The 72089-nt window shown below is 38.6% G+C and overlaps 3 pseudogenes; all 3 read left to right on the plus strand.

The window, feature by feature from the left end:
* The first annotated feature begins 14299 nt into the window (after positions 1-14299).
* LOC148019934 (uncharacterized) lies at positions 14300-14870 on the plus strand (annotated as a pseudogene).
* A 7107-nt stretch (positions 14871-21977) lies between these two features.
* LOC148019935 (uncharacterized) lies at positions 21978-29309 on the plus strand (annotated as a pseudogene).
* Positions 29310-29654: 345 nt separating this feature from the next.
* LOC148019936 (uncharacterized) lies at positions 29655-35711 on the plus strand (annotated as a pseudogene).
* The last annotated feature ends 36378 nt before the right edge of the window (positions 35712-72089 follow it).

Consider the following 72089-nt stretch of genomic DNA (forward strand, 5'->3'; position numbering starts at 1 on the left):
AAGCATGTATTTTATATATTATTCATCTTGAAGCTCAAGAAATAGCCCAATTTATAAAATAGCATGCTTTAGCTTTTGTGTTTGCTTTTGTGCCACTAAAGAACTAAAGCTATTGGGTGCCCAAGAAGTGAGGCAGTACCCAAATACAATGTCCAATACAAGTATTTAAATCGTGCGCCTATACGCATACAAAAATAATAAATAAATATCAAACGCTTTAGTAAATAAGCGCTTCAAAATATGGACGCTATGCCTAAGATACGCGCCGATCAAAAATTGATGATAATTTGAATACACGCTATCCTCCAATGCTTCCCATTGCCACTGCTGCTTGCTCTACACATCAACTGAAGCATTCACAATTGTTAGAAAAATAATACAATTAAACCGACAAAAGTGAATACCTAGCAGTCTTCAGCTACAAAAATAAATTGGTTAGAAATCAATCCTAACCTTAATTTATTACAAGTGCGTACTCTAAACTCATAAACGTTTATTAATTTAAATATGTATTTTGTGGAATCACCCGCTATGGAATCACCCACTTACACATTAAATTAACAAATTGCCCGAAAAGGATAGGCGTCCCCATCGACTTCTCGCACAAAGAATCTACCTTGTGTATAAGCCCCGGTAATAAAATTTTACGGAATCCACCACAAAACCTCATGGAATCCACCGTGGAATATGCCTCTTAGCATTGGGGAGATTGCACCCAATTGGTCTCTTGTTCATGTCGTGCAAGCTTTCTTCATTGATTTTTGTGCAAAAAGTAGAGTTATTTTGTTCTTGGGGACCTTCTAACGCTCACTACGCGCACATACGGCGTCCCATCTGTGCAGTAGTGGTATCAGAGCGAAGCTGAGATCGAGAGCTTCCAATTGCTTACCATCTCACGCGAAGGCGGAGCTCCTGGAACGATCGAGCTTTACAGTCAGTCTCGTGGCAAACAGTTGATACCAGCGTGTTCCTGGCGGTCAAGGACCCCCTGCTGTACACTCAGATCACGAGGGACCAACCTCTGCAAGGCGAAGAACCATGCGGATAGTTCCTTCATCAAGTCGTTGATTACAGATAAGTAATTTCAGCCATAGCTTTTCAAGCTTAAGTAATAAGCTTAGTAAGCTTCAAAACAAGCTTAATAAAAGCTTCATAATCCGTTTTTTAAATGTTGACGGCGGGGCAGGATGAACTGCCCGTCGTCAAATCAGTCGAAAACGTCCTCTGGTCCTCAAAAATCAAGCTTAGTTACCAAAGCTTAAAGCTTTAAGTTCTCCAAGTTTCCCAAGTTACTAAAGTCTAACAAGTCATCTCCAACAACTACTATAGCGGCAGTTCGTATTCAGTTATACATGACCCACTTTACTACTCTCTGGAAGCCCCCTTGTTCACACCTATGAACTGACAGAAGCAGATTATAGCAATGAATCATCAATACGTAGTCTATACGCACTATTATTTTCTTGGGAGACGATTGTGACATCGAATTTTGCAATCATAAAGGAAAAATACTACAAAAGCCAAACTTTAAAAAAATATATATACAAGCCTTGTAAACCTGCCTTTGAGCTATGCTCATCCTGCTAACAAGGTTTCGAGTGTGTGAGGTCTTTTGGAATTTTGTAGGATGACTGATCAAAACATGGATGATTTTATGGTTGAAGGTGATCTACCCGAACCAACAATGGAGCAAAAGTTGGATTTCATTATGATGCAGCTGCAAGAGGAACGAAGAGCACGACAAGCTTTACAAGCTCAATTGGCCAATCTGCAACAACGATCTACAACCAACCAAGATGGATCGCAACCTAAAGATCTTATACGATGTACCATCGGTGCAACACTTGAAGCCCAATCTATTCGCAAAGAAACAAAGATAAGTAAAAGAAACTTCAAATTTTGTACTTTCAATGGATCATGCGATGGAAAGACCGTACTTGCTTTTATCAGTCAATTTGATGATTACTTCCATGAAGAAACATATGCTGAGAAAGACAAAATTAAATGTGTCACTAACCATTTAGTTGACCGAGCATCCTTATAGTGGACTAGGGTCCACAAAAGCGTTGATTGTCCCACTACCTAGGAGACTTTCCAAAAGATTTTTTTGCAGAATTTCCTTCCTTCCCAATTCCACGAAAAAGCAATCAAGCAATGGAATCTTCCACAACAAAGGGATCACGAACCTATTTCCCAATACATTGAATGTTTCTGGAATGGTCTATTGCAACTACGAATGCTCGAAGATGTACTTGAAGCAACTTATAAATGCAAGTTTATGTCTGGCCTACTTGGACATTTTTATGCGGAAGTCAATATGTTCAAGCCAACAACCCTTGAAGATGCAATTTCCTTGGCCCATGACACTGAAGACAAAATTCGCAGACGAGACAAGTGACCACAACAATTTCCAACTAATGATAACTTTGGTTCCAAACAATTCAATTCAAATTTTCGAAGATTCAATCAAAGTCATTTTCTTCCATCTTCATTCCATAAATCTTGGACACGACCACCTGCCTTGCCATCAAACACAAATCCAAACCCTAAGCCATCTCCACAGTCAAATCCCAACATTCCTAAACTTCTTGCCATTACCAATAATGTATCCAAAGCAAACCTCACGGAATCCACCGTGGAATATGCCTTTTGGCATCAATTTTGGGAACTTGCAAAGTATTGTCATGGTGGATTACCGTAGCTTCTCCATGATCCTATTTGATATGCAGTGGTTCAAAGTGGTACTTTGAAGGAGCTCGAGCAACAGTTCAACAAGGTCCATCTAGATTTCTCGAAACAGATTTGCGTGACACGTTTGTGTTGTCGGCCCATTGTGAATAGGTACATGAACTTGTGTTTTTTAATTGTATTACGACATGGTACATGTCATAATAGTTAAATCTCTCTTGTACGTGATTGTGAACATGTAATTTTCTATCCAAACACCCGACAATCTCGATGGTGGTATATTATACCTTCAGCTCCCCGAAGTGCGAGAGTATATGATCAAATCGATATTCCAAGCATAGATGAGGACATTATGTAAATAGAGGGGTCGATATTGCAAGGAGTGGAGGCCACCGAAAGCTTGGAGCATGTAGAGGAGCCAGCGTCGGGTAACAATGATGGAAATACAAGAGTCCAAGAATTCTTTGAGAACAAGGTGGACTCATCCTTTTGTAGTGACATGTCTATCGACCTTCCAGTGTATGAGGAGTTGCGTCAGGAGATTGACATGGGACCATAGGATACTTCATACTTGGAGCATCCACCTACTCAATTCGTTGACGAATCACTTATAAGGGTACATAAGAAATGCATTTTAATTCAGATCATTTTTTTAAGATTTATATTACTGTGCTTTGTATGATTTATATTGATTATGCTAACATCATTTTTTGTTTGTATAGGTGATCTTTGTGGATATTTAGATCATTAGAATGAGTCGAGGGATGAGCAATGAGGAGCTGCAGCAAATCTTCACGCGTATGTATCTAGATCAAATGGCGAGATTCAGAGACATGGTGGACTAGGAGCTTTCTCGGACACCATCAGGCCACTCTATTAGATCTACTTCGGCGCGATGTGATGCTTCAGTTTCTAGCAGACGAGGTCGACGCTCAGACTTGGGCCAGATGGAGGGAGTGGTTCAAGGAGATGCTGCTACAGAGATCCCGATGCAGTAAGGCTCGGGATACATGTGCTACTCCTCGCTCTTGTAGCAGTTCGAAAGAGCGCGGCTCAGGTGGTTCCTGTGGAGGCACGAACGCGGTGTCTCCGTGTTGTCATTCTGTTGGAGTTGTGTCACCTTTGAGATTTGTCACACCTGTGAGAACGTCTACTCCACTCACTCCAGCTTTTGCTGAGCCATCCGCAAGTGGCATTGCTATGGGTGCTACTCCGATAGATACTACCCCGGTAGGTACACCAGATGTACAGGAGTTTCTTAGACATGCCCAGGAGCGTAGTCGCAGGTGGGAGAGAACCCATCTTAGGCATACCCCAGAGGGGTATGCCTACCTTATAGATGATAGGTCAGGAGCCACCATCATGAATGATGAGGGGAGGAGGGTGATGGCTTGCATTAGAGAGTTATGCCAATAAGTTTTTCGGCACAATGTCTTAGATCATTGGAAGAACATACCGGAGGGGAGCAAGGACTACATAGTAGCATCCTTGCATGAGGAGTTTCTGGTACTAGTTGCAACAGATAGGTTTTCTACGGGCTGGATAATGGAGTACATGTGTGCATATATGTCACACAGACGATCGGATGCACGCAAGGCACTCAAGAGTGGGGATTCAAAGCCTGAGTGGCTAGATGCGGATGACTGACGGTGACTCAGGGAGGAGGCTACAGATTCTCCAAGACATTGGAGACAACAGCGCAAGGCAACAAGGGCACGACTAGAGGCCAGAGTGGTCCATCATCTTGGCAGTGGCAGCCACATGACATATCTGGAGAACTTTGTAAGTTTCTATTTCGTTTTGCTTGCTTTTTTTTTTGCAATATCCTTTGTACAAACAATCGTTTTTCTAACAATTGTATTTTGTTTTCTTTGCAGCACTCCATTACAAATCGTGATCCCACTGGCCTTGAGACTCGATATGCAGAGAGGCACGGTCTCACTACATTGATTGATCGATTGTATGGACGCGGCGGCCCTATATGTCACTCATCTTTCTTGTCCGTAGTTACTATATTTAATTAGAATGCATTATTGTATGGTGGACTAATGCGTAGTTGTTTCTTTTTTTGCAGAGTCCATTCAATGCTCCTTTATGGTGGGACGAGGTTTCGGATAGCGATGATCTATAGCTCGCCCTTGGATCCCTGGAGCTCACACATCCTTCTTTTTTGGTCAGATGATCTGTGTAGACATTTTCTATATAGTAGTAGTATCTTGCCATGATTGTACCGGTCACTTTCATTATGTGATCATGTATTTATTTCATGTATCAGTGTTATGATTTAAGTACACTTTTTTTTTTTCTTGTTACCGTCACTATTAGCGTCGCAAATTTACTGCACACGTCGCTATTAGCATCGCAAAGCGTGTTATTTGTGCTAATACCGACATAAATAGCGACGCTGATAACGATGCTAATACCGACTGTTCTATGGCATCGCCAATAACGACGCTTTTTGTGACGATGGGGAAAATATTCTTTATGAATATTTTCGTCGCTTTTAACGTCGGTATAAGGCCTATATCTTGTAGTGTGGATGAACTCAACCACCATCGTTGCCAACTTGGGAAAGGATAGCACCAAGAGCAACATCCCATCAATCTCCGAGAAGAAAGATGTATATGTATGAATATGGGGGCTATAGTGAGGTCTTGCTTAAGTGATTGAAAAGCCTTTTATACATCAAAGTTTAACATAGATGTACCATATTCTATTAATCCCTTGATCGGCTTGATGATCTTGGAAGTTCTTAATGAAACTTTTGTAAAAACTTGCAAATCCCAAAAAATGTTTCATATCTCAAATTAATCTTAGTGTTTTTCATTCTCAAGAATAGTCTTCATCTTCTTCCCATCCATAAGATTCCCTTTTAAGAGACTATATAACTAAGGAATTCTAGTTCTAGTTTATAAAAGCTATGCTTTTCGAGTTTAGCATACAAGTCATTTTCACATAGCTTATTAAGAACTACCTGCACATGATGCTTATGCTCTTTCTAATTGTTGATAAATATTAGAATTCCATCTAAATATATTACCACAAAGTCATCTGGATGCTCACAAAAAATATCATTCAATAGATATTGAAAGATTTTCAGAGCAACATGACAACATGTTCAAACTAACCATACCTTGTGCAAAAAGCTATCTTTCATTCATCACCTTCTCTTAATCTACCAAGATTATAGGTGCAACATATGCATGAAAAGAACCCTTAACAGCAAGACATGGGTAGCCCATCAAGAGATAGCCCTAGGCAACACCGTCTAGAACTCTCCTGAAATATTGCTGACATGTTGCTTAGGCTCACTTGATCTACCTTGCAAGAGAAGATCCAATCCATAGCCACAAGGTTCGACTTGAAACAAGTCCCTAGATAATACTAAGGACACCTAACCATTTATCCTTACATTGGTCTTTGAGCTTCGTTCAAAGGGGTTGAGAAAAGAGGGGGAGCTAGCATGTCAACCCCTATACCCATAAGGCGAAGTCTCACCCCGATACCCTAAAACAATAGAAGGTCAAGATCTATAATATTTCCTAAGACAATAATCATCCACCTCTTTCCTAAACCCTATTCAGTGTGATGCTTTTAAAGGGAGCTCTTGACTCATCAAGACCATTCAACTATAGGGTGGACCCGTCGGGGACCCTCCCTCCAAACTTCCTTGACAGAGTATCTTAATTATCTAATTACCTAGCATGATTAATGTAATATATAAAAATATCTTCTTTAATCATATTAGCATGGGGCTCATTCATGTAATTTATGCACAAACACAAAAACAAGATCAAATAATCCTTAGAAGACAATGACAATATGTATCTATTTGAACTTCTCCAAGATGCAAGGCTAATCTAGGGTTCTGTCCCTTATAACATGACTCCTATCTAAATACCTAGATACCTATGCTCAAGTTGCGTTCCAATGCCTATAAAAATTAGGCCGCAAAATTTTCCCATCTCCATCATCCTAGACCTTTTGTAGAGTGTTGAGAGCCTTCCAGACCCATATGCTATCGTAGGAGCAAAGCGATATTCCCTGGTGGCTTTCTCACCACTTATTTGACATTCATCTAGTATATTATGAAATCCCCATCCATGTTTCTTGCCTACCTAGGTAAGCTATTCTATTAGGAAGTAAGATGTCGATTACTCGATTGGACATATATCAATCTTGATAGAGCTTTGATAATTCACTACTATAATTGTTTGTACTTGTTGCTCTTTGAACAAAAATTCATTGTAAATTTTGAGAATCTATCCCTCAGATTCTTTTAAGATTTGTTTAAAATAGGCTAGAATTTCGATGTCAATAAAGCAATAGACACTATGCTACGTACATCACCTCTCTCTATAATATCCAGAAGGGCAGTAAAGACTTCATAGGATATTCATGAAGTCTTCTTGCCAAGTATAATCCAATGTATGCACAACGGAATATTGATACATAGTGTGAAAGCCTAGTAAATTATACCAAGGTTCACCTTGAGCCTATTTGTGACAAAGTAGGTTAATTTAACATAATTATATATGTCCTTGGATTCAAAGAACTAAAACATTTCAACTAAGTTAGGTTCCTCAAGAAATTGAGCTCTCAAAATATCATTTTGAATGTTATTCATCTTCTTAGTGTCCACTAGGTAATTTCATTACACAATTTTCAACTTTCCTCTTGAATTACCTACTAGTTAGATCAAAGGACTGACTTCGAGAGTAGTTAAGACAATGTTATGCCTAAACTAAAAATTACTAGATCCACAAGCTATGCATAGAATGTATTTCTCAAAATATCTTGTGGTTAATAAATTCTTAAAAAAATAAATTTTAGTTTTACTCCACTAATTACAATGCTGAATAAACATAAAAATACTTATCTAACAATTTTAATATAAACATATTAGTGGAGTCTAGTTAAATTTTAACACTTTGATATCATGTGAGACACACCCAACCCTAAATTCTCTAAGTGAGGGTAGCTCGGTAGTCATCTAGGGACCAATCTTATTCACCACCATCCACGCTAACCTTGAGCATGCAAACCGAGGTGATTGGGCATTCCCTAGGCCTACCTCACAATGAAGCATCCAACCTCATTCTAAGAGGATTGACCTGTGGGTTCCTAAAGACATAACTTTGGTCTCTAGTAGCAATCTAACATTGAGCTTAAAGTGAACGAATTTTAGGATTTGTAAAAGATGGAGGTAGACGAGTACCACACTTGATTCAATGAAAGTGAGAAACAAGGGGGAGCTGAGAGTCAACCCCTTTGTGGATAAGGCATAGTCTCACATCGGCCCCCTAAAATGGTGGTCAAGAAATTCTAGGCCTGACTCTTAGGAAGGTTATGCTTGTTAGTCTTTTTCTAAGCTTTGGAAAAAGCCACCTGACTAACTAAGTCCACCCAACCATAGGAAGATTTTACCGAGAAACCCTCCACATAATTCCCATCATATCATGGCATATTTTAGTGTTTTAAACAAGCATGCTACCAAGTTGTAATGACATATTAAAACTACTTCATTAATTAGTATTTGCATAGGGTTTATTAGCACACCTTTAAGATATGGACAATAATTAATGCATTTGAAACATAATAGTTTTTATTTTTACTGTCATATACACAGCCACTTCAAAAGTAAGCAATGTCCTTGCCATATTCATCCCAAGCCTTTGAACGCTTAACCATGCTAGGCATGAATATGTTTTTCAGGTCCAAGATCAAGATTACAACTCAAACCATGGTTCTCGAATGCCATACAGGTGACGCTTCCTATAGGAAGGCCGAATGTATCTAAGCAATGGTCAGCCACCTTAAGTAATGTGAATGCACTCTAGGTAAATAGTAGTTGATGCACCCCTATAGGGGATGGCATCATGCCTCATTCCTATCTAGTGCAAATGAAGCCACACTCCTTTCTACTTTTTTAAACAACCATTTCTTTTAAAATAATATTTCGAGTAAATCAAAATTAGCAAGTAGAAAATTTCCTTTGATTTCTCAACCAAAATAAATTCATCTTTGTATATTTGGTCGTCCTTTCCTTATGTGCATGTCAATGCACTCTAATCTCTTTCTTTTTCTTTTTATTATGAAAGCATACTGAAATATTTCTATGTGTGTGAATGTATTCTAATGAAATAACAAGAAACTAAATTAATTTTTTATGAAAAGAACTATAAATTACAATAATTTGAGAGCTTATCTTATATTATTAAATAAATAAATAATCCTATCTTAAGAAATAAAATTTTTATGTTACATGATTTCTATTTATGAAAAAAATTAAAATTATGACCTAATGATTTAATTTAAAAAAATATCATAGATTCTTATTACAATTTTTCATCAATATTTTGATAATTTTGAATATTTATAATAGTAACTAACTAATATTCTATTTTAAAAATACATATTTAAAAATTTTAACTATAATTAATGAATTTTAAATTTTCTAATCTAGCTTTTTTAAGCTTTACCTTTATAAAAATTTAAAGAAATTTTGACACTAGTTTTATTATGTTTCTTATTTTAAAAGATAAATAAGTTTTTTTAAAAAATTACATGAGGATTATAAAGATAAGTTTTCATGATAAAAATTAATAATAAGAACATTTTCTATTTAAAAAATTAACAAAAATATTATTTTAAAATACTTTAACTTATAACTTAATTTTTTAGAAAATTTTATATTATTTTAACTATATTCTCAAATTTTAAAGATGGAGAATTTAAAAAAATAACGTGAGACACTACAACAAAAAGGCTCCATAGACGCGCTTGTAGACGCAATATTTGAACTATGTTTAAAAATGTCGGGCACGTTTATTACTGCATCTACTGGCGCGTCTAAAATTTCGCGTCTACAAGCATGCTTATAGGAAAAACTACACGTGTATATAGATGCACCTATTGACGCGCTCCGTAAATATATAATCATATTTATAAAAAAGTAGATATATTCATATTCTGCGTCTATACACGCGTGTAACTGCATGTCTAAAAAGGTGTGTACTCTGCAATTTTTTGAGGATAATAGACGCGCATTGTTTTTGCAATTTAGACGCGCAAATAGATGCGCAAAACAGAGGTATGAAAAAAAAACCAAAGAGTCTCTGGTTTTTTTTTCCCCCATCAACATCAAATTGTATGCTTAGGGAAAATTGAGAAAGATTATTATATTGAAAGCAAAAGAATGTGGAGAGCCAAAGTCCATATATTGATAATAACACATGATGAGCGTACTGTGCTGAAACATTTGTATATATTTTGAAGATTTTTACATGACGAGTTCTAGTGCTTGTGACCTCAAGCATGGTCATGGTCGCAAGCACTAGCTGAAAGTAATACATATCAAAAATGAAAACTACAAGCCAAGAGGAGGCATGCATGCATGGGGCTCCTCTACATCTCCTCAGAAGAGGCATCATCGTCGCTACTACCACTGCTGCCACTGCCGCTGCCGCTGCCACTGCCACCACCGCTACTGCTAGTCTCCCCTTCTCTATCCTCAACTGCATCAGGGTTCGTCTACACAAAGGATTAAGGTATATAAATACCATTACAAACAATAAATTAGAGTTACCTATACTTTTCATGTAAAAAATAAAACATATCTCTTGTGGTTGTGGAATTCTCATGGCACGATTATATTGCTCCTCTGTGATCAGTCCCTCCTCGTAGAAATGGTGCCAAGTGGACGCCCGGTTATGACCTCCATGGTAGCCTACCTCTCTAGGAGTAGGCATCCTACCAATGATATGATACTACAAAACAATTTTAGCATACAACATATTAGAACACACTACATAATGAATTGAAACGAATTACAAAATTTAATTTAAAAAAAAAAATCAAATAATACTTACAAAATCAGCTTCCCATGACTCCCTGCCACCCGATCCATAATGCGAGGATCCCATGGTTGCCATCTGGATACGTCGCGCCTCTGTATGTTGGTGACTTGTCCTTGTCTCTGCTGCTCTCTTCTTGGCCTCTTTCCACTCCCTGTGGTGGCAATTGGGTGGTTGGCCATATCTAGGGCACCCCTGTTCTTGTCTCCGCAGTGACTCCTTAGCACGCGTCATAAGGTGAGACCTCTTGTTATGAAGTGCGTCTCTCACCTTTGATCGTTCCCAATCATCTGAGAATCGCGAATTCTCGGGATTAGGGTACCTTCTATATACTGCCCGCATCACCTCTTGCCACAAACCATTTTTTTGCTGCTTGAAGGGAATCATACAATCTTTGTATGTGGCATGCACGACACTCCTCAAGTAGGCTATCACTTCCCTCCCCTGAGGGTTATGCAAGATACCACCAACATTTGTGACAGAGTAGTACATTTGTGGAGGCTCACCTCTCTCATTTCCCGGTGAGGGTAATCAAGAGCCACCTCCTAGGCAACCCCCACAAAGCCCTCGACCTCATCGTGCTCCCGCACGACTCTCTCTCCTCCCTCGATGGGCACTACCCTCTACCTCACTCGATACATGTGCTTCTGCAAATGCACGTGCTTCGGTCGATCCATGTACTTCAACTGATCCCTATGCATTAGCTGATCTGTGTGTATGCATAGTGCATGGAGTACTTGTTAGTAGAGGTGTACCAAGGTTTGGTGTGCCAAGGTTTGGTGTTTATGCGGCAGTGCTAGGCAAAGATGTGATAGGTGTCCCAAACATGACATTAAAAACCTCCTCTATAGTGAGAGGGCGACCAAGATAATTGGTCATCTCCCCCATGAATTGCTCCTTGTTTGGAAAACCTCCAAAAAAACCACTAACACCTCTAGAAAACTCCGCTAAGGTGTTGTTCATGCGTTCCAACTCAGGATCAGTACTGGATCCAGGATTCCACATCTACACAAGCAAAAATCCATTACTACCCTGTGCAAATAAAACATATTACATACTACGTCTATACTTGCGTCTATACCCGCATCTGTCAGCATGTCTATATACGTGTCTAAAAATGTGTCTACATTGTCATCTAGACGCGCCTACAGATGCGCAAATTCGGACAATATTTTGCAAATTGTTATAAAAAATGCGCAAAAAACCTCCATAGATGATAGTCTAAAGCATGTAAAGAGAGAGAGAGAGAGAGAGAGAGAGAGAGAAACAGACAAAGAGAAAGCAAACAAGATTGAGAGAGAGAATAAGAACTCACCTTCTTTGCTTGTTCCGACGGGTGGCGGCTAGGTTGCAAGCTCCTTGTCCTCCTTCTCCTTCCCTTGGTAGGTTGCTTGATTCTTCTTCTCTTCCTTGTTGTTTGGCTCTTGTTGTTTACTCTTTGGCTCTTCCTTCCTCCTATCCTCTTTTTACTCTTATTTCCTTCCCTCATTGTCTTCATGAAGTGATAGATAGACATGATTTGTGATGTCGAGCTCGAACTGTAGAAAACGCACAAAAAATGCAGGAAAGCACTGGTTTGAAAATAAAGCCACAATTTTTTCTTTAAAAAAATTATATTCGCAGTGCGCATCTGTAAGTGCGTATAATTGCGCGTCTATATGCGCAGATAAAACATATTACACACGCTGATAAACACGCAATTACAATTGAACTTATTAAATGCTAGTTTATGGTTGTTTTTGGATCAACATGACTTTCCTAGTCTTTCAATATCAAAATGTTTGTCTTCATATTGTAAGTATCAAAATATTTAGGGAATATGACATATATACCAAATGAAATCATATATGTCCTTATGATTCAGGTGTAATTATGTCGTCATCTTCTACTAGTATAGGACATGCTGAGTCAACAAACAGTACATCCTCCAGTGAGGACGAGATATTGTATTATCGTGCTGCTGCGCATCCAAGGTGTGGAATCCACCAAAAAGTTGTGTGTGTGACATTTGTTACTTTGTACATACTTAGTCATCGTGTTTGCATTTTGTTCTGCGTGGGCAGTATAGTGGAGAGGGGTTTGGAGCAAGAGGAACTTATCTGTAATGCTCTAGTTGGCATGTATGCCAAGTATGGAAACTTATCAGATCTGCATGTTATTTTTGATACACTATCCAATCAAGATGTTGTGACATAGAGCTCTTTGATTAGAGGATATACCCAACAAGAACACATTTAGGAGGCTTTGCAACTATTTGATCACATGAGTGATCTAGGTTGTGAGCCTGCTAGCTTCACGTGCATTTGTCTTATTGACTTTCTCATTAAGGCACAAAGATTTGATGATGCATTGGAAATGTACAACAGAATGCAGAAAGTAGAAATGCATCCAGATAGTCTCACTGTGGGTATGGTTACTCTTGGACTATGCAAAGCCAACAGGAAGCTAATTTCATTGAATATGGAGGCTCTCATTGCTGGTGCCAAGTATCGAAGAGAATTTGAGGACCGCTTTAAAGCTGTACTGAAAGTTGTTTCAGGATCTGATGGCAAATTATTCTCTTCATTGATGAGCTTCATACGGTTGTTGGAGCACGTGCTCAAAGTGGAGCACTTGATGCTGGCAACTTGTTGAAGCCAATGCTTGGACAAGGTGAGTTGTGCTATATTGGAGCAACAACCTTGATTGAGTATCGAAAGTACTTAGAAAAGGATGCTGCTCTAGAAAGATGTTTCCAACAAGTTTATGTGGGCAACCATCTATGGAGGATACTATCTCGATTCTCAAGGGATTAAGGGAGAGATACGATTTACATCATGGTGTGAGGATCGCAAATGGTGCCATACTGGAGGCCTTTTTGTGCGGCCTAGGGGCTAGCATCTTCCAGAAGCTCATATTGAAATAGATGGAGAGCCTGCAATGGGCTATCTGGTTGACTTTGGCCTGTATTTTTTCCATAACCATGCAGTATTTAGATCCAAGCACAATGGCTATGGCCCTTCTTTTATCTGCCTAAGATGCAGCATTCAAGGAAAGTGGCAGTTTGGAACTCGGTATTTGAAAGAGCACAAGACTTGCTAGGCGTACCTGGGGGCAGCATAAGAGCTACTATGCTGATTGATACTCTTCCAGCAGTTTTTTAGATGAATGAGATTCTGTATGAACTGAAGCAACACTCTGCAGGGCTAAAATGTGGAAATTGGGATTACATTTTCAGCTATGTGAAGACCTTCTGTGGTCATCTAGATAGGCTTCTGCCTGGCCGTGTCCTAGTAGGCATGAGCCAGCACTTTATGAAGAGCTACATTGGGCTTGCTAATCCGAACCGTCCTATCGCCAGTTTTATGTTCATGGGACCCACTGGAGTGGGCAAAATAGAATTGGCAAAAGCTTTATCTGTTGCTATTGTGAGGGGCCGATTTTATGTGTGAAAAGTGGCGTGTTGATGCGGAAGAGCCATATTGGGGGGGAGATGTTTTTTTTAGGGATCGAATGCTGGGGGAGAAAAATACAAACAACATTGGAGCCCAAATTCAGACCATCTACGCAAGAGAAGAGAGATTTCCGAGAATCAGGTGAAGACAAATCCACTGATTTTGTTTGTGTATCGGCCATGTCGTCATACATCTGAAGCATTGAGAACAAATAGACGCTCAAGGTCTTGGAAGAAGACAGGGCTTCAAATACAGAAATGGATCAATCCACAGAGACAGAGAGAGAGAGAGAGAGAGAGAGAGAGAGAGAGAGAGAGAGAGAGAGAGAGAGAGAGAGAGAGGTGGCTGCCTTTCAATCTTTCGCTTCTTGCTAGCTCCATAGACAGGCATGGGGAACGTTTCCTCTATGCTCACACAATACGACATTGAAGGCGTCCAAGAACACTATGGTCGCTTATAACAATCTCTCAGCGGGAAATTGTCTCCCTCTAGGAGAGGTTTCGCGAGCTTGATCACAATGGAAAAGGCTTCATCTCTACTGAGGAGTCTCTATCCATTCTAGAGATTGCTGTTAACCCGTTATCACAGAGAATGCTAAGATGTTGGATGGCTTGAATTTCAAGGATTTTTGTGGCCCTTCTCTTAGTTTTCAGTGCCAAAGCAAGCCTTCAAAAATAAAGTGGAGTTCATTTTTAAAGTCTATGATGCTGATGGCAATGGGAAAGTGACTCGTGAAGATATTTTAGAGGTTCTCCATGACTTATCAAGCTCTTTCCTTTCAGAAGAACAAGGCCAACAAGTAGTGGTTCGGGCTCTGGAAGAATCTAGATATGCAAATGACAGCTACTTAACTTTACAAGACTTTTCAAAGTTTTGGGAAAGAACAGGGTGAGAAAGCTTATAGATATTGGTGCTTTTTTTTTTTGGGAACTTTATAAGGTTCATTTCCACCAGCAAGTTTTGGACAAAAGGGTTAGAATATGCCTATATTAGCTACAAAATGTAGCTTATATTCTCGTTCTCAAGCCCATGCTTAATGTAGATCTATATTTTTCCAATCTTTTTCACAATTCTTTTGGGAAAAATTCTGATGCAGGATCGGTCCAAATCAACAAAAATCATGAGACTGGTAGTGGAGAACGTGTTGTGGAGGTTGCCACTGTAAGCTAATTTGACTTTCTATTCGTCTTCAGTTATTGGCAGAAATAAAAACAGAGACTTGACATCATTTTCTCATCTTGCTTATTCGCTTGATTGATCTTCTATCTTGGAATTTCTCAAGGACCTCTGTGGTCGCGACTTTGCTTTCGAAAACCCTTTGACATCTTTGGTGAACTCGACGTGAGAGTGTCGCATTAAAAAAATTTTCAGGATGGGAGATACTTCAACATCAATTTTAGCCCCTTCTACGATTTTTGCTTTGTCCTCTACTTCAGCTTCATCATCAACTTTTGCTTCAAGTACTTCTACGGATGATTTAAAGCAGATTTTGCAGAATATGTCTATGTATATGCAGCTTCAAAATTAGTAGACACAATTGTATATGCAGCAGCAGCAGCAGTTACATCAACAACAGTTGTCTCAAGAAAGGCAACTATATTCGGAGCAAGAGAATGCAATTAGCGTGACTAAGGCGATTGAAGCAGTTGAGAATGAAAAGAAGCTATTTGATGGCTGTAATGTATCGGCTTATTTGAAGACGTATGAGATCAAGATGAGATTTTTTGGAGTACCAACAGGACTTATGAGTAAATATTTTCTTCGCCTTGTCACACCCGCTTTGAGGGTAAAAGTGACTGATCTTTTCCTTCAAAATTCGCATTGGCAAGATTTTAAGAAGGCCATGAAAGAGGAGTATTTTCTTGAGGACTTTGGGATGGCTACATGGCAGTCATTCCGAGAGTGAGTCTACATGCCAAAAAAAGGTCTAGCTGCTTCAGAATTGATACGAGAATTTGAAGAGAGGTATAGTCAGCTTGATGCCATTGAACAAAGAGCATTGGATATTGAGAAAGTTGAGCTTTTCTTGCAAGCTGCAGATCTTGCTCTTCAGGAAGAATTAGGAGAGCTTCTTGAGGATCGCACGAAGCCTATGGGTAAAAACAGATTGGCAAGATGCCCATGATGTGGTCTCGACTTTGACCAAGAGGTGGATATGGAAGATCCGCCTACAGAATGGATCTATGACACTAACGCCGTCTTCTGCGGCTATGTCTACTTCTACCCCTGTTATTTCTTCTCTTCCTCAGCCAGTTACTTGGCCTATGCAAGTGCCTACTGTTTCTAATCCTCCTATTCCAAGACCGATGCTAGCTCCTTCTGCTCCAAAATCATCCGCTCCTTTGGTTCCTTCCTCTCTTGATGACATAATCAAAGGCATAATGGATTTGACACTGGAGTTAGTTAAAGCAGAATTAGTGGGAAAATTGAAAGAGCAATTTGCTTCGATCGTGCCTACTATTTCTTCTAGTTCTCCTAGTGCACCTAGGAGAGATCGAAGATGTATTTGGTGTGATAGTACGGACCATCAGCATTGCAGGGATTGTGAATCTTTTCAAGATGCAAGGAGGAAGAATTTGGTATTTTGGGGACAAGATGGCAAGATCTGGTTGACTGAAACAGGAGCTCCGCTTGCTACCAATTTTGGGAAAGGCAGAACGAAGAAATTAGTAGATGACATGGCTGCGCGTACTTCTTATGTGGCAGCTAGAGGAGATGCTTCTGCATATGGAGTCCAGATTGAGAAAGGTTCAGAGAGTCAGTCAGCATTATGGACCTATGCTATGGAGACGGCAAACAAAGGGAAAATTCAGCAGACTGTTTTGACTAGTGCAAGTTCTAGCATCAGATCTGAGACAAGTTGGGATTCGCCTGTTGGGCAGATACACTATTTATGCCTACTTGACTAAGTCTTAGGGAGCAGATGTACTTGTTGAGGAGAAGCGTAAGAGAGATGAAGAGAATCCAAATGCAGCTAAAAAGACTAGAGGGGGTGAGTTTGTTACTCCACCTACTAAAGGGCCGTCTTTGAGACCATGGCCAGAACGACAAATGGAGGATGCTCAAAAGAAAGAAAAGATGCAGGGACCTAGACAGAGAAAGCAGCAATGTCCGATATTGAGACATCTACGGACATGAAGAATATCTTTAATGACAAAATACTTGGCAGTGAGGTGACTTTTACTATTTCTGAGGTTTTGGGCATCTCGAAAAGAGAGTTTCAAGATCATTTCCAAGAAGTCTTGAAGAGGAAAAGTCATACATTGCCTACTACTGATAAACAGGGAGTTTTGATTGGGGAGTTGGATGAGGATGAGGATGAGGTTATGGTTGAGAATGCTTATGTTGTTCCATAGACAGAGAATAGAGTTTAGCCTATGCATTATGCTGAAATTGATGAGCCTATCTTGGTACCGCGTACTCACTTTTGCGGAGTCATTGGGCTAGGGCAACTACTGAAACAATGGTAAAAATTGGAGAGAAACATGTGCCTTATGTTGCTTTGGTGGATCATGGTTCAGAGATTAATATCATAGTTCGTGGAGTTTATGAAAGTAATAGATGGCCTATGGATGCAGAGCATGGGTGGCATATGAGAGCCACCAACAACACTGCAGGTGATTTGTATGCTGCCTGTCCCAGTGTCAGGATTTCTATTGGAGATGTAGAGGAGGATTTCCATTTCTTTGTGCAGGATTCATGCTCTTACCCCTTAATCCTAGGACAGCCATTCATCATAGAGATGAGCATGGAGACGAAAGTAATGGATGATGGATCTGCTTATGCACGGATTTGCAGTAAAGATGGTATGAGAGCAGTCCAGTTTATGACTATGTATGTAAATCATGCTAGAAATAGGGATACTCTTCAAGATGCGCTTTTGCCCACTATGAGGAATTCGGGTTTTCATTAGGTACCGTTGTTCCGCGAGACGACGGTGGTACAAAGCAGAGGAGATTGGAGTTCTCGCCTCTTGGCAGCAGTGTTTTCTCCTCCAATTTTGTTGGAATTTCAGTAAACAGTTCGATGAGTTATCAAAAGATTTCTAAGTTTCCTAGAGCTGCTAGGCAATACATATGTAGGAAGGAGAAAAATTTGAAAAATGCAGGTATTTTAGAGGATGATGAGCATATAGATGGGATGTATGATAGTATGGTTTGTGCAGATATGATGATAGAGATGGAAAATATGCTGAAAACTTATATGCAGAGTTGTCACAGTAATGTATCAGTGCAGTCCCTGGACATGTTTCATGAAATTTCAAATTTTGTGTCACAGATAGAGTCAGAGGCTGAGGTAACTCGACAAAAAGTGTTGAGTGCTGAAGAAATTTACCAAACAGAGTTTCTGGCTGATTATGATCAGCCTACAGAGACACAAAGGGCTGAAAACTTTCAGCCAACAGAGTTTACTGCTGAAATATTTCAGCATCCAGAGTTTAGGGCTATCCCTATGCAGTTCATAGAGCAGAGGGCTGAGGATATTCAGCCCACCAGAGGGCAGAATTGCTGATTTACAGCAAGATTTAAGTAATGCAGAGGATCATGATGAAGCTAGGGTTGACACGAAATACAAGACTGTGGATAAGAAGGTGAAGCCGGCGGTAGCTGGACCGCTTTCACCTGACAGTGATCAGCAAATAGAGAGGGCTGCCAAGCAGCCAATTTTGAGGAATCCAGAGCATATAGGCCATAAATTTTCAGCAGAGACTCTTGCTGAATTGATAATTGGAAATAGTGATTTCTTGTTATCCTCAGAGAAGCAATGTTTTTAGGATATGCTTGAGCGACATGGAAGGGGGTTTGCTTTTTTCTCGCATGAGATTGGATATGTGAATCTAGATATTGTTGCCCCTATGGTGATCTTTACTATTCCTCATATTCCATGGAACCTCCGACCTATTCTAGTGCCTAGGGAACACCTGCCAAAGCTAGTTGACTTGTTGAATGAGAAAATCAGGATAGGAATCCTAGAGCCATCGTCTGCACCATACTCAAATAGGTGGTTTACGATTCCAAAGAAGAATGGTAGTCTCTGATTTATACAGGACATGCAGCCAGTAAACAGAGTTACTATCAGGAATGTTGGTATAGATCTAGTTGTGGATGAGTTTGCAAAAGCATTTGCTGGACGTGCTATCTATTCTTTAGGTGACTTGTATTCGGGATATGATCAGTTTCAGCTGGCCTTGGAAAGCAGGGACATAACCACTATGAGAACTCCTATTGGGCTTGTCAGGATGTGTACCTTGCCTCAAGGTGCCACTAATTCCATTGCGCATATGATGAATGCCATGCATAAGGTCCTTCATGAGTACATACCTCAGCTTACCATGCCTTTCTTAGATGATGTGCCCATTAAGGGGTGTGCAGAAGAAGAGAAGAATGAGAGTCTAAATGAGCAGGGATGCAGATACTTTGTGGCTGATTATATTGCAGCTTGTGAAAAGATTTGGGCCAGGTTAGAAGAAGTGAACTTGACACTATTAGGGCAAAAATCTGTTTTTGGAGTAAATGAGGTTGTCATTATTGGACATATGTGTCAGTATTATGGCAGGAAACCTTCACCTGAGAAGGTGGATGCTATAGGAAAGATTACGGAGTATTGTTCTACCACTTCAGAGGTACAGAGATTGATTGGAACCTGTGTGTTTTACATTATTTGGATACCCCATTTTGCACACGTAGCAGATTGTTTATATCAGCTGCTTTGAAAGGGGCAAAAATTTTATTGGGATGAGAGCCACACTAGAGCCATGCAGAAATTGAAGGAGTTATTGCAGATTGTTCCTACTCTCAGGAAAGCAGATTATAATTGCGGAAGGCCTATTGTATTGACAGTTGACACTAGTCCAATTGGCATAGGTTGGGCTGTGGGTCAAGATGATGCAGATGGAAACAGGTACACTATTCGGTTTGGGGTGAAAGACCTAAACGAGAGACAGAGGAGGTATCCACAAATCAAGAGGGAATTACTGGGAATTGTTACCGCTCTCAAATGTGACAAGGAGTACTTTATTGGAGCCCCAGTTGTGGAAGAGACAAATGATATGACAAATAACCTTGCTGATATACTGGAAAAAGACAATGAAGAGATTGATCTATACGTAGACGATAATGATCATGGGTAGTTGGCCCATCTCGAGGATGTGCAAGATCAGAGGGGGTGGATGTCGTGCTGCTACGTATCCGAGGTGTGGAATCCACCAAAAAGTTGTGTGTGTGACATTTGTTACTTTGTACATACTTAGTTGTTGTGTTTGCATTTTGTTCTGCGTGGGCAGTATAGTGGAGAGGGGTTTGGAGCAAGAGAAACTTATTTGTAATGCTCTAGTTGGCATGTATGCCAAGTATGGAAACTTACCAGATGCGCATGTTATTTTTTATACACTACCCAATCGAGATGTTGTGACATGGAACTCTTTGATTAGAGGATATACCCAAAAAGAACACATTCAGGAGGCTTTGCAACTGTTTGATCGCATGATTGATCTAGGTTGTGAGCCTGCTAGCTTCACATACAATTGTGTTATTCACTTTCTCATCAAGGCACAAAGATTTGATTATGCATTGGAAATGTACAATAGAATGCAGAAAGTAGAAATGCATCCAAATAGTCTCATTGTGGGTATGCTTACTCTTGGACTATGCAAAGCCAACAGGAAGCTAATTCCATTGAATATGGGGGGTCTCATTGCTGGTGCCAAGTATCGAAGAGAATTTAAGGACTGCTTTAAAGCTGTATTGAAAGTTGTTTTAGGATCTGATGGCAAATTATTCTCTTCATTGATGAGCTTCATACGGTTGTTGGAGCAAGTGCTCAAAATGGAGCACTTCATGCTGGCAACTTGTTGAAGCCAATGCTTGGATGAGGTGAGTTGTGCTGTATTGGAGCAACAACCTTGACTGAGTATCGAAAGTACTTAGAAAAGGATGCTGCTCTGGAAAGACGTTTCCAAAAAGTTTATGTGGGCAACCATCTGTGGAGGATACTATCTCAATTCTTAAGGGATTGAGGGAGAGATTTGAACTACATCATGGTGTGAGAATCGCAGATGGTGCCATAGTGGAGGCATTTTTGTGCGGCCCAGGGGCTGGCATCTTCTAGAAGCTCATATTGAAATAGATGGAGAGCCTGCAATGGGCTGTCTGGTTGACTTTGGCTTGTATTTTTTCCAAAACCATGCAGTATTTAGATCCAAGCACAATAGCTATGGCCCTTCTTTTATCTGCCTAAGATGCAGCATTCAAGGAAAGCGGCAGTTTGGAACTCGGTATTTGAAAGAGCACAAGACTTGCTAGGCGTACCTGGGGGCAGCATAAGAGCTAATGTGCTGATTGAGACTCTTCCAGCAATTTTTTAGATGAATGAGATTCTGTATGAACTAAAGCAACACTCTGCAGGGCTAAAATGTGGAAATTGGGATTACATTTTCAGCTATGTGAAGACCTTCTGTGGTCATCTAGATAGGCTTCTGCCTGGCCGTGTCCTAGTAGGCATGAGCCAGCACTTTATGAAGAGCTACATTGGGCTTGCTAATCCGAACCGTCCTATCGCCAGTTTTATGTTCATGGGACCCACTGGAGTGGGCAAAATAGAATTGGCAAAAGCTTTATCTGTTGCTATTGTGAGGGGCCGATTTTATGTGTGAAAAGTGGCGTGTTGATGCGGAAGAGCCATATTGGGGGGGAGATGTTTTTTTTAGGGATCGAATGCTGGGGGAGAAAAATACAAACAACATTGGAGCCCAAATTCAGACCATCTACGCAAGAGAAGAGAGATTTCCGAGAATCAGGTGAAGACAAATCCACTGATTTTGTTTGTGTATCGGCCATGTCGTCATACATCTGAAGCATTGAGAACAAATAGACGCTCAAGGTCTTGGAAGAAGACAGGGCTTCAAATACAGAAATGGATCAATCCACAGAGAGAGAGAGAGAGAGAGAGAGAGAGAGAGAGAGAGAGAGAGAGAGAGAGAGAGAGAGAGAGAGAGAGAGAGAGAGAGAGAGAGAGAGAGAGAGGTGGCTGCCTTTCAATCTTTCGCTTCTTGCTAGCTCCATAGACAGGCATGGGGAACGTTTCCTCTATGCTCACACAATACGACATTGAAGGCGTCCAAGAACACTATGGTCGCTTATAACAATCTCTCAGCGGGAAATTGTCTCCCTCTAGGAGAGGTTTCGCGAGCTTGATCACAATGGAAAAGGCTTCATCTCTACTGAGGAGTCTCTATCCATTCTAGAGATTGCTGTTAACCCGTTATCACAGAGAATGCTAAGATGTTGGATGGCTTGAATTTCAAGGATTTTTGTGGCCCTTCTCTTAGTTTTCAGTGCCAAAGCAAGCCTTCAAAAATAAAGTGGAGTTCATTTTTAAAGTCTATGATGCTGATGGCAATGGGAAAGTGACTCGTGAAGATATTTTAGAGGTTCTCCATGACTTATCAAGCTCTTTCCTTTCAGAAGAACAAGGCCAACAAGTAGTGGTTCGGGCTCTGGAAGAATCTAGATATGCAAATGACAGCTACTTAACTTTACAAGACTTTTCAAAGTTTTGGGAAAGAACAGGGTGAGAAAGCTTATAGATATTGGTGCTTTTTTTTTTTGGGAACTTTATAAGGTTCATTTCCACCAGCAAGTTTTGGACAAAAGGGTTAGAATATGCCTATATTAGCTACAAAATGTAGCTTATATTCTCGTTCTCAAGCCCATGCTTAATGTAGATCTATATTTTTCCAATCTTTTTCACAATTCTTTTGGGAAAAATTCTGATGCAGGATCGGTCCAAATCAACAAAAATCATGAGACTGGTAGTGGAGAACGTGTTGTGGAGGTTGCCACTGTAAGCTAATTTGACTTTCTATTCGTCTTCAGTTATTGGCAGAAATAAAAACAGAGACTTGACATCATTTTCTCATCTTGCTTATTCGCTTGATTGATCTTCTATCTTGGAATTTCTCAAGGACCTCTGTGGTCGCGACTTTGCTTTCGAAAACCCTTTGACATCTTTGGTGAACTCGACGTGAGAGTGTCGCATTAAAAAAATTTTCAGGATGGGAGATACTTCAACATCAATTTTAGCCCCTTCTACGATTTTTGCTTTGTCCTCTACTTCAGCTTCATCATCAACTTTTGCTTCAAGTACTTCTACGGATGATTTAAAGCAGATTTTGCAGAATATGTCTATGTATATGCAGCTTCAAAATTAGTAGACACAATTGTATATGCAGCAGCAGCAGCAGTTACATCAACAACAGTTGTCTCAAGAAAGGCAACTATATTCGGAGCAAGAGAATGCAATTAGCGTGACTAAGGCGATTGAAGCAGTTGAGAATGAAAAGAAGCTATTTGATGGCTGTAATGTATCGGCTTATTTGAAGACGTATGAGATCAAGATGAGATTTTTTGGAGTACCAACAGGACTTATGAGTAAATATTTTCTTCGCCTTGTCACACCCGCTTTGAGGGTAAAAGTGACTGATCTTTTCCTTCAAAATTCGCATTGGCAAGATTTTAAGAAGGCCATGAAAGAGGAGTATTTTCTTGAGGACTTTGGGATGGCTACATGGCAGTCATTCCGAGAGTGAGTCTACATGCCAAAAAAAGGTCTAGCTGCTTCAGAATTGATACGAGAATTTGAAGAGAGGTATAGTCAGCTTGATGCCATTGAACAAAGAGCATTGGATATTGAGAAAGTTGAGCTTTTCTTGCAAGCTGCAGATCTTGCTCTTCAGGAAGAATTAGGAGAGCTTCTTGAGGATCGCACGAAGCCTATGGGTAAAAACAGATTGGCAAGATGCCCATGATGTGGTCTCGACTTTGACCAAGAGGTGGATATGGAAGATCCGCCTACAGAATGGATCTATGACACTAACGCCGTCTTCTGCGGCTATGTCTACTTCTACCCCTGTTATTTCTTCTCTTCCTCAGCCAGTTACTTGGCCTATGCAAGTGCCTACTGTTTCTAATCCTCCTATTCCAAGACCGATGCTAGCTCCTTCTGCTCCAAAATCATCCGCTCCTTTGGTTCCTTCCTCTCTTGATGACATAATCAAAGGCATAATGGATTTGACATTGGAGTTAGTTAAAGCAGAATTAGTGGGAAAATTGAAAGAGCAATTTGCTTCGATCGTGCCTACTATTTCTTCTAGTTCTCCTAGTGCACCTAGGAGAGATCGAAGATGTATTTGGTGTGATAGTACGGACCATCAGCATTGCAGGGATTGTGAATCTTTTCAAGATGCAAGGAGGAAGAATTTGGTATTTTGGGGACAAGATGGCAAGATCTGGTTGACTGAAACAGGAGCTCCGCTTGCTACCAATTTTGGGAAAGGCAGAACGAAGAAATTAGTAGATGACATGGCTGCGCGTACTTCTTATGTGGCAGCTAGAGGAGATGCTTCTGCATATGGAGTCCAGATTGAGAAAGGTTCAGAGAGTCAGTCAGCATTATGGACCTATGCTATGGAGACGGCAAACAAAGGGAAAATTCAGCAGACTGTTTTGACTAGTGCAAGTTCTAGCATCAGATCTGAGACAAGTTGGGATTCGCCTGTTGGGCAGATACACTATTTATGCCTACTTGACTAAGTCTTAGGGAGCAGATGTACTTGTTGAGGAGAAGCGTAAGAGAGATGAAGAGAATCCAAATGCAGCTAAAAAGACTAGAGGGGGTGAGTTTGTTACTCCACCTACTAAAGGGCCGTCTTTGAGACCATGGCCAGAACGACAAATGGAGGATGCTCAAAAGAAAGAAAAGATGCAGGGACCTAGACAGAGAAAGCAGCAATGTCCGATATTGAGACATCTACGGACATGAAGAATATCTTTAATGACAAAATACTTGGCAGTGAGGTGACTTTTACTATTTCTGAGGTTTTGGGCATCTCGAAAAGAGAGTTTCAAGATCATTTCCAAGAAGTCTTGAAGAGGAAAAGTCATACATTGCCTACTACTGATAAACAGGGAGTTTTGATTGGGGAGTTGGATGAGGATGAGGATGAGGTTATGGTTGAGAATGCTTATGTTGTTCCATAGACAGAGAATAGAGTTTAGCCTATGCATTATGCTGAAATTGATGAGCCTATCTTGGTACCGCGTACTCACTTTTGCGGAGTCATTGGGCTAGGGCAACTACTGAAACAATGGTAAAAATTGGAGAGAAACATGTGCCTTATGTTGCTTTGGTGGATCATGGTTCAGAGATTAATATCATAGTTCGTGGAGTTTATGAAAGTAATAGATGGCCTATGGATGCAGAGCATGGGTGGCATATGAGAGCCACCAACAACACTGCAGGTGATTTGTATGCTGCCTGTCCCAGTGTCAGGATTTCTATTGGAGATGTAGAGGAGGATTTCCATTTCTTTGTGCAGGATTCATGCTCTTACCCCTTAATCCTAGGACAGCCATTCATCATAGAGATGAGCATGGAGACGAAAGTAATGGATGATGGATCTGCTTATGCACGGATTTGCAGTAAAGATGGTATGAGAGCAGTCCAGTTTATGACTATGTATGTAAATCATGCTAGAAATAGGGATACTCTTCAAGATGCGCTTTTGCCCACTATGAGGAATTCGGGTTTTCATTAGGTACCGTTGTTCCGCGAGACGACGGTGGTACAAAGCAGAGGAGATTGGAGTTCTCGCCTCTTGGCAGCAGTGTTTTCTCCTCCAATTTTGTTGGAATTTCAGTAAACAGTTCGATGAGTTATCAAAAGATTTCTAAGTTTCCTAGAGCTGCTAGGCAATACATATGTAGGAAGGAGAAAAATTTGAAAAATGCAGGTATTTTAGAGGATGATGAGCATATAGATGGGATGTATGATAGTATGGTTTGTGCAGATATGATGATAGAGATGGAAAATATGCTGAAAACTTATATGCAGAGTTGTCACAGTAATGTATCAGTGCAGTCCCTGGACATGTTTCATGAAATTTCAAATTTTGTGTCACAGATAGAGTCAGAGGCTGAGGTAACTCGACAAAAAGTGTTGAGTGCTGAAGAAATTTACCAAACAGAGTTTCTGGCTGATTATGATCAGCCTACAGAGACACAAAGGGCTGAAAACTTTCAGCCAACAGAGTTTACTGCTGAAATATTTCAGCATCCAGAGTTTAGGGCTATCCCTATGCAGTTCATAGAGCAGAGGGCTGAGGATATTCAGCCCACCAGAGGGCAGAATTGCTGATTTACAGCAAGATTTAAGTAATGCAGAGGATCATGATGAAGCTAGGGTTGACACGAAATACAAGACTGTGGATAAGAAGGTGAAGCCGGCGGTAGCTGGACCGCTTTCACCTGACAGTGATCAGCAAATAGAGAGGGCTGCCAAGCAGCCAATTTTGAGGAATCCAGAGCATATAGGCCATAAATTTTCAGCAGAGACTCTTGCTGAATTGATAATTGGAAATAGTGATTTCTTGTTATCCTCAGAGAAGCAATGTTTTTAGGATATGCTTGAGCGACATGGAAGGGGGTTTGCTTTTTTCTCGCATGAGATTGGATATGTGAATCTAGATATTGTTGCCCCTATGGTGATCTTTACTATTCCTCATATTCCATGGAACCTCCGACCTATTCTAGTGCCTAGGGAACACCTGCCAAAGCTAGTTGACTTGTTGAATGAGAAAATCAGGATAGGAATCCTAGAGCCATCGTCTGCACCATACTCAAATAGGTGGTTTACGATTCCAAAGAAGAATGGTAGTCTCTGATTTATACAGGACATGCAGCCAGTAAACAGAGTTACTATCAGGAATGTTGGTATAGATCTAGTTGTGGATGAGTTTGCAAAAGCATTTGCTGGACGTGCTATCTATTCTTTAGGTGACTTGTATTCGGGATATGATCAGTTTCAGCTGGCCTTGGAAAGCAGGGACATAACCACTATGAGAACTCCTATTGGGCTTGTCAGGATGTGTACCTTGCCTCAAGGTGCCACTAATTCCATTGCGCATATGATGAATGCCATGCATAAGGTCCTTCATGAGTACATACCTCAGCTTACCATGCCTTTCTTAGATGATGTGCCCATTAAGGGGTGTGCAGAAGAAGAGAAGAATGAGAGTCTAAATGAGCAGGGATGCAGATACTTTGTGGCTGATTATATTGCAGCTTGTGAAAAGATTTGGGCCAGGTTAGAAGAAGTGAACTTGACACTATTAGGGCAAAAATCTGTTTTTGGAGTAAATGAGGTTGTCATTATTGGACATATGTGTCAGTATTATGGCAGGAAACCTTCACCTGAGAAGGTGGATGCTATAGGAAAGATTACGGAGTATTGTTCTACCACTTCAGAGGTACAGAGATTGATTGGAACCTGTGTGTTTTACATTATTTGGATACCCCATTTTGCACACGTAGCAGATTGTTTATATCAGCTGCTTTGAAAGGGGCAAAAATTTTATTGGGATGAGAGCCACACTAGAGCCATGCAGAAATTGAAGGAGTTATTGCAGATTGTTCCTACTCTCAGGAAAGCAGATTATAATTGCGGAAGGCCTATTGTATTGACAGTTGACACTAGTCCAATTGGCATAGGTTGGGCTGTGGGTCAAGATGATGCAGATGGAAACAGGTACACTATTCGGTTTGGGGTGAAAGACCTAAACGAGAGACAGAGGAGGTATCCACAAATCAAGAGGGAATTACTGGGAATTGTTACCGCTCTCAAATGTGACAAGGAGTACTTTATTGGAGCCCCAGTTGTGGAAGAGACAAATGATATGACAAATAACCTTGCTGATATACTGGAAAAAGACAATGAAGAGATTGATCTATACGTAGACGATAATGATCATGGGTAGTTGGCCCATCTCGAGGATGTGCAAGATCAGAGGGGGTGGATGTCGTGCTGCTACGTATCCGAGGTGTGGAATCCACCAAAAAGTTGTGTGTGTGACATTTGTTACTTTGTACATACTTAGTTGTTGTGTTTGCATTTTGTTCTGCGTGGGCAGTATAGTGGAGAGGGGTTTGGAGCAAGAGAAACTTATTTGTAATGCTCTAGTTGGCATGTATGCCAAGTATGGAAACTTACCAGATGCGCATGTTATTTTTTATACACTACCCAATCGAGATGTTGTGACATGGAACTCTTTGATTAGAGGATATACCCAAAAAGAACACATTCAGGAGGCTTTGCAACTGTTTGATCGCATGATTGATCTAGGTTGTGAGCCTGCTAGCTTCACATACAATTGTGTTATTCACTTTCTCATCAAGGCACAAAGATTTGATTATGCATTGGAAATGTACAATAGAATGCAGAAAGTAGAAATGCATCCAAATAGTCTCATTGTGGGTATGCTTACTCTTGGACTATGCAAAGCCAACAGGAAGCTAATTCCATTGAATATGGGGGGTCTCATTGCTGGTGCCAAGTATCGAAGAGAATTTAAGGACTGCTTTAAAGCTGTATTGAAAGTTGTTTTAGGATCTGATGGCAAATTATTCTCTTCATTGATGAGCTTCATACGGTTGTTGGAGCAAGTGCTCAAAATGGAGCACTTCATGCTGGCAACTTGTTGAAGCCAATGCTTGGATGAGGTGAGTTGTGCTGTATTGGAGCAACAACCTTGACTGAGTATCGAAAGTACTTAGAAAAGGATGCTGCTCTGGAAAGACGTTTCCAAAAAGTTTATGTGGGCAACCATCTGTGGAGGATACTATCTCAATTCTTAAGGGATTGAGGGAGAGATTTGAACTACATCATGGTGTGAGAATCGCAGATGGTGCCATAGTGGAGGCATTTTTGTGCGGCCCAGGGGCTGGCATCTTCTAGAAGCTCATATTGAAATAGATGGAGAGCCTGCAATGGGCTGTCTGGTTGACTTTGGCTTGTATTTTTTCCAAAACCATGCAGTATTTAGATCCAAGCACAATAGCTATGGCCCTTCTTTTATCTGCCTAAGATGCAGCATTCAAGGAAAGCGGCAGTTTGGAACTCGGTATTTGAAAGAGCACAAGACTTGCTAGGCGTACCTGGGGGCAGCATAAGAGCTAATGTGCTGATTGAGACTCTTCCAGCAATTTTTTAGATGAATGAGATTCTGTATGAACTAAAGCAACACTCTGCAGGGCTAAAATGTGGAAATTGGGATTACATTTTCAGCTATGTGAAGACCTTCTGTGGTCATCTAGATAGGCTTCTGCCTGGCCGTGTCCTAGTAGGCATGAGCCAGCACTTTATGAAGAGCTACATTGGGCTTGCTAATCCGAACCGTCCTATCGCCAGTTTTATGTTCATGGGACCTACTAGAGTGGGCAAAACAGAATTGGCAAAAGCTTTATCTGCTGCTATTGTGAGGGGCCGCTTTTCTGTATGAAAAGCGGCGTGTTGATGCTGAAGAGCCATATTGGGGGGGAGATGTTTTTTTTAGGGATCAAATGCTGGGGGAGAAAAATACAAACAACACTGGAGCCCAAATCCAGACCATCTGCGCAAGAGAAGAGAGATTTCCGAGAATCAGGTGAAGACAAATCCACTGATTTTGTCTGTGTATCGGCCATGTTGTCATACGTCTGAAGCATCGAGAATAAATAGACACTCAAGGTCTCAGAAGAAGACCGGGCTTCAAATAGAGAAACGGATCAGTCCTCAAAGAGAGAGAGAGAGAAAGAGAAGTGGCTGCCTTTCAGTCTTTCACTTCTTGCTAGCTCCATGGACAAGCATGGGAAACGCCTCCTTTATGCTCACACAATACGACATTGAAGACGTCCAAGAACACTGTGGTCGCTTATAACAGTCTCTCAGCGAGAAATTGTCTCCCTCTATGAGAGGTTTTGCCATCTTGATCGCAATGGACAAGGCTTCATCTCTGTTGAGGAGTTTCTATCTGTTCCAAAGTTTGTTGTTAACCCGTTATCACAGAGAATGCTAAGGATGTTGGATGGCTTAAATTTCAAGGATTTTTGTGGCCCTTCTCTTAGTTTTCAGTGCCAAAGCAAGCCTTCAAAAAAAAAGTGGAGTTCATTTTTAAAGTCTATGATGTGGATGGCGATGGGAAAGTGAGTCGTGAAGATATTTTGGAGGTTCTCCATGACTTATCAAGCTCTTTCCTTTCAGAAGAACAAGGCCAGCAAGTAGTGGTTCGAGCTCTGGAAGAATCTGGATATGCAAAGGACAACTACTTAACTTTACAAGACTTTTCAAGGTTTTGGGAAAGAACAGGGTGAGAAAGCTTATAGATATTGGTGCTTTTGGATTAGATCGCCTTTCTGTGGTTCTACTTGATATGCAAGAAGATGCTAAAGGGTTTACTCTTTCACTATCCCTCAAGTCAAGTGAGATTTTTGGGAACTTTATAAGGTTCATTTCCACCAGCAAGTTTTGGACAAAAGGGTTAGAATATGCCTATATTAGCTGCAGAATGCAGCTTATATTCTCGTTCTCAGGCGCATGCTTAATGTAGATCTATATTTTTCCAATCTTTTTTGCAATTCTTTTGGGAAAAATTATGATGCAGGATCAGTCCAAATTAGCAGAAATCATGAGACTGGTAGTGGAGAACGTGTTGTGGAGGTTGCCAATGTAAGCTAATTTGACTTTCTATTCGTCTTCAGTTATTGGCAGAAATAAAAACAGAGACTTGACATCATTTTCTCATCTTTCTTATTTGCTTGATTGATCTTCTATCTTGGAATTTCTCAAGGACCTCTAGGGTCGCGACTTTGCTTTCGAAAACCTTTCGACAGTGTCTTCACAATCGAGACGCTTGGCTACAACAAAAAATGAAATGCATGTGTGATCGTTGTTGAGGATGTTTTTTTTTAGCACATCGAATCACAATGTCACACCTCAGCATGTACAGAGAGTGAGACCAAGAAAAAGACCCAGTAATTTTTACCGCTTTATTTGCACAAATATTATTAGTCTATGTTGTGTCTTTACCATTAAATAAAACCTCCTTTTTTTTATTGAGCAGGATGCGGTACCACATCCTCAAATGGTCCCTCCAGGGCATCGAGAGGCTGCGAAGCATCGACGCGAGGAGGCAGAGTCCTCAAGAAGAGTAGAGACTGATGACGAGGATAACAGCCCTCTTCAAATGCCACATCAAGTTTTGGAGGAAGAGATTTTGGACAACATGGTGCACGATTTATTTTCCCATGAGGTTCGGGGGGAGGGCGCCACTAGAGAGACAGATAACCCGCTACATATAGCGTCGAAAACTCCATTGTACGAAGGTTGCACATACTTCGTTCTACGTGCATCTCTCGATATACTGAACTTAAAATGGATGGAGTAATGCTAGCTTGAATGCATTATTGAATTATGTATCATTTAATGTTAATTCGTAAATGCTTCTAGATAATATTCGCGGTTTGTTAACTCTGTTTGCATAATATATGCAAGTTATTGTCACAAATACTTCCAAATGAAAATAAATTACCAACTAGAAGGGAGCAAGCAAGGCATTTCTTGACATCTCTTAGAGGTCTCGATTATGTTAAAATACATGCATGTGTCAATGATTGCATCTATTTTCGTGGGGATCATGCATCTACACTACAGTATCCTATTTGTGGTGAACCAAGATACAACTAGGAGATGAAATCAATGGATGTTCCTCGTAAGGTTTTGCGAGATTTTCCTATTATTCCACGTATTCAACTTATGTTTAAGTGTGAATCTATTGCGAGACTCATGTCATGGCATGCTAGTCACCATTCAAGTGATGGAAAGTGGAGAATTCCTTCAGACACACCAGCTTGGCAACACGTAGACAATTTGTGGCCTACTTTCAAAGAAGAGCCCAGAAATTTAAGATTTGGTCTAGGATTAGATGGAATAAATCCATTTGGTATCAAAAGCACCTCATATAGTGTATGGCCAGTGGTATTGGTGAACTATAATATCCCACCATCCATGGCAATTAAAAAAGGACATGTAATGTTGTCCCTTTTGATTCTTGGCAAACACAAAGTAAAAAACATGGATGTTTACTTAGAGCCTTTGATCGAGAAGCTAGAAATGTTATGGAGAGGTATTGAGGTGCAAGATGTGAGTGCATCATTGTCCTCTAGAGATTTCACTTTAAAGGGCATGTTGTTGTGGACCATGCATGACTTTCCAGGCTATGGAGAGTGTTCAGGTAGTTGTGTACTCTATTTTATTCATTCTTACCCTTAATCAAATATATGTCATCATTAACCCACTTGTTTTTACAGGTTTAACTACATCAAGATATCATGCATGTCCAATTTGCGGTCCCTCTCTGGTTTCTTCTAGACCGACATGCTTGAAGAAGGTTATCTATGACAATCATCATCGTTTTCTTCCTATTGACCATCCCAAATATGCACCCCCCACTAATGGAAGAACTCTACAATCTCTAACCATTCAAGATTGGAAGGACACCTGGACACACTCCAATGATCATCCTCCACTCGGCATGAGTCAGTAACTAGTTTACTTCTTTTGTTTGTCTTTAAAGTACACTCCATTATGAGAATGAGAAATAATATATTGTTTGTGCCTTAGATTCTCTATATTTTTTCGTCTCCCATATTGGATTGAACTCAAGATCAATCACCTGTTGGACCCCATGCATATATTCAAGAATGTTGTCTCTACATTGTGGGATCACTTAATCGGGGCTCGTGATTCTGTCAATGTAAGGGAGGATTTACAAAGCATTGGACGTATGAGACGAGCTTGGCTATGCATTGGACCCAGAGGAAAGATCGAGTTACCGTGTCGTGCACCTTGGATGTTGTCGAAGACCAAAGAAAAGATGGTGAAGCAGCAAATATGTAGCTTTCAAACTCCCATAGGATATATGAGATGCGTCAAGGGAGCCTTCATAAAGAAAAATAAAAGAGGTGTGGAGCAACTATCTGGTTTGAAGTCTCACGATTGTCACAAAATGATTCAGGTAAGGATTTTCATGGCCATAAATATATTAATTAGTGGAGTAACTATGTAGACTAATTAACAATGTATGAATATTTGCATACAGTTCATCCTTCCTACTAGCATATTCCATTGTGTTTCGAAAGATATGTGTGATATCATTTACAAGATGGGTGAGCTTGCGAGGTATGTTTACATTATACTTATTTTTTAGTTTACATATTACGTACATCACATAGCAAACCCGCTTGAATTTATGGACAAAACCAATCATCATTCTCAATTGCATGTTGGTAGATTTGTGAGTTTGAAGGAAATCGATCCAAATACGTTGCAAGAGGCTCGAGTATTGTCCATTGAGGTGGTTTGTTTGTGGAGGAAACTTTTCCTTGCTCCATTTTGACTACTCAAGTACACTTACTCGTACATCTGATTGATGAGATCACAATTTGTGGGGTAGTTCATGCAAGGTGGATGTTTTTTCTAGAGCGCTTTATGAAAACCCTAAAAGATTTTGTAAGGCAAAATGCACGGCCCGAGGAAAGCATGGCTGAGGGTTGGTTAGTGCAATCATCCCTTGTACAAATCTCTGAATATCTTACTAAAGTGGACCCCTCTTTACCATGATTATGGAAAGATGATGAAGATTTGAGGATGACCTCCATAATACCTCAAGGAAAAGGAATGAGTAAAGTGCTAATGAAAGAGGAACTTCATAAGTTAAATGTATTTTGTGTGCTTAACAGTGAAGTAATGAGCAAATGGGTGACACTATATAAAGAAGCAAGGGCAAGAAGAGTAAGTGAAAGGCAAGCATTTCGTGCTAGACATGGATGTAATGTCCCATATCCAGAACATTTAAGTGCACTTCCACATCATATTGATATAGATTGGCTACATGAAGAAATGGAGAAGATGGAAAAAGAGGAGACGATGGATATATCGCAAGAGGAGTGGGAATACGCACGAGGTTGCTTATCAAAGGTGAGACATACTTATAATTAAATTATCTTTAGTTATATATGATATAATAATTTCACATGTTTCATCTTTAACTAAATCATTAATATGATCTCAACAATGTACTACTAGTGCACATTGTTCAATGCTATTTGGTGTGAAGGCAAACATTTTCGAACTCAATGTATAGATGATAAATACCTAGGATTGTGGTATCCTTGCAAACTTCCAGGATACCAATGGCACCATGGAAGGTTATTATAGCTTGATCCAAGATATTTTGAAGCTTGACTTTAGGCAATTTTTTATATATGTACTAGATGTGAAGTGGTTTAAAGAAGTAGTAACAACGGGTGAGCATTGCACAATTAGACGTCATCCAAGTGGTTTTGTGGTGATTGACGCTATAAAATTTCACCAAGGCAAGAATGACACATTTGTACTACCTCAACAATGCGAGCAAGTATATTAGAAGCTATTTATTTTCATATATATTACTTCTGGATACATTCTCAAAATACAATAAATATCTAAGTTTCTTACTTTTTGTTTTTTAAATGCAAGTTGTGTATCACCCCATGGTAAACAATAACCGATGGTGGCACGTCATCCCCATGTCTAATCGTTCAAAACCAATATATGGCAATGCTACCAACATAGAGATAGTTGATGAAAATCCAACAATCAATGATGATGCACATGATGATGCCATGATCGATGATATACATGATGCAGTGGAAGATGATCCCCGCGAGGATGTTCAAGGAAGTGCAGAAGAGGATAACAATATGGTTGTAGATGATGATGAAGAAATTGAGCATAGCAATACATCTGACAGTGGGATAGACTTATTTGTTTCATTGCCTATTGGTAACATAGTCCTAGAGGTAGATAGTCTAGCAAGGGTTGATCTCATTGAAGATGAGATTGATCATTCATTGTAGCATATAATTAGCTTTGAATGATTGGATGTATATTTGTAATACCGAGAAAGAAATAAAGTTGGTAATGTATTCTAAAAAATACTAGCTGTTAAGATGTTTGGTCATATTTAGGGACTTTATGAGAAATGAAAAATATGTGCGTTTATTTTTGCATCTATAAGCGTGTTTAAAAACGTGGGTATATAGACGTGTTTTTCGCGTCTATATACTAGCGTCAATAGACGTTGTCGTGCTGCTGCGCATCCGAGGTGTGAAATCCACCCAAAAGTTGTGTGTGTGATTTGATACTTTGTACATACTTAGTCGTTATGTTTGCTCTTTTATTTTACATGGGTAATATAGTGAAGAGGGGTTTGGTGCAAGAGGAACTTAACCGTAATGCTCTGGTTGACATGTACGCTAAATGTGACATGCTTGTAGAAGAACAGGGAGTTTTTGATAGATTGGTAACTCGAGATGCATCTCATGGGTTACACTTATTTCAGGATATGCCGATTATGGGCTTTTTGAGGAAGTACTAAACTATTTTAAAGAGATGCAGATTGAAGTACTAAACTGTTTTCATATCCCTATTTGTCTCTGGCCTGCTACTTTCTTCACAGACAGGACATTTTAATGCATTGGTGCAGTTCAGATGGATTGGAGTTGTGTATAGAATGGCTCCTTTCAAGGAAGGGACAGTTTTGTGCATATTTCACAAGCTGGTGGATAATTTGAATCCATTGGAGAGCGCTGGTCTTCCTGGAGCGAATCACCAGGACAATGTATGTGTGCAGTATTTACATGCAATGTATGTGAAGTTCGAACAACTTGTGTAAGGAATCCTTATGCTTTTCTGAAAGGAATTGTATTTTTAGAGGAAGAAAGAAAAAGCATTGGGGAATGTTGGAAAAAGTAAGGATGCACGGAGCACTATTTTTGAAAAGGGCTTTTTGGGGGGAAAGAAGCTTAATGGAGAAGAAGAGTAAAAAAACAAAGAGGAAAAAAATCAGAGGGACATAACAGAGGAGCTACGGAAGAAAGAGAGGAGGGGGGATAGAAAAACCAGTAAATGGGATCATCGAACACGCATGGCCAGTCTGGAGTTTTTCAGAATGGAATGGAAAGAGAAGATGAAGCCGATGATTACAAAGGAAGATGACGACGCTAGTGAAGAAAAGGAGCAGCTCGACATTACTGCGAAACGAAGAGAGAGTCATGGCGTTAAAAAATCAGAAGCTGATTATCAGGGAATAAAGATAACGAAGTGGTAGATGATGACAGAGAGGATTGAGGAACCGACGGGAGGAAGAAGTCGACGATAGAATTTTCGGTGGACATTGCTACTGCAGAGAAGTAGTCGAGGAGCTCTGAGACATCGAGGGATGGGACGAGAGAACTACTTTGTTCAATCTTCGGAGGATATTGCTGAAGGCGAAAAAGAAGACAAACTGCCGAAAAAGAAGATGCTCAACGAACGCTGAAGAGGTGACGGAGATCGCGGCTATAGAAGGAGGTGCAGGTACTTCCCAGATAACTGAAGAAACAGATGTTATACGAGATGCTAATGCCGAGATATTTCACGATTTCCACAGAGTGGGTCGATTGCTAGCAGTGGGACATCAAGCCGTCGGAGCTGGGTTTCCCCACCAGCTCCTCCGACTGTGATGCCGAGAGCAGCCTCTGCAGTCAGATATCAGAAATTTGCCAGACCCGAGGATGCAACCTCTTCAGTTGCTGTAGGAAAGAATCAACATTCTTTTGAGCAGCAACCAGCGGAAAGCTCACAAAGTGGTTCAGAAAAAGCCTTGTCACTAGAAAAGGAGGTTGCAGATCATGAGTAAACTCCTATATTAACTGTTGTATTGAGACATGTACAAGGCTGGTAGATTCTAGCATGGCTGGGCTACATAAGTTACCTCCCTGCTTTATTTATCACCTTGTTAATTGAAGTACTCAACATCCATGGAGGTGGCAGACAAAGGTGCTGAATGAAAAAGGTGATCAACATCAGCATGTGCGATTTGCATTATGGGTGATCGATGGCATCTGCAGGAGCAAACCACAAAGGAAACTACCTTATTGTTTAATGAGAACTTTGTGAAGAAGCAGATGAACATCAGACAGGCTGATTAGTTCTTTATGGCCTTAATTCCTTCTCCAAATATAACTACTTTGCCTTCCATTCTTATTCCTATGCTTAGTAGAGGTAGAACTGCCCTTTCTTGTAAGCAAGGAGCTTTGAATATCTTTGGGAGAGACAGGTTGCTTATTGTTCCAATGGATATGATGAATCAGTGGTTTTAAAAAAAAAAGTTCCAAGTGAAGCTTCATAGGGATTCAGACTACATGAAAAATTTGTTGACATGAGTTTTTGTCAAGCCATTTATTGGAAATACTCCCAATTAGATGTAGCTGATTATATGTCTCCTATTATTTGAAATTGAGCTTTCAAATTGAATATAATCTTGTTGGATTGATCTTCTATCTTGAAATTTGTCAAGGTCTTTTGTAGACGTGATTTTGCTTTCGAAAACCCTTCGACAATGTGTTGATAAACGTGCCTGCTATCTCGCGTGTACAATGCGCGTCTATAGGGCCTTTCTCTTGTAGTGAGAATTATTTTGTTATTTAAAAAATAAATCATATGATTAAAACTAATAATAATACAATAAAAATAAAATAATATACATGGACTATGTTAATGATCATATTTGTGGTATCATGTCTGTTTGAGGATCCTTTGATGTTGTATGCTTGTGAGAGGCTATTGTTGATGCCAAGTGACTGAAAAGAAAGGCTTTTTGAATAGGGGGTCATTATACGAACTACTGCTGCTAACTCCTTCTTGTAGAATTTTCTCATCTTTAACTCATTTACTTTTCACACACACACACACACATTCTCTCTCTCTCTCTCTCTCTCAAGCATAGACTTGTTACCGCTCTCCTTCAAATAATTTCTAAGGGGGAGGGGAGGGGGGTTCATCTTCTAATGAGAGTTTAGGAATGAAAAGCTATTGTTGTCTTATTACCTAAGGTGTTTTTCTGTTTTTTATGGAAGAAAGGAATTTTTATCTCATTTAGTGTAAAATTATACCCTTGTTATTATTTCATTTGTTTTTTGCCAAAGTATGAATATTTGAGCACATCATACATTTCCAAAGCATATTTCTGCTAGATGTGCCAACGTAAGGAGGCTTAAAACAAGACAAACAATTTCTCAAAGACTGAGGGGAAGCCTAGGACATGATTATGCCCTTCTCATAGGATTTTGTATCTTTCGTATCAACAATTCACATTAGTATAGTTGAAGAGCTTTAACAACCATGGAATGGGCAACGTGTAGAGGGTGAAGCCCAATTGGCATTGGATGAAGAGTGGATAAAAAATTCTTAGTGGATGACTACTTCAAACACATATTGAAGGGTGTTGAAGAATGTTAGTTACCACAACACACCCAAAAATACTTATCTAACAATTTTAACATCAGCATAGTGGTGGAGTCTAGTTGAAATTTAACACTTTGATATCATGTGAGACATACCCAACCCTCAATTCTCTAAGAAAGGGTGGTTCGGTAGTCATCTAGGGAGAGGAATCCTATTCACCACCATCTAGGGTAACCTTGAGCATGTAGACTTAGGTGATTGGGTGTTCCCTAGGTCTACCCCACAGTGAAGCATCAAGCCTCATTCCATGAGATCGTTTCCTAAAGACACAACTATGGTCTCTAGTAGTGATCTAACATTGAGCTTAAAATGAACACATTTTGCGATTCATAAAAGATGGAGGTATTCGAGTACCCCACTTGATTCAATGAGAGTGAGAAATAAGGGGAGTTGAGTGTCAATGCCTCTGCCCATAACTAAGTCTTTCTCTAATATTTGGGAAATCCACTTGACTAACTGAGTCAATCCAACCAAAGGACAATTTCTTTTGGAAACCCTCCACCTGCTTCACATGATATCATGGCATATTTTAGTATTTTAAACAAGTATGTTGCTAGATTATGATGACATATAAAAACTACTTCATTAATTAGTGTTTGCATGGGGTTCATTAGAACACCTTTAAGATACTAACAACAAGATTATGATGACATATAAAAACTACTTCATTAATTACTGTTTGCATAGGGTTCATTAATTCACCTTTAAGATACTAACATCAAGCAATTCATTTGAGAGGTTCTCAAATACACACTCACTTCAAAAGTGAACAATGTCCTTGCCCCATTCATCCTCTATCTTTTAGCGCTCAATCATGCTTGGAAAAAGTAGGTTTCCAACCCTATTTGAGGTCCAAGATCAAGATTACAACTCAAACTAGAGCCTTGCTAGTTCTCGCACACCATAACAGTGAAGCTTCTTATATGGGAGACCAAACATGCCTAAGCAATGGTTGGCTGCCTTCTTAAGTAGTGTACATGTATTCTAGGTAGAGAGTAGCTGATGCATCCCTAGCGATGACATCATGCCTCATTCTCATCCGGCTTTGTTGGAGCCACATTCCATTTCTACTATTTTTAGCAATCATTTATTTCAAAATAATATTTCAAGTAAATCAAAATTAACAAGTACAAAATACTCTCTAATTTCTCAACCAAATGAAGTTCATCTTTGTACATTGTTAAGACTTCAGGCTCTTTGATCTTTAGTATGTGTGTAACTGACACTCTATCTCTATGTCGTCATATGTCCAGCTGTATCAACAAGTGTGGGATATTAAATAAGTTAGTGACTTTAGGCTATGTGTGAATTGTCTATAGACCTTAGAGTGTTGTATTCACTTCAGTTATATGTGTTAGTGAATAATAAAGGAAATGAGATTAGATCACACTACTCCTTGATGTTGCTCCAACCATTCTATCTGTCTCTCAACATGGTAACAGAGCCATGAATGGGCTTTGTGGTGGATAGCATTTTGGAAGGAGACTTGAAGACTCAAGGTCAAGGGTTCCTGTGAAATGCAAGCTACCTACCATTGTTGTTTTTTCAAGGTATGTATTGATTCATATGCCTCCATTTCTTCATGAACTTGGTCAAGACTAGGAGTAGTTGAAGGCTCCATTGAGCATATGTAAGCCATCACAAGGGTCTTCTTCATCAACACATACAGCTTCACACTCCTGCCAGGTTTGCATGATTGCACTATGGATCTCCATGGTTGCTAATCAAGACAATAATCACTACTCAAGTGATTCACAGCTTGCATACATATTTTAGAAGGTACTTTGATGACCTGACATGCCAATGCTTGACTTGGAGATGAGATATGAACTGATCTATAGATACACAAACCGAGAATAGAGCATGAACTACTATAAACAGAGTGAATGTACAACATGCACTGACATTGGAAAGAACTGGAGTACTTAGACATGCTTGGAAGGTCTCATTAGAGCATAGATATGCTCAGGAAGACATATGTATTGTGTCGTATGCATTTGAGTTGCAATTTCTTGAAGAAAATACTTAGATCTGAAAGCATATGATAGGTTGAAAACTAACATCAAACTGTCAACAGCAAGCAGCCATTCGTCCTGAAGCATTACATAATATCGAGTTAGCTTCTTTCAAATGTATGACATTGAATATGTATGTTGAATGTCTCAAGGACTAAGATGAGCATTGAATGCTCATGAAAGCTAAAGTTTGAAGTTGAAAACAAATGCATTGATATTATCTTGGCTGGTTACAAACAGGAAATGCATTCTATGACATTGTTTTTGAAGACAAAGTGCCTATGGTTGTCTGTATGGTCATGTATTGACCCCTACACTTGATAGCACATGTATGAAGTATTTTGTGGACATTTTGAAGTTGGATAAATCTCGTTTGACAGAGTATTAGCTGATCGCAACCTGCAAGCAATGTATTTAACACTTGTACTTAACATATATGCACTAAACTATGCCCACATGATCATGTATGGACTCCTACATGTATAAGCAGATGTCTAAGAGATTTTGGAGCATGTATGACATGTATACATCTCAATTTTGGCCATGAAAGAGCTACTGATCATTGATAGCCTATAGATTTTAGACTGCATCTTTGGTTGACTGCAGTAAGGTTGCATGATGTAGAGTTACAACAACTACATGGTCTATGTGTTGAGTGATGTATCTACAGATTATTCCACATGTTTGTGGATGGTTTTGAGATGTTTATGGGCTGAAATACCCTGATTATAGTAGATAGTTAATTGTAGAAAACTATCATAAATAGTCAAAGACTGCAGTAGGTCAGTGAGACTTGTTGGCTTGCAAGAAGTTAGGCACTGACTAGCCCTTCTTTGTTACAATAGACAAGCGCATTGAGCATGGTTGGAGCTTGCAAGGTACTACACTGGTTATGTTTGTGTATCTCAGATGCTATGGTAATGCAAATCATGAAATGCAAGTCACCAGCAGATGCATGGAACATATTGATTAGGTATTATGGCACAACTATCAATGCCCAGAAGATACAATTAAAGCATAAATTCAACAACATGGAGAGAAAAGGTAGATCTATATAGGATTATGTCACAAAGTTTAAGACTATTGTGGATCAATTGACATCCATTGGCACACACGTTGAGGATGAAGACATGGTTGCATTGGCATTAAATGGTTTGGGATCTGAATATAAGTCATTTGATACTTCCATCTCTATGCGGGCTGAAATCCCAGATTTCAATGAGCTTGTTGCATTTCTCATTCTTGAAGAGGTTAAATTAGGATTAGCTACTATAGACTCTAGCAGTTCCAAGAGTAAGGATGTTGTCTTCTATTCGAATCAACGCGGCTATGGCAACCATGGTAGAAGTTATGGTTCTGGTAGAGGAGGCCATCACAATATATCGTATGGTAATAATAACTAGCAGGGTGGTTCAAATGCAAGAGGAGGTGGAAATTTCAGAGGCAGGGGGATATCTAGCCCTAAAGGCAGAGGCTCCTAGCAGCAATAGCATCCATCTAACAATCCTAATAAGGATAAGGATTGCCACTACTGTGGAAAGTACGGTCATATTGCCAATGATTGCTGGAAGAAGCAGGGAAATCAAAAGGGCAAGCAGCATGGACATTATGTATCATTCGGTCAAATATATGATGTTTCTAGGAACAGACTGTTTGCCATGACATATGTGAAAGACATGGTTGCTGAGAAGTCTACTAAGGATGTTGTTTGGCATATTGATTTAGGGGCATCGAATCATATGACGCCTCAAGGTGACTGGTTTATTGACATGGTGCCTGACAGGAATGGCTATGTATGCACATGGAATGACACACAGCATATCATTGAACATTAAAGCAAAGTGCCTTTGGTAATCCATGATGGCAAGAAGAAGAACTTACATGATGTATTACATGTCCCATCAATTACTAAAAATATGTTGTTTGTGGGACAGATGATTGAGAAAATTTTGTAGGCTAGGTTTAATAAGCATGGTTGCTTCATTGAGCAGTTTGGTAATAGTTGCAAATTGATTGCTTGTGGTCATAGGAATAGCAAGATGTTTACTCTTGATGCCACTTTTCCACAGTGGAAATCAACCATGTTTGCCCATGGCTCTCGCACAATTAAAGATTTACAAATATGGCACAAGAGAGTGGGACATGTTAGTCTCCAGTGGCAACAAATGATGCAGAAAAAACAGTTTGTTACAGGTCTACCCAAGTTTACCTACACAGATATTGGTCATGTCTGCGATGCTTGTCAGTTTGGTAAACAATCAAAGTTGCCATTTGTCAAGCATGTAAGAAATAGTACGCAACCATTGTAGTTGGCTCACTTTGATGTGTGGGGGCCAACACATAATGCATCTATGGGAGGCTCTAAGTATTATGTGACATTCATTAATGACTCAACACATAATGCATCTTTGGGAGGCTCTAAGTATTATGTGACATTCATTAATGACTTTAGTCGCTATACTTGGGTTTATATACTAAAAATAAAGAATGAGGTGTTTGCTATTTTAAAGAAATTGAAGCAGCAGGTTGAAAAGAAATTTGATTGCTATATCTCTTGTTTGAGATCTCACAGTGGTGGAGAGTATGTGTCAAATGAATTTGATAGTTTTTTGGCTAAAAATGGCATACGTAGGAAACTTACATGCAGCTACACTCCATAGTAGAATAGGGTAGCTGAACGAAAGAACAAGGTCTTAATGGAAGTTGCTCGTACAATGATGAATGAGAAGAAGATGCCACTCTATTATTGGGCTGAGGCAATAATGATAGCCATGTATATCTTGAACATGACTCCCACTACAGGTATTCATGATATGACACCATTTGAGAAGCTGTATGGCTACAAGCCTGATATTAGTCACATGAAAGTATTTGGCTATCTTGCTTATGTGCACATCCTTGATGAGAAGAGGAAGAAGTTGGATCCGAAAGTACATAAGTGTGTCTTTATTGGTTATTCACAGGAGAAGAAGGCATATAAATGCTATGATCCCTCTACTCAGGAGACACTAGTGAGCACAGATGTTATCTTTAATGAGATGGCATCTTGGTATGTGTCACCTATTGTAGTGCAATCAGATATGGCTTCTATACATGTTTCTACAGTTGATTTGCAGCAAAGTACTACATTGACAGGCCCTAGTGGTACGACGGTATCTCCATGGATAGGGAGATTGAGGAGCTCTAGCTCACTGTCCATTGACACCACTATGTCAGTGAGGGGGAGATATGATGTGGTGGAAAGCAAAGGGAAAGAGCAAGCTTCTGATGATACATCTGGTATGATGACACCTAGCAAGGTGACTTCAGGCTATGACTCAGCTGATAGTCTAGACAGTGAGCTTGGTATTCTGACTGTGTATATGCCTAGCACTAGGTAGAATAGGTCCATTCTGCATCTCATGAGAGAGGAAAATCGAGTAGTGCACCACAGCTTAGATGCTCGCAAAGAGTCAAGTACCTTGTGGATAGACTAAGTTGTGAAGCATTATGCTTACACATGACAAAAGTGACAGAGGTCAAAGAACCTACTACATATGCTGAATCAGTGATGGATAAAAGTTGGTGCATAGCTATGGATGAGGAAATATCTGCCTTGGCTAAAAATAGAACATGGGATCTTGTACCACTGCGAGAAGAAAATAAGACCATTGGTTGCAAATGGGTCTAAAAGATTAAATGCAAGTCGGATGGCAATGTGTAGAGAGGTACAAAGCCAAGCTGGTTGCTAAGGGTTATGCCTAGCAATATGGGTTAAACTATGAGGAAACATTCAACCATGTTGCCAAGATGGCAACCATACAAACCGTGATCTCATTGGTTGCTGCTAAAGGCTAGAAATTGCAGCAGATGAATGTTAAGAATGTGTTTCTCAATGGTGATTTGGCAGAGGATGTTTACATGGATCACCCTGAAGGGTATGTACACCCTAATTTTCATCACTATATATGCAAGCTAAAAAAGACACTGTATGGGTTGAAGCAGGCTCCGAGAGCCTAGCATGCAAGGATCAGTAGTTACTTGCAGAGTTTGGGATTCACTATTGGCAGGGTTGATCATAGTCTATTTAAGAAAAAGATAGACAAAGGTCTAGTAGTGTTGGTTATCTATGTTGATGATTTGATAATCACAGGTGATGATGACTTAGGGATACATCATGTTATGTAGATGCTGAAATTTGAATTTGATATGAAAGACTTAAGTGAGCTGAAGTATTTCTTGGGTATTGAGGTGATCAAGACTGAAAATTATTTTTTGGCTGATGCAAAAAAACTATGCCATGGAAATGCTAAAGAAATATGGCATGGCTGAATGTAAACCCCTGGATACACCTCTTGATAAAAATGTCAAGTTGGACATTAGCATTGGAGCTAAAATTGATGATGTTATTATATACAGACAGATGGTTGGGAGTTTGATTTACTTGAACCATCACCAAGCCTGACTCGAGTTATGTTGTTGGGCTCATAAGTCAGTTCATGTAGAAACCTAGAAAACCACACTTGGATGTTGTTAGGCTAATTATGAGATATGTAAAGTCCATTATAGATTATGGGCTATTTTATGTGAAAGAGAAGCCCTTGACATTGGTTGAATACACGGATGTAGATTGGGCAGGATGCTCATATGATCGCAGGTCTACGAGTGGCTATGCCTTCAGCATTGGAAGTGGAATGATCAGCTAGAGCAACAAGAAGCAACCAATGATTGCATTGTCTATCACTAAGGCAGAGTACAGGGTGTTGCATTGGCAACATAATGCTACTCAAGCTTATGGATGATTTGGACATACAAGTGGATGCTCCAGTGACTTTGTTATGCGACAATCTCAGTAGTGTACTCCTGGCAACGAATCCACTATACCATGCCAAGACTAAACACATTGAGGTACACTACCATTTTATTAGAGAGATGGTTCTTGCACGGAAAGTAGATCTTATGCATGTGAAGATTGATGAACATGTTGTAGATATCTTTACCAAGTCTTTGGATAAAGATAAGTTCAGTGTTTTCTCATAGATACTTGGTGTACAAAGGCTGTCTTGAGGTTGACAGGGAGTGTTAAGACTTCAAGTTCTTTTATCTTTAGTATGTGTGTAACTGACACTCTGTCTCTCTGTCATATGTCTAGCTATATCAGCAAGTGTGGGACATTAAATAAGCTAGTGACTTTAAGCTGTGTGTGGATGGTTTGTAGACCTTAGAGTGTTGTATTCACTTTAGTCATATGTGTTAGGGAATAATGAAGAAAATGAGATGAGAGCACACAGCTCCTCTCTATCGCTCCAACCCTTCTCTTTGTCTCTCAACATATATTTGATCGTACTTTCCTTGTGTGCATATAACTGCACTCTATATTCTTTATTTTTATTTTTATGAAAGCATACTTAAATATTTCTATGTGTATGAATGTATTCTAATCAAATAACAAGAAACTAAATTAATTTTTGATAAAAATAACCATAAATTAAAATAATTTGAGCATTTATCTTATTTTATTGGATAAATAAATAAATAATCTTATCTTAAAAAAATTATATTGTATGCTTTTTATCTATGAAAATAAATTATAATTATAAACTAATGATTTAATTAACAAAATATCCTAGATTATTATTAAGATTTTTTGAAGAATCTTTCAATAATTCTAAATATTAATAATAATATTTAAATAAAATTTTAATTAAAAACTCTACAAAATCAACATTTCTAGTTATACTTAAAGTATTTTAATTTTTTAAGGTTGGTTTATTTTGAGTTTTATATTTATAAAAAATTTAAAGAAATTTTAATGCTATTTTTTCTATATTTCTAATTTTAAAAGAGGATTATTAAGACAAGCTTCCATGATAAAAATTAATAATAATCATATTTTCTATTATTAAAATAAAAAATATGATTTAAAAATACTTTAATTTCTATCATAACTTTCTAGAAATTTAGACATTATTTCAACTATATTCTCAAATTTGAAAGATGGAGAATTATAAAAAAGAAGATGAGGATTATTCATTTCTTAAAAAAGATTTCATATGATTGAAATTAACAATAATATAGCAAAAATCAAATTTAAAAATATAATAATATACATGAAGTGTGTTAATGATCATATTTTTGGTATCATGGCTATTTAAGGATCCTCCCACATCGATATGCTTGCGAGAGGCCATTCTCGATATAAAGGGAGATGAAAGAAAGGATTTTTGGGTGGGGGGTCATTACCCGAGCGTGAACTACTGCTAACTTCTTCTTACAAAATTTCATCACCTCTAACTCGTTTACTGTCCACACACACACACACACACACACACACACACACACTCTCTCTCTCTCTCTCTCTCTCTCTCTCTCTCTCTCTCTCTCTCTCAAAAGTAAACTTGTTGCCATTGTGTGTTGAAAATGAGAAGAAGGGCCCTCCTTTAAATAGTTTCTAAGGGAGCGGGGGGCGAGGAGGGTTCCATCTTTTAGTGAGGGTTTAGGAATGAGAAGCTATTGTTGTTTTATTAACTTAGGGATTTTTTGTTTTTCTATGGAAGAAATGAATTTTTATTTCATTTAATATAGAAAATTTTACTTTAGCTTTTATTTTATATTAAAAAATGAGAGTTTTTTTTTTCAAGAAAAGAGGGTGAGGGGACTCATTGATTTCAACCTCAAATACCCAATTCTTTCATGGGCGATGTGAGTTTGGGAAGATAGAGTGGAGTAATATTTTTCTTCGTTGGTCGAGAGGTGTGACTGAGAGTAAATGACATGAATATTAAATCAAGGAGAATGTGTTGTATTGTTATAGATAACATGGGTACTTGAGCTAGGCTAGGTATGACCTTTGGTGCATCCATCCTTTTATGAGCCTTATTTGTGAATGAGTTGCACCACATAATATTCTAGAATTTTTTTTTGCCAAAGTATGAATATGTGAGTATATCATACATTTTCAAAGCATATTTTTGCTAGATGTGCCATGTAAGGAGGCTTAAAACAAGTCGAAGAATCTCTCAAAGATCGAGGGTGGCCTAGTATATGATTATGCCCTTCTCATAAGATTTTGTATCTTTGGCATCACATTAGTATGGTTCAAGAGCTTTAACAACCATATAATGGGCTCAACATGCAGAGAATGAAACTGAAATGGCATATGATGAAGAAGATAAAAAATTATTAGTGGCTGACTACTGCAAACACATATTGAAGAGTGTTGAAGAATGTTAGGTACCACAACACACCCAAGGTTCTTTTTTTTATGAAAGGAAAAACTTTTCTTCTCTATGAATATATTAGTATTTGTTTAAAAAGTCATTTTTTATTTATTTCAAAAATATCAAAGCATGGAGAAAAAGTAAAGCTAAGCCAACAAGCTAAGGTGGCATAATTAAGTGGGGTGGTGGGTTCTAATAAAAGAGTACACTTGTGATCATGAAGGGAGATTACATTTTGAAGGAGTGGACGCTAGTAAGGAGTTATATAGTTTATTATGGAAAAACTTGTCATCTTTATGTGTTAGGTCCTAGTGATGGGCAAGTGATTCTTTGGTACTTTAGTGTGGCAACAAAAAGGGAGGCAATACACAATGTTCTTTTTTTTATGAAAGGAAAAACTTTTCTTCTCTATGAATATATTAGTATTTGTTTAAAAAGTCATTTTTTATTTATTTCAAAAATATCAAAGCATGGAGAAAAAGTAAAGTTAAGCCAACAAGCTAAGGTGGCATAATTAAGTGGGGTGGTGGGTTCTAATAAAAGAGTACACTTGTGATCATGAAGGGAGATTACATTTTGAAGGAGTGGACGCTAGTAAGGAGTTATATAGTTTATTATGGAAAAACTTGTCATCTTTATGTGTTAGGTCCTAGTGATGGGCAAGTGATTCTTTGGTACTTTAGTGTGGCAACAAAAAGGGAGGCAATAGTACCTTAGAAAGGGGCCTATTTTTTATATCGCACTGGTTGAGTGAGCAATGAAAAGAGTCGTCCGGTTGCTAGAGCTAGAAGAAGGTGGTTGTAGTACTATAGTTTAGAAAGGAGCACGTTATATTTAGGCCATCCAAAGAGCTAGCATGATAGAAAACATCATCCATAACATGTTAAAAGGAATAATTATATACAATAGCTCATCAACAGATTCATGAAGAGTCAGCATAGGATATCGTCTGCAATGTTGAGATGGCAAGCTCAACAAGTACAGATATTGATGATGGACCAGCTGGTTAGATGGGTCTACACATCTACAGTTAGCATGTCACTAGTCATTATAATCCTCACATGGCCACTAACTTATTACTTATTATATACAATTTGTTAGTCAATTACTATACTTAGTTATACACTTCTTGAATTAGTACGAAACTTTCATTTATATTGTATTTTATCTATACTTTGTGTACATCATTGTGTGAAAAAAGAACAATAAGAAAACATTTTAGCCTCCATCTCTCTTCTTGTGTCCTTGAGTGAGCTTCCTCTTGTGTGTATTGTGTGTGTTCGATGCATTAGCTCAAGCAAGTCGCCCCACCACATGATTCGTGGCATGTAGTCTATGTCTTGATTGTGAGGGTAGCTAACTAGGGGGTGACATTTATGATTGAAGATAGTGATTAGGTCATATTGCTGAAGGTGGAGGCCACTATCTTCAATCATAGAGATCTACTAATAGCAAAGGTGATATATTTTGAAAAGGGTAGTGATGTTGATTCCTTGAAGCTCACAAGGTGGTGAACTTGATCAATTGAAGATTAGGAAGCCAAATCTAATTTTGTGTTGTGTTATTCAACTTTCTACTATAGGATTACTGTGAATTGAAAAATAATTTATTTCTCTTGCCTTTGAGGGACTCACTATAAGTATATTGTGAAGATGTTAGTTTGAGAATAACAAGCCATCCCATAAGCTTTGCTTATTTGTTAGCTTGTGTCAATCTAAGGTTGAGCATCAAATATACACACATCATAAGTTTTTGATGATACTATGTTATTATGAAAATATCCTATTTCGAGCAGGTTGTGTTGTTGAATTTTTACTATAGCATTCAATAGTGGATCTTTTGAAAACTAGCTAAACATGACTAGCATAGTTATCGTCACACAAAGGATAATAACTCATAAAGTGTTTCACTCAATAACATCATGGTTCACTCAATTTTCCTCTTAGTTTTGGTGTATATGGTAACTTGATGCAATCTCATTTTTCATTTGTTAAGTTGTAAATGCAAACAAGTACTTGCTCTTTTCCTAGCCTAGATGATTGTATAGTGATTTGTTTTGTTTGTTTTTGAGTGTTAGCTATTGAAAGGACATTAAGAGGCCATTTGGTTCTTGTGTTGGTTTTATTTCGTTGATTAGTGCTTGTGTGTTTTTTAAATTGGCTATGACAAGAAATATCTAGACTTTGTTGTAAGAGTGTATGCAATTGTTTGTGTTAAACTAAGAGTTGCAAACATCGAAAGAGATGTTGGGCTTGTGCATGCATTAATGGTGGGGTGGGAAAAGAGAAAACATTCTTAGACCTATACCCTAGGCTTCTATAGGCATAGATTCATTGTCATGTTTGCTTGTTGCTAGGTTTTTGCTTGATTTTTTCTATCGAATTCAATCGTTAGTCAAGGTCTTTTATTGTAATTGACACCTCAATGATCTTTGACATTAGGTTTTGAGTAGGAATTTCACTATTTCATCACTTGGACATCAATGTTAATAGTTTGGATCTAGTTCTTTGTTTCTTAATTTGTTGATGGTAGAGAGGAGAAAAAATGCATTACATAAATAACACTTTCACACTTATTTGAAATAACTGAGCTTAGAACTTCATTTTTCTACCCAAAGCATTTATTAAATTTAAGTATAGAATATAGATATAGATATAGCTTTTATCTCTTAATTACTTGATATTTAACCTTAAAATTAAACTTATTTATTTTTACTACTCTTTTCGCTAGCCTCATTAGTGTTACATTAGCCTCAAAGTTTATTTGCTAGCAAATACAGTGAAAATGCATCATATTCTAATTTTGTGTTAGTGAGATCAACAACCCTAGTAAGGGAAAACTATATCCAAGAGGTGATATAGTTATGATGCCTACAAGGATAATAAGAAACTCAATGGTATCTAAACTAAGTGGTTATGCCATTCAATACCTAATTTAGATCCTTATTTAGTTATATAGAGCTGATATTTGTGGGCTAACATGATTGTTGCTCAATATGTAAGGCTTATTAAATAATTGACTATGATTGCTAAATCTGATTATACATGAGTAGATGACATCATTAACAATAGATGGAACTTGACTTGCAAGTCTACCTAGTAGATTGTTGGATTTCATGATACGTGCTATAAAACCTTTCTTTGTTAGATCATACATGGGGTTGTTACATTATTAACTTGGGACACATGGTTTTCTTAGGTAAATAGGGGTATAGTGATGAGTCATTCTAAGTATATAAATCCCTTTAGAAATATTTTCAATTTGATGTTTGTAATCTAGTTTCAAACCTTTGGAGGTAGTGTTTATGTCTCATGAGAGGATGATAAATATGATCCTTTTGATGACACTTTGTATTGGCAACAAGTAGTCAGATGTGTGATCTATTTGTGCCATATTCATCTTGATGTTGAACATGTCAATAGTCAATTGAGAAAATCCACCGATAGACCCAAATATGCCCAGTATCAGAACATGTGTTGATATCTCACTTATCATGCATACTTTCTTTATGAGATTGAATGACTAGAATGCTACGATACATCCTGCAAGGTTGTCTTATAGTGACAATTATTTTATGATTTTAATTTCATAAATAGTTCAACTAAATAAAGACACAACCCATACATGTTTGCTTGATCCAATATTGAGGTTGAGTATAGAGCATATTTTGTAGTTTAACATGGGTGTTTCATGCTTAAATAGCTCCTTGCTAGTATTCTAATGATCAATTGTATCCAAAATATTATGTAGTTATGATAGTTGCAAAAAATCTAATGTTTTATTCTCACAAAAGAATTGAGGTGCAATATCATAACATGAAGAAGCCACTCCATTTTCAGAAATGACTTCATATATGTGCCTACCCAAGGCAATACTGAAGTCTTAAGCGTTAAATTTGTACCATTGATATTATAATTTTTAAGAGATTGATGTTCTACTCCCTATATCCTTCACATCATTAAATGTGCTTGCTTAGCTACACCAATGTATTGTATCAGTTAATGCAATGCATCTCTTCTACTCATTCTAATGTGGACAACTATAAAGCATGATTGTTTTTCACCTTCTTCTTAGAGTGTTGCTTCTTTTCATGTGACCAAACCTCTCTCTCTCTCTCTCTCTCTCTCTCTCTCTCTCTCTCTCTCTCTCTCTCTCTCTCTCTCTCTCTCTCTCTCTCTCTCTCTCTCTCTCTCTCTCTCTCTCTCTCATGTAACATTTGTTTCATAGGAAAATTTGTTTCATAGGAAAATTTGGCCTTTTGTAGACATCAATATAACTCTCCCCCTCCTCTGTGTGTCTCCTACATATGTAAGATGTCATGTAGTGTTGAAAGCTCGGCACTCCCAACAATATTCAATCATGAAGAAAAAGAAGTTCTCTAGGAGACGATATACATTGGTGGAAAAATAGTGACCTAAACACAATAAATTTTTTTGTTTGCTTGTAGAAAAATTTCACCACACACCTCCTACTTTTTTGTGTTTCGATTTCTAAAAGATTCAATAAAAAAACAAAATTTGTGATTGAATTGCAAGAGTACAAAATTGTCACATTTCATGTTCAAAGCATTAACTCTGCCAGATGTAGGTGATGATGTATGTAGGAAACATTCCCACATGATCATGACCACCTACATACTAGAAAGAAAAATATTCATGCATGTTATTCCCAAAGAGAGGGAAATTTCTTATGAGCTTGCCTTCTTCTTTGCATTTGAAGACTAGCAAATTAGGTGGAGATCATCTTGATGAAGGAAACTGAATCATCTTCTCTTGCAATGATGTGAAAGCAATGAAGGTTATAATTTGTTTTGGTACGTCTTAAATTTATTGAAGTGCTACTTCATAATGTGCTTGTACTATGATGATTACAAGACTTTCATGTGCATACAAAAAAGAGTGACTCCAACAACCAAAATTTTCATTAGTTGAATGCTCACCATTGTGGATAGGTCACATCTTGACAAATTGATTAAGGTAAGTAGATTGTAGCATGCAACAAGCTAGCTCACCATACTACATGCCATTCACCATACATTCATTCCAATTTACAAAGGTTGTTTATTTGAAATCATGGATAATCATTCAATGAAGATGGGACCAAGTAAATAGAGACTTAAGACGATACGTTGAGATGGATAATGATCAAGGAAACAAGGAGGTCCATGTATATGAACAATGAGCATGTGAAGATGCAATGTTTCTTATTTTTTGAGACCCAGATCATGATTTGATTAAAATGACCTCTTTGTGGAGAAACATATAGAGCTTTGCCCAAATTGAAAGACAATATTAGTTTCTAGTAGATGCAACTATGTGTCAACCTCGTGTGGACATGAACATGAGTACATGCAACACAAAAGATGTGCATTACCAAGGTCGCTATGAGTTAACATAAATTAATTGCATCCACAAAAAGAGAAATTACCATGCATGTGTGTGTGAGAGAGAGAGACCCGTAAGGCAAGGTGAGGGAGCATGGTGTTTTGCCATAGTGTGTGTGTATGTAGAGCAAGGACGAGAACTTTGAAGTATTGCATGACCAAGAGAGGAGCACAAAACATGAAGGTTCAAGAAAGTGTTGTGGTCCTTTGGCGACATCAAAGGGTGATCCACCATTCCATGGGAACAAGTCACTTCTCCCCCACAAGTGAACGGGGAACTTGGGCTAGAAACCTTCAAGGAGTGGGCTTAGAGACTTCTGGTTTCTCTACTCCAAAGGATTGAAGAAGAAGAACTATGGTCTATTTTGATCTACAGCTAGATTACTGTGGCAAAAAAAAAAGGTAAAGTATGGCCGAATGCCAACTGGTATGATATCTTATTTGCTAGGCCATGCATTGCCATTCATCAATCCAAGACAACTAATCAAATCGTTGCTACATGGCAAGACATGGGCTCTCAATTCACATGGAAGGGTGGGGACAAAGGTAGAGAAGATGCATAAATAGCCCTAAACATCTGGATAGCACCACCTCCCTATGATGTTGGATTCATCCCAGCCATGCAAAATGCAGTACAAGGGACTTGGATGCAGGTATGACATTTGGGACTACAACTCAGGTGCCTTTGTGTCTCATGATTAGGCTCTGCAGCAGCTTAGTTTGGGCTGAATTAGAAAGAAGCTACTTGGCTACAAGAGGTGCTAGCTAAAAAGAAAGAAGGTTGGCTCACTTCCACTTGCATGACCAATCAGGCCGTGTGAAGGTATTTGATCAATTCTTGTGGTAAACCTCTATTTGCTACCAAGGGTAGGGATGACTTGAGGGATCCAAATGCAAGATGGTTGCTAAAGGACTACGGAATCTTGGCGAAAGGAGGACTCATGAGGTGGCTTTAGGAGTTGGAAAAGGCGGCTCAAGAAGGCGTGGAAGGCTACCCCTTTTGACAACAGAGTTAATGCTTTGCTATGGAGAATTATAGCAAACAAGTTGGGCACAAAGGACAAGCTAGCTAAGTTTTGTTGTGTTTCACCGATGTGTGTCTTTATCAAAAGGAAAGAGGAAACAGTCAAAGCACATGTTTTGGGATTGCCATGAGATACAAGCCCTATGGAGGAAGGCCAGGAAGGCGATGGAAGAGATAAAACTGCATCATGTAATTGGGTGGAAGCAGAGGGTACTAGGTGACCGAGGCAATCCAAATGAGGTTTCTGAAAGAATATGGAATGCCCTTAGAGGAACCATATTGCTTAATGTGTGGAGCCTTAGAAATAATATTATATTTGCTCGAACCAAACAAATGTATCCCCACCACCACCAGGAGTAATTTAGATAGTTTACTGAACTCGGTATAAAACTCTCATTATTTATTTTAGAAAAAAGGTTGACATGGTAGCAGCAGCGAGGGAGGCGCATATAATAAGGATCCTTCCTATTTATTATGAGTATGAGATTCATGGTGCATTAGATACGAAGTCACACGCATCACACGAGAGCACTGCGCGGAAGTACCGCGCGTCGTCTTATTCCTACAACAACATTCATTTTACGCCAAGCCAAGCCTCGTGAGGTTGATTTTCAGTTGAAGTCGCCGGGGCCTTGGAACGGTACCAGCTTGGAGGACGGGGCGAAGCGGCCCGCCCACCGGCCTGTGGCATCCTTCTTGTGGGCGTTCGTGTAGAAGGTGATAATGCCGAAGCGAGTAAGAGGGACGGGGTCGAAGGTATAGAAATGGGTCTCATGGATGAGGCGGTCGTAGTAGCCGGGGCCGGGCAGTATTGTGGAGCTGTGGGGCGGCGGCAGCGGCGGCAGCGGCGTCGCAGCGCCTGTGCCAACACCTTCGCCTTTTGCTTCGAGACCCGTGAAGGTGTGCCTCTTCCCTTTGGAGTCGTCTAAGGTCGGGCCAGTAACCAAGCCCTCGTGGATGCGTGCCTTGCTCAGGTACAGCTTTGCCTTGTCCGCATCCAAAGCACCCGCCGCCGACAGCGTCGCCAACACCTCCTTCACAAGCCCCTCATCCTCCGGAAACGATGCTCGCAGCGCCTTCTCTGTCGCCGCCTCTTCCTCCTTGCTGAGCTTCACGAAGGCAGGCGCCTCCTCCTGCACTGCCGCCATCTGATCTACTCGCTCGCTCTTCACTTATAATAGCTCTGGCCGACGATAGCTAGTACTACGTAGTAGGTCGTAGCTGTGCGAACCACCCCAGCTGCATGCCGCATTTTATACGTCCGCATCCCCGAGGCCCCCTTATAATTCTCCACTAGGTAGTGACAGCTATGGCCGCAATATTAATATTCCCCACTGCAAATCATGAGACAACCAGAACTTATTCGATTCTCTGGTCCTTCTCCGCGTATGCAGGCCTGGAAAGGTCGGCTCGATTTAGCACGCCCGCTCCATGTATGATGTCAACCGATCGAGAGAGATACATCCAATATTTCCTAGCTTATCTGGTATCCATACACTGTAACACCTTGTTCAGTTTTCCCTTCCTAAATCGATCTACCACAAAAAAGGCTCTTTGATTGGCCTACTGACGACTACCGCCTCCTTATATTCTTCATCATCCTGGCACATGCCTTTTTGCACGAGATAGAACATATGATTGCCTTTTGTAAGATTCGCCGAACAGATAAGAAACGTATGCTTTCATGATCAAATATCTTCTCCTCGGCGTCCCAATTATCAAATCTTTTTCACCTTTCCACATTTGATAAGGCCACTCACCATCATCCCACACACATGTGTACACATGCACAGACTTGTCACTCTCCATATGTGTTTGTGTGTACATGTATATCTCTCAAGCATGCACACTCACAAATGAACCTAATGGACCTTATCATAATAAGTGTGGCAAAATTAGATCAGTAGCGAGTATTGGAAACATATTGAATTTACCAGTCCCATAGGAGCATAGAATGTGAACCATATAAAAGTTAAAAAAAAAAGCATCTCGTAAAATGAACAAGCATATATCACTTTGGAAGTCATATCAATATGAATAAGGGACAAATACTAATATCCCAAAAATCATATAGTATAGCGTACACAATACAAGCTGCTAGATTTCTTATACATAGAAGGTCTTTAGAGGGATTGGGATGGGTGCATAAAGTTACAAGTGTAAACATTGTCATGGTGCGATATATCCACCTATGAAAAATCGAAGAAAGCTCAAAAGCATGCCAAGGATGAGCTGTCTATTGATTGGGTATTACTAGGGTAAAAAGGATACAAGTATTGATGACTTCCATCTTGGAGAGTGGTCTATTGACGTGATAGAATGCGAGTTTCCTTGTGGCTAGTGTATTTTGATGTTCGGGAATATGTGCTACGAAAATAAGTCAATAAACCCTTAGCTTTGTAAGCTAATGCTAATCATAACCTTTTGGAAGCTATTTGTGGATGCCTTTTAACTAAAGAGGAGTCATGGATGCAAGAAAAGATAGCTTTAATGACCAAAGGAGGGAAGAGAGATGATGAGAAAGCTAGGAGATGCATGCATGGAGAAAATAAGGGGGAAAAAGAGGAATGATGCCAGTCTTTTTCTGTGTGATGGTTGTGGGAAGGGTGATGATACAAACTGTTTTGCATCCTTCTCCCTAAGCAATCATGGTTAGCCACCTTTTGTATCTTTGCTTAAAGTGATTGCCTGCAGTAGAGCAAGAAAGCAATGCTCCTTTTATAGCATGGGAAGGGAGTTGGGTGCCATCATCGCATGTAGGACTATGAGGTATGCGAGCTGCTCATGATGTGAGGGTGGTGAAGTGCAATCGAATTAGGAGGAAGAATATGACTTGGAAGCCGCTTCAAACTAGTAATCAAGAGTGAAGATCAACGAGTTGGCAATTTAGAGAAGGCACTCCATAGTCGAGTGAATTCACACACAATGAACTTTTAATCATTTCCTACATATGAAATAAAAGGGAATTTCTATATGTGATTCCCTTTTAGTTTCTCTAACTAGGAAATGTTCTATTTGCCCTATTATTTGCTTTCTCTACTTATGTGTATCTTTAACTAGGGAATTGATAGGGAATTCCCTTTTTTCTCTTTTGTAAGTAGGATTCATATGCTTCCCTACACAGGGAAATTTCCCTACATATGAAAGTTTTCCTATATTGAAAATATCATATGTGATTCTAATTTTTCTCTAATTTGAAAATATTGCATTTTTCCTAGTTTGCTGATTTTTACTTATGTGAATTTCTAGGTAGGAAATTATATAGCAAATTTTCAACTAGAAAATTATATAGAGATTGTTTTTCACAACAAGCTGAGGCTTCACCCCATCAAGCTAGGCATATTGCAACAAAAATGTTCCAACTATTAGTGCACCTCCAAAGGCATAATCAAAGTTGCTTGAGATTTTTCTTATGTTGTATTCTGATCATGGTGTAAATAGAGGGTGGATAATTCTTCAACAAATTGAATACTAGTACTAAATTCCAAAACAAATAAAACCCCAACAATAGCTTGTCACAAAAAACCATGCCTGGCTGTTGAAAATCACTTTCAAATTCTAGAGTTTGGTTTAAGTATCATTCACCCTTCCTACAAAACCATAAAAGAAATTATCATTCTTGTCTCATTTCTCATGTTCTAGAGTTGACAACAAGTAATTGCTTTTTCTATTGGTCCTCCACTGTAATATTCCCACCTGTGAATATTGACTTTCCGCACACTGCGTAAACCTTGTACAAAGGTTATCCCACATATTGGATTTACCGGCAGTATAATGTGTAACCTGCACCTGAGAAATCGAGACCATTCGCATTGGCAAAGCAAGCCGAGGTTCAAAATCGAAATTCCCGCATAAACTCCCTCTTGGGAGGGGCAAAATAGTTACTATTAAAGCAATTTTTTTTAATTTTATCCCTTTTCCCCAGCCAATGCACGGCTGGAGAAGAGGGAGTGTGGGGGAATGGGTCAAGGATGAGTCGTGGGCTGCATGGGAGGGGGGGGAACCCATGCAGTGGCCACGTGGTGGAGCTCACCTCTCCCCCCCCCTTGCCTATATATACTCCCTCTAAGGAGAGAAGGGGGAGAGGAGGAAACGGATGCTGCTGCCACGCCGTGTTGGGGAAGGATCAGACGATTCTGTCGCTGCCATCGCCATTCCGCTGCCTGTTGCGCCATCGTCCGCCTCTATGGCGTTGGGCTGTTGTCCATACTGGCCGCCATCATCACTATAATCATTACTTTCCCCCCTTTTTTCCGTCTTCGACCTCTACTCCAATTATTACTCTTTTTTTTTCTCCTCCCATGTCACAGAAGTTTCCTTACAACCTTCTAAGGATAAGGCTACTTTAGGCCTTGCGTACGCAGGTTTTGGCATGGGTGCTTATAACCCTCAATTGTAAAGGTATTCCTGCGTAAGGAAGAAGCGGATTGGATTTTGGAGCTTGCAGGGCATTCGTAGACCGCTTAAGGGCGAAGACAAATCGGAGTCCATAAACACTACGTCTACGATGTCTCCCAAGAAGACGCAAGGCGCGGCCGCGGAAGGTTCTTCCCCGGACTTACACGTGGATATCACCGCGGATCCACAAATCCAGGTTCCGTAAATATATTTCCACATGAAGAGATGTTTTAAATACGCTTAACTCCATAGGGAAATTCATACTACGTTATCATTAATTCATGGGTAGGGTTAATAGTACATTCGATAAAATATAGATAAAGGGTCCGTGCATATCATGCATCTATAAAGTTATGAAGTGAAAGCACCTATGCATGTTCAAATTTACCAAGCCGAATTAAAAGGCAATTGAGGAAAATTTGTCTATTTGATCGATTACTAGAATTATCTCATGACATGAAATGGAGTTATTAACATTTTCAATATGATGAACGTGAGTTGTCTATCCATCTTACGACCTTAGTATTATGTTGCCTTATCATGCATTTCAAAGTGATGAGCCTAGAACACCTACCGCCTATCATTATAAGGCTGAAGTTATTAAGTGTATTTTTGACTAGACATGGAAAGAATAAGCTTATGTCGCAATTTAGGAAAAATCTTTATTGTAATGGTTCATGGGGAAAAATTGTTAACACCCGTAGGAGGTTATCCGAAAAGTAATGGTGGTGTATCAAAAATGAATCTATGAATTGGCATGTGGCATGTGCTTGCAAGAAAGAATATACCAACACTAACTCTACAATAACCTCATTTAACTACGTTGTAGTTATGAAAGGGTTGCATGTTGCACTTTCATCGTGCATAAAATTCATTCATCAAGTGTTGCATTTGGGAAAGTTTGCAGGATTTAAACAAAGCATGAGACTCTAAAGTGTAGATAACAAGGTAGTAGACATGATTATTTGAAGTAAGTCCTAGTAGGTCCTAAGAAAGTTGGTATCCAGCTTATCATGTATTTTTACTTTACCAATGAAAGATAGAGTGAGTCGCATGTTTACATGTATGGTGATAGTCGAAACTATTTTTCTTCTTTAGATCTAGTTTATTATCTCTAGGGAAGGATTCATCCTTGTCGCGAGACAAGCATAGTGAATTACCCAAATCACCTGGCCGCAAGGGATTCGTATGGCATGGTTCAGTCAATACGATAGATACCCCAAACACTAACTAGGTATTAGCACGTTAAGGATTCGGCCAAGTTTTCCAATTGTCGCTAAGTCGAAACCTTCATGGCCAATGGCCCTAACCACATTCCCGAAATGTTGAGTCAATTGGGTGCTCATGCAAACAATAATCTAGGGTTCCTACCCTAAGGACCAATCGTTCAAAATGATGAAACTCGAATTGAGTTGGAACCCTAGGACTAAACGTTGTCGATCTAGTGAAATTAGGGATGGGTTGGGTAAAAAGACACCCTAAACCCTGCTTCTCGTCTGAAGATAATTCCGTGACCAGAAAACGCCATTCAATAGGTGAAATGATCTCTTGGAATGGAGGCGACACTTGTGCAACAAGTTGCAACATCGCATAGCCTTGTGGTTTGATCGCAAGAAAGTTTTGCCATTCCTTGGAATGAGGTTGGCAGGTTCTTGCGCAAGTTTAACTTGCAAGGGGATGGTTAGTCATCCTGTTACATCGCCCTCATTAGGGAAAATTTGCCAAGTTAAGGGAAGTTAAGTAATTGCTCGGACGCAAATGATTAATCAATAAATTAAAGCGACATGGCCGCCGGGATTTACTATTAAAAAAAAAAAACCTAAAGCATTGGTAAGTTGGGTTAACAGGGTATGTCCCTAACCCAAAGACAATAGGAATCTTGCCAAGTTGCAACTGATTCCGGATCGAATGATGGATGCATTCAGAGAGAAGGATTCACTCCTTAACAGTTTGCCAACTAAACGACCACTGGAATTGATTGTGCTTGTAACAGTTTAGAAAGCACTGTTTGCATTGTTTGTTCAAGGAACTAAAGGATGGAAGATATATAAATGCTTCAGGTTGAAGGCCTGAAGGGAGTGGTAGCTCAGTTACCCCCGACTGCCTGCCTGACCCTAACCAAGGGGGTTGTTGACCGCGCCGGGAACGTGGACCGAACCCGCCGCGTGAGGTCTTTCCGTTGAGCTCTACTTGGAGCAGGAGGACGCTTGGGTGCCAGGGGGGGCTCTGGCCATAAATCCCTCGCCTTCCGGGTCCTGCACAAGAGGCTAACGTGATCGGGATTGGATCTCGAGGCCCGCATACTAGTCTACGGGCAGAAACTTGGAATAGTGATCCCTAGCGGATCACTGATAGCCTTCGGGCGGATTATGAACAAGCCTACGGGCGGAACCCTCTGTATTTCAAAGATAAAATGATGATATGATAATAAAGAAGTTGTTTGATATTGTTTTTCTATGTCACGTGATAAGATTACGTGAAGGAACCAGTGCTTAACAAGGCTAATCAAAGAAGCTGTTTGATATATGTCAAACTAATGTGTTAGGTAATTACATAACTAAAACAAACCGAGGAAAGTGCGGAGGATGGGCCATGGGTCCGTCCTATGGATGGGTGGTCCCGGTTAGCCGGGAACTTTTCTCAAAAATCTTGAAAACAACCGGATGATCATCATCATCAAAACAAATAACGAAGACGATGACCTAGAGGTACATCCTACCCGATTTACGCTATTTTAGGGGAACGGAATGGGACTAAGCCTTATGGCAGAGAGGTTGAGCCTTGCATCCCTCTCGTTTCCCATTCTCCTTGAACCAAGTGCAGCGTGAATCCGCTTCGGACCTGGCGCTTCTGCGTAAAGTAGTTTGCTCGGGTCTGACGCTAGTTGCTGTTAGCTAATGACCAAACAGGGAAACCCTAATTCCGGTCGATCCTAAGTGGGGAACGGCCAGGATACTTCCGCTACGTGGCAGACGCGGGAAGACCTAGATTGCAAAAACCCGTAACATTCCAAGGGAGTGCCGGGTGGAGTTTTCTAGACTTCCTTTCCGATGGATTGCCAAGACGTGTCCTAGATGATTCTAGTGGACACGTTACATCCACAACAATAGTCACCAACTATGTCATCAAAGTGGCTTTATGAGCTTGTTCTTGACCATTAGAAGGGACATATACCATATTAAATGTCTTCGTCTTCTTGCTCTAGCTCCTTGCACTCATTGGCATACTTATCAACATTTCAAGATCCATTTGAGAAATGAGCTCAAATTGCCAAATATTATTAAATTCCGCCTAGTCTCCAAACATTACACATGAAATTGAGTAAATAGAATAAAAATATGTATGTTAACATATGAAAACTAAATAAACTATTGCTGCTAGGTTCAATTACCTTCAAAACTAGAAAATGACCTATGGCCATTAGTAGTACAAGAGTCTTCCTTAGAATTGAAAGTTGCATGTACTTGACAAGTCATTGCTATTGTCCAGCAATCCATAGTGGTAGTTACCAACTATGTTATCTAGATTAGATTTAGGAGCTTTCTCTTGACCTTTAGAATCGAAACATGCATGACATCTTGAACGTCTTCGTCTTCTTGCTCCAACTGCTTGCACTCATGGGCATACTTCATCAATGTTTCAAGATCCATTTGAGTAAGGAGCTCAAAAGACTAAACTTTATTGAGTAGATGCTACCTAGATCCTCGCCTAGATCCCACACTTTGCATAGGAAAATGAGTAAACATACTAAACATAAGTATCTTAGCATAGGAAAGATAATAAACTAGTATTGCTGGGTACGTTCACCTTCAAAACTAGAAAAGGAATTTGGATCCAAGCACCATCATGTCTTAACTTCTATAAGGTAAACTACCTATCCAATCTATTGCTATAGTCCTACAATATCACACCTACAAATCTAGCATCTATTAATTTTTGTTCATGAATTTGGATTTAAAGTGAAATTAGTTTAATGATAGAACTCAAGCTCATTTTGTTTCTATCTCAATATTATCTATTTTCATTGTTATGGGGGCTTCATTAAAGAGTCTCAACCTCTATATATTTCAAAATGTTCATAAATAAAGACATCATAAGCATTATGTTTCAATACCATTCTTAGACATCACTAAAAGGCAAGACCAATTTCAATCTTTTGGCAGTAATATATGCAATACATCCCCCCCAGGACAACATGAAATATCTAATTGCATCCACTCTCTTGATCATTTTAGCCCACATCTATAATGTAGAAATAGCTTCCTTTCACATCTGTAGCTTCTACTTCTAGACATTTTTTGGGGGATCCTTTTAAAAATATCAGTTTCCTTACTTCTCTCTCTTTGATATCATCAACCCCTCCTAGAAATATTGAGCATGTCATACAAATACATGGAAGACATTGGATAAAAAAATCACCAATTCTGTGCTACATACCCATCATACATGGCAATTTTCATAACTGATAACCATGTCAACATTCAACGATATCCAAGAACATAACAGTGAACACATCCTCTCCTTTGTATTTTGGAGAATATTGTGTTTAGATTACATGAGAGATTCTATCATGTTGCTTTGCTAGTAAAAGAGATCTTCTTTGTTGTAGCCAACATTGTGATGCAATGATGGCCGAACCATAAGAAAAATTGGGTCAAAACAGCTCTATGCATGAGCCATTGTGCCATACTTACCATAAACATAAATCAAGGCATTTCACACAATAATATCACCTCTCCAAAGGCCCTTCAACATTGAAACCATGCACAAAGAGACTGATTGTAAGCACTCAAATTTTTAATGAGACTTTAATCTTCATCTTGGGTGTGGGGCTATAAAGGTTACATATGCCCAAAAGATATTGGTCTCTTAGCAATATTTTCTCCATAATAATCGTTGTAGTTGCCATGTACAAAAATTATCAGTAGTATTTACTTCACAATAATCAATGTTGTCATCATGACTAGAATCAACTTGCGATTGTAATCCATGTGGTCACCATTCCTAGAATAAACTCCCATATAGAATCAATGTAAAAAAACAATATCTTAGCTCACTCTTGTTAATAATTGAAAATTCACGGTTCTTGACAGTGACCTTCATGTTGGTGGGCAAGGTTGTTAGGGTGACATACGCCGAAAAAATATTGGTCTCTCAATAGTATTTCATTCATTGTAATCACTCTAGTCACCATGCCTATAAATTCTTAGTAGTATTCAATTCACAATAATTAATCCATGTGGTCACCATTCCAAGAATAAACTCCCATATAGAATTAATGTAAAAAAACAATATCTTAGCTCACTTTTGTTAATAATTGAAAATTCACGGTTCTTGACAGTGACCTTCATGTTGGTGGGCAAGGTTGTTAGGGTGACATACGCCGAAAAAATATTGGTCTCTCAATAGTATTTGATTCATTGTAATCACTCTAGTCACCATGCCTATAAATTCTTAGTAGTATTCAATTCACAATAATTAATTTTGTCACCATGCTTGGAATCAACCTATGAGTATAATCCATCTGGTCGCCATGCATGGAATCAATTCCCAGATAGAATCAATGGATAGAAATAATATCTCAACTCAACCTTGTTGATAATAAAAAATGCACAATTCTTGATGGATAAGCATTAGGATGGGACAAGGCCTAAGGAAATTTACATTTGGGCAACTTTCTTAGATAGTCCTAGGCTAACTCAAGTGCTAGAGGAAAGTAGAAACCTACTGAATTAGTTGCATTCATAGGGTTCATGGTCATGGATAGTTGCATTTGTAGTTAGGCGTATTTCACACTCAAGTGGACAATGAAAATGGAAAGGGGCATTTTGCTAACATTTTGACTCCTCTTGCTTCTATAAATGTGTCAGTGGACCAAAAATTTGATTGGTTTGACCTTGGCGCCTAAATTTAGATGAAAGCAACAAGTGCACAGATCAAGATTTGAACCAATGAGTATGCTAAAATGAGGTGACTACTTCCCCATTACATCAATGATCATTTTCTCATTGCTTGTAAATTTTATACAGTTATCCATTATGTGCGGAATGTCCCCACCAGCCTAAGTAATGATACTTCCTTCGCTTGCAAGAGATATGAGGATGCAAGAGAGGGAAGAATCAAATACTTGTAAGAATTTTTTTTTAAAAGAACCTGAACTCTACCATGGTTTTTGGAGATTGATACAATTGCTTCCATACATTGGAGCTGTCTAAAGTGAAGAGTAAAATAACCTATTCTTTCTAAAGTCAATGTCATTCTAAGGGTAGAGACAAAACAATCATCATATAAGAAAGATGCATTGAAAACTATAAAACCAATCCTTTAGTGAGCTTTATCTCCACGTTCTCCCTCAAAACTAGGTGCAACTCATTTCACAAGGCATTCAACAAAGTGATCAGTTGGTCAATAAGCTCATCTTCTTCTAGATGTAAGCTCCCAAGCTCTTTCCGTACCACTTTAGGTGTTCTTTCTTTTGTGGAATTCTTTCACTATCCAAGAAGTGATTAAGGCGCAACTCATCCTCTTCTCTGATGGTTAAGAATCCCACCATTGTCTTATGTGCCTACCATGAGCAAACCCATCATTTTGAGCTTATCTACATCATAATCATTGCCATTAAGAAAAGTTTCAAGCTCTAATCCCCTACAAAATTGTCTAGGGTCTTGTCTTTCAAGGCCTTAGTACTTACAATATAACCAAATATCTTACCAAGTCACCATCTTACCAAGTCTCTCTACTCACACGTTATGTTCCTTGGTGATCAATGCACCCTACAAATTGCTTTTGATACCCATATTTTTTGAATGAGTTTTTTCCTATGCTTTAGTCTATCACAAATATATATCTAGAATCTATCACATTTTTCTTTTGAATTCGAGGTTTTATCCTCTTCATTGGTTTACAATAGATTCTCTCTTAGTACACACTCTATGGCTTGTTTCCACTTTTACACAATGACTTCTTAAACTAAATTTTGTTGAGTTTTCCCTTTTAATGGACATTGTTTTTATTTATTTGCACAAAATTCTAAGTGAAAATAAGAGCTTATAATTGAGTTAGAATCTAGCATCATCGTTGAGAGTGTGGCACATAAACTTTCTTAGAACTTTAGAGATGTCACATATACATAGCCAAAGATCACCAACTCAATACAAAAACATATTAGAATGTGAAGAATATACTACCATAGCTCTAGTGGGTCCTCATATGGGCAAAGCTACTATTGGAGGAAAATGGGGATATTGGTGCTGCCAATGGTGACTTTTGCTAGTTTGCAACAATGGAAGCATTTATAGGGGGTGTAAGTTAGTTGAGAGGTCATCAAGATGCTACCAAGTCCCCAAAATTCCTCATCGATGTCTTTTGACTGCAGTGGAATTTATAAGATAGGGATCAACTCTTTAATAACTCCTCCTAAATGTAATGATTGGGGTCTGTCCAAGTCGATGAGAGAAGACAACCCTATTGGACACACAGACATACACACACACAAACATGCACATCCAACAAAAATCATGGGATTTTGCTTGTCAATAGAGGAGTGATCCATCAATGTTGTTCTAATGATGGATAGGTTTGAAAGAACAACAACTTATCTATCCCAACACCAAAGTCGATTTCCAACATTAGCACCACTACTAGAGTGTCACCTAATTGAAATTGGTGACACTACAATCATCTAGCCTCTATTAACACTCATCTAGTAGTTTGGACTTAATGGAGATGTGGAAGTCAAATATAATATAGTAGAGTAATGAAGATGAGGAGAGGAATAGATCCCTTGCTAAAGAATACATACTCAAAAAGAATTTTCCTTAATGGAAGTGGATAACCCCTTGTAGATGTATAAAAAATCATGAGACATAACCATCCTTGCTAGTACCATCGATCAAATAACAATGCAATTTATGTCAATAACAAAATGGATAATCTCTTCAAATATAGAATACAATAAAATTTATACACATAGCTCCCACTTTTAATATGAATGCTAAAACAATATTTAGATGCTTAATCATAAATTAACTCCTCATTTTGAGTATGAATACTAAAGATGGGTTGAAGACTTCACCCTCCAAAAAAGTACATATAAATACTGAAAATGCATGAAATATTTATTCACAAATCACATGCTTGTTGAAAAATTGAGTGTTTACTACAATTTTAAGAAGACATGAGTTTTCTTAAATAGGTAATAATCAAAATTATCTTGTGTGTATTGCATGCCCCCTATTGCAAGAGAAGAAAGATACACTCTTGCTCCTCAAGTAAAACCCTCTTTTTGACTAAACCACATAAAAAGTAATGATTTTTTTAACTCTATCTATTGAGACACCACATGCTGATATAGTAGTAGTGAAGCACTTTTGGCTAGAGTGCACTAACATGTACAACAAAAAACCATACATATATTTACTAGCCTATAGTAAGAAATACAATATGCATTTAATCCTCATTAAAAGTTGATTGTTCCTCCTACTAATAGTCAAATTATCATGTCACAAAGTTTCTATGTGTATTGAACTATGCCAATTTCGACTTAGTAATAGCAAGAAAAACAATGTGCCACTAATCCTTGTTGTAAGTTGATTGTCCCTTCCTATTAATAGTTAGACTATCTTGTCATCTAGCTTTTATATGTATTGAACTACATCCAATGTTGGTTCACATTTAGTTATAATGCATCATATGTTTCTTTTGGAGCTTGATGCACCATTAAAGCCATGTTTTAAAGGAGTAAGGAGAATAAATCTTCAAAAGCTTAGAGAAAAAGCAAGAAGCAATGGTTCACCAAGCATGCATGAAATGACCAAAATGAAACCATGTAACTAGCATGAGATTGAGGAACTATGTAGTTTGAAATGTTGCGCCATATACCATTAAATGAGTAAAACAAAGCCATGTAATTAACACATGGTTTGGTGACTACTTAGTTTGAGGCCTTGCATTTGTACAATAGGCTAGCCATTTCCAACTTTTTGTGCTAGGAAAAACAAGCCTAGAATTTCCTTTAGTTGGGTTCTTCGACAATTTGAGTCTACCTCTATATTTTTAATTCCAATTTTACCATGTTTTGAGATTGTTTATAAGCCCAAATATTAAGAATCACCTAGACCAAAGCTTGAAATTCTTACATTCTTCTATAGAGTAAAATTTGAGGATACATAGTTGACTCTCTATATAATTCCCTACTATCAAAAGTGGGGAATGACATTCTTGCATTCTATTGTATAGGAAATATTGAGGGAATGTAAAAATTCACTATAGTGACCCATCATTCCTTGCCATTAGAAGTAGGGAATCACATTCTTGGATTCTCTTATATAGTGAATTTTGAAAGAATGTAGAAAAATCTCTATGATGTCATATAATTCCCTAGTATCGCATGTGGGAAATGTAACTCCGTAGTTAAGCATGGGGAATACATACATTTATACATAGGGAATATCGAATAATTTCCTACATTCCACAATATTTCCTACATAGGGAATGATTAGAAGTCACTTGTGACAAACATCAATACCCACTCTTGTTGTGGCATGAAGGCTACCTTGGGTAAAGGAAAATCTGAATTGCAATTACCAAACATTAATCATTTGTGGAGCTACAATTGTTAAATGCTTCATTGTTTCTAATCAAACTATTTTGGAGTGTGCTTAGAAAATGTTGTATGAAAGGATCAAAGTTGAGCATGCTACTGCAAGAAAAAACAATGCTTAAATTTTTTGCTTTGTGTGACCTTACCTCTTTGAATATGCCTCTTGATAACAATGAATCCATAGAAGTAGATTTGGGACAATAATAGGTATAATAGGTCTACTTCTAGTTTTTTTTTTCTTAGATCATAATAATAAATTGTAGTTCATACAATAGTCCATATAGCATCCCTATTCAACATTGAAGTATATCTCTAGTGTTTAATAAAAATCTCCCTTGATTTAGGACAATAAAGAAAGTATGACAATAGTAGAATTGGGGATAGAAATGCCTTACTATAATTGAGCCCTATCGAATCTTATTTTTAGCTACAAATATTAGCCCTAAAGACTTCAATACATAGTCCTCTTCATGCCCAAAAGCAAGACACAATAGTCCCACATTACTATGATACTCATTGAAAACCCAATTCTTTAAACTCTTTTGCATTGGGTGAAGTGGGGTGTCTCTTAAAGTACCTCTATTCCTAGCATGATTTAGACACATAGTCAGCAACTACACAACTATCTTTCCATCTTTACTATTGATCTGCACATAAGATAAACCATCAGTCCAAACCTTCATCTCCATAGATGCAGTAATAATGTAAGGCTATCCAAGAACTATAGAAAAAGAAGAAAATTCTTGCACAAAAAATAATGCTAATCATTGATATCACCTATAGAAACCTTCGCACTTAAACAAGATGCATACAACTCTCCTACTAAGTTATTGGCTACTTGTATTCTCCATCCATTGTTAACATCCACTCGCCACTTCCAATTTTCATAAAAACATTGGACCATGACATCAATCTTTGACCCATGATCTATGAGAGTAATACATGGAGTCTCAAGCTCTCCAATGTTCACTATTGTCTCTATAGTGACATGGGCCTAATGATTATGGGAATAGTGACTTTGAGGTATCATACCTAAAGCCTCATCGTTTATATAACACATAGGTCACATACCCTTTACTAGTCTTTGCATTCTCATCATCCATTTTTGGGTCTAAGTTGTGAAGTTGGTGATATGAATAAGAAAATGAGAAGAGTACAAAGGATTTTAAAAGTCCAATGTGTGAGCCATGGTTGAATTTATGAAAGCCCAACCAACAACCTTACACAAATGTAAAGCTTAAAATTTCAAGCTTCTAGGCCAAATGGAATCTCAAGTATTAGCCAATTAAGATGGTTTATCTAGAGCATTTTAGTCTCCATGAACATTTAAGAGATTTAGGATTGATCATGGATGAGAAATCTGATTCATCATTTCCTTTGTCTTGCAACTTAAGCTATTGTAGCAAAGAATGCAACAATCAAATGTAGACCCTATAAAGATTTTGCACCTAAGAATGCAAGATTTGCACATAGAGTATTAAGCAGAATAATTGACTTGAATAAGAATCTACATGTGAATCCCATTCGATCTTTTCCCTGAGATTCCTTCCTGAACACCATATTGGGGAATATGGAAATTTTCCATAAGTTTGGGACACGTGGTCAAATCTTTGAATGTGTCATAACTTGAACACCATAACTTCAAATCGAGTGCTCTATAGCTCAATAGATTCCATTTTTCAAACGCTTTCTAATGATAGGTCACATCATATGGTTTTGAGAAACTTATAGGCATGTTATCTGGGTGCCACCTTTCTAGGATTTAAAAAATGGGAATTAGGAGATTCCCAAACTCACTAATATTGTGTTCCTACATTATTTAGCTTTAGTTTAGGGATCTTTTCCTTACCTACAATTTGCGAAAAGCATGAGTCCAAACTATAGCTTTTGTGGCTAAACTAGCAATACTATCTTGAGCTTCTTGTATCAAGAGTCCATAGGTTGTAGCATCCACTACTTCATAGGTATTCTGCACAGATAAATCATCAAAATTTTTCTACATACCTCCCTTTCTGAAGTTCGTAGCAAGGGGCATTCATGTCTCACTAGCATGAATCTTGCATTCCTTCAAAAAATGAAATTATTGCATAAAGCCTCTTCGTGAAAATCATGATATCTATCATCATGATTTGGATTATCACAACAAATATATCTATAGATAAATTCCTTCCTAGGAAAATTCTTTAGAGCTACCGATCTTCCCACATCTTCAAGCTTTTCAAGCTTAATTTGTAATTCCCGCATATTCTTGACAAGATCATCAATTACATCATCCTTTGAAGGAATAATAGAAGGCACTCTCTATGGTTTCTTAGCATTGCCTCTATCCATGACGCATTAGCAATAGCCTTAGGCATAGTTAACTACTCCCTTCTTCTCTTCTTTTTTTAAATTTAGAAATAACTTCCTAAACATCACTTTGTCTATCATAAGTCCCTAATCTATTGTATTGTCTCCACGAGTTTTGCTAGTGTAATCAATAATAGTGGATTTGCAACCTATAATAATAAAATTATATTCTCCTTCTCCAAAGTAAGATGTTTTGCAACACTCAAACAGTTCATAATGTTGTTCAAATTCCCTATGAAATTCTAGAGTAGAAATACCTTTGATAGGTTTTGCAACCCACTCAAGAAATTTTGTTTTTAAAACTTTGTTAGTATCCTTAATGTAATATTCATCTTTTAGGGCTTTCTTGAAATCATCCTAGATTTTTCCATACTCTACATAAATTACATTCATCTAGGTTCATAGCTCATGGGCCAGAATCTTTTTAAAATACCATGGTATCTCATGAGCTAGAACACCAACACTCTAGTTTCCTTGCATAAATCGATAGAAACCTTGATATATTCCTTCCATCAAAATTTCTTTAACTTTGCAATCACATCCTCTAAATCTTTGGTAACTGCCTCTTCATATTTGATCATCTCATAAGTGTGTATAAAATCCTTGATATCTCTTACTCTAACAATCTCTTCAATTTGATCTCCCATCTTTCATTTCTAGAGTTGACCTTTCGCAATGGGTTCACCAAATATCAAGATGTGAAACCTGAGACCTCTAGGTTCTTGAGAATATGATTTTATAAATGAGAGGAAAAAGAAATTGTAGGCAATATAAGTTTGCAAGAGAGAAATCAAATTGTACCATGTATTACCTGCAAACAACCTTTGCTTCAATCTTTGTACAACTTTATTATCACGTTTAGACTTATAACCCTATGACCAAGACAATGGCTTGGTAAAATACAAATTTTGAGATAATAGCTTTGACCCAAACACTTTAGTCCAAAAGCTTTAGTGATTGCAATACATCAATCTCCACATGGACAATGCAAGTAGGACCCTAACAACAGGCTCCATAGAACCCTATGACACACTCGAATCAAAATGACTCAAAGAACAATGCATTCCTTGAGCAAAAAAATAAAAAATTTTGTATTTTTAGTGTAAAATATTTGTACTCTTTTCCCTATAATAGTAGAAAAAGAGATATCAAAACTATCCACAAACGATCCCTCTTTTTGGGTACTCAACATGTAAGAGATATCATTTGAATCAAGGCAATAACCTCTATGAACTTTAAGTTTAGCACTTTAGCCCTATAAATATTTGTATAATAGTAGTATAATAGTTCCAAATCTCACTCAAATCTATCACAAACATGCATGCACAAGCATCTCTGTTAGGCTTTTTCATGTTTACTTCAATGCTTTTCCTAAATTGGTAATCTTTTATGCAAGCCATGTGTCTCTAGCTGCAAATTGTTTCAACCATAATCTTGCATATGAACTCAAAATAGGGTCATCCAAGTACTCAAATTGAAGCCTTTACATGTATTTAAATCCATCTGAAGATCTCATTAATTCATTAAGACTTAATACTGGATACTTGGACTATCTCAAATACCATTTTTATTTCAAGAAAACCATGTAAAACTTCTTACCACATGCACATGTCTTTATATAAATAGTCTTTCATAGAGTTTTTCATTAGGAAATTTTAGAATTAAAAATAGGCCCTTAAAAATGTATAGTTTAAGAGGTAGGCATTTTAGGTTGTCCAATAGAAAGCTTAGATGTTGACATCCATGGAGAGTAAATATTGTCTCTCCAAATCTTGGGTTTTTTAATTTAAAAATGAGATAGTGGGGATTAAAAAAAAGGGAATGAATAGTGTAAAAATTTTGAGTTTCTCTAACCTCGTAGTTCTCCGCTCTTTTTTTGGTAAATTTTTAATTTTACTTTTTTTCCTCTCACGAGATGAGTTTGATCAAAAAAATGATAGCAAAGCA

Source organism: Lygodium microphyllum, chromosome 19 (assembly GCF_053477565.2).
Source record: "Lygodium microphyllum isolate KBCC chromosome 19, Lygodium_microphyllum_v1.1.10, whole genome shotgun sequence".
NCBI lineage: Eukaryota > Viridiplantae > Streptophyta > Polypodiopsida > Schizaeales > Lygodiaceae > Lygodium > Lygodium microphyllum.